The sequence below is a fragment of the Solanum stenotomum genome, chromosome 4 (genome assembly GCF_019186545.1).
Source record: "Solanum stenotomum isolate F172 chromosome 4, ASM1918654v1, whole genome shotgun sequence".
Classification (NCBI taxonomy): Eukaryota; Viridiplantae; Streptophyta; class Magnoliopsida; order Solanales; family Solanaceae; genus Solanum; species Solanum stenotomum.
Genome location: NC_064285.1, coordinates 25884707 through 25956795, shown reverse-complemented (window position 1 = coordinate 25956795; position 72089 = coordinate 25884707). Strand labels below are relative to the sequence as shown.

The 72089-nt window shown below is 35.1% G+C and overlaps 1 protein-coding gene and 2 pseudogenes across 1 annotated transcript; 1 reads left to right on the top strand and 2 right to left on the bottom strand.

Moving 5' to 3' along the window:
- Positions 1–26018: 26018 nt before the first annotated feature.
- LOC125861876 (probable arabinosyltransferase ARAD1) lies at positions 26019–27585 on the top strand. The gene is made up of 2 exons (XM_049541782.1): positions 26019–26960; positions 27085–27585. Exons 1-2 carry the CDS (start codon positions 26019–26021, stop codon positions 27583–27585), a joined length of 1443 nt encoding a protein of 480 aa, XP_049397739.1.
- Positions 27586–37812: 10227 nt separating this feature from the next.
- On the bottom strand, positions 37813–61678 carry LOC125861388 (uncharacterized; annotated as a pseudogene).
- Positions 61679–64399: 2721 nt separating this feature from the next.
- Positions 64400–66873, bottom strand: LOC125861874 (uncharacterized; annotated as a pseudogene).
- Between the last annotated feature and the right edge of the window lie 5216 nt (positions 66874–72089).

Below are 72089 nucleotides of genomic sequence, written 5' to 3'. Positions count from 1 at the left end.
TAAACTATTTTTAGACATGTCTTTCAATTTGATGCTTATGTGTATGCCTGAGTTAGTCTTCCGCTTGTAGTCAGCCAAGATGAGGGTTCGATGGGGACCAATAATGGTTCTCGAGTGTTGTCCAAGTCCACGGTGTAGGCTCGGATCGTGACATTATGTTTCTGCAAAGTTATTGTTATAAGTTTCACACACGTTTTCTCTACAGGAATTGTTGAAGGTACAATTAAAAAAATTTCTTAAAAATCTATACAACATCTCTTGAAGACATAATTCAAATTTGGTATGTCATGGTAAGGACATAAAGACCTTAAAAACCTTATCGTGCATTGTGTGCGAAGTGAACCAGGAAAAGAAGACAAAAATTAATAAACTTTTGACATGGCTTCAAGGATGTTGTGTTGGATGACCTATGGAGGAATATGACTAGACTAGAGCCTCTTTTAATCCCAAAGACATAGATAACTATCCAATAAATTAATTGCTCATATTCAATATGAAGTATGGATGGATTCTCAAGTTTACTGCAAGTTGTAAATACTTTTCTTGAAGTAATAGATGTGTTTCTCGACACTGCGATTGAAATAGAAGTGTAGTTTCAAATTGAACTTCATCACTCTGGTATGCTGATTTCTAAAAAGTACCCAAACAAACTGAATATTTTTTGTGTAGTATTTTTCCCGTATATATAATAAGTTGAATTGTTGTCTAATATGATACAATCTTCGTTTAATTTTCCATTTTAATAATTTCTTATGATACATTTAAATGGGGGAACTTTAAAATTATATATGTAAAACAAAAGGTATGACTGAACTTTCTACACATTAAAATTAGAATATATATTCACTTTTTTCAACCTTTTTAAATTTATTTATCCCTTCACTAATGATTATTTATTTATTAGAAAATGTAATATCTCAGGTTGATGTTCATTTGAATCTCCAAAAATATCAAATAGTAACACTCCCTGGAAGCAAAAGGATAAATTATAAAATCAAATTAAATATAATTGATTGAAAGATAAATGATAAGATGTTATAATTATCATTTTCGTTTGTATTATTAATGTTTGTTACTACGTTATCTTGCATGTAAGATAACATAGTATTTTAATTTTAATGACACATAAGTTTTAAGTATTGTTTTATAAATTCTGTAATATTAAATTCTCGCCCGAGGCGCGGATAATTTTACTAGTTTAATATATTCATAAAGAGTAACTACTCATAACTCATACCCTTCGATTTTTAGTCTTAATAATTGCATAACTTACAATTGTAGTTTAGATTTCTTTCCCTTTTTGATGTAAATATTTTTTTATTTGGCATGATAAGAATATAAATACTATAAATACTATACATAGAACAATACCATATTAACAATTGTTTATATTTTTCTAGTGTTTTATATTATTATAATTAAATATTTTATTTTATTTATTGTTAATTGTGTTAAAAATAATTGATAGCATATGATGAGAGCTTTTGACATAGCTTTAGAGAGTGGAACATGGTGGTGGATCTACTTACAAAGGAAGTCTTAGAAGAATATTTCTTGAAGCATAATTAGGAATTACTTTTACTAGAGATTTTTTTGTTCTACTTTGACTTGTAATAGTAACTTAGCTACACATATTGACAACATTAGTCATTTGGTCCTCTATAATCCTACTTTTTATTAAAAATCATAATTAATATAATTATCTTATTTCAACCAAAAGAATTATGAGAATAAGTTATATTTTGATTTTTCTCTCAAATAAAATCAAAGATGAAGTAAATTATTATATGATATCATTTCTTATTTGTTTACACATGCAACAATTTGTTTTTGTCGCTATTCTTTTCTTGTCTGAAATGCATTTATAAGTTTTTTCTTTTATTTTTATTACTTTGTGAATATAATAATATAGGTTATTTTTATATGTATTAGCTACATAATTATGAATATATATGTCTAGATGTTATTTAATTATGGTCTTTGAGATTGTATTATGACACGTATCTTAGGTATAAAACATAAACATGACCCTTAAATTGGTGTCAGCGGGCAGACCTCTAACTTTGGGTGTGCACAAGTAGACACTTAAACTTGTATAAAATTGAACAAACAGACACATTCGTCCTACATGACACCCTATATGACAATTTTGTATCCTGCGTGGTGTTCTAGGTGTATTATGCCATGTAGGACACATGTGTCTACTTGTTCAATTTTATATAAATTTAAGTGTCTACTTGTGCATACTCAAAGTTGGAGGTCATAGTTGTCCACTGAAGCTAAGTTAAGGCTCATGTTTATGTATTATGCTTGTATCTTACGCAATCAAGTTATTTATCTTTTTTCTTATTTTTATGATTTTACCCCTTATATTTCTCGGTCATTTATTTATTTTTACAAATAAAATCAATGCATAACGATTAATGTATTTAATGTCCTAATCTATATATAATATAAAGGAGAAACATAGAAAATGTGATGTGGCACCCCTCTATGGCCTCCATTCATATTTATGTTTTTTCTCCTTTTTTTGAGATTTTTTTCTTAATTCTTTTCATTGAATATTTTATTTATTAAATAAAAATAACTAATCATATTTACTATTCTAATTTTATCTAATGAGTTACAAAAAACCTCCATCTATTCATATTCTCTACTTAAATAACATGTCTCTTCAACTTATTCTTATGGATTATCAAATCTATAAATTACAATCATCCATGGAGATGTTGAATATTCATTTTTCATTTTCTCATTCTTTCTTTCTATTAGTATAGTTTTTTTTTCTCATTCTTTCTTTCTATTAGTGTAGTTTTTTTCTCATTCTTTCTTTCTAATAATGTAGTTTTTTTTTTAAAAAAATAAATTATTCTTCATCTTTTCCATAAGAAATCATAGAAAAGATAGTGACATGATATGTTCTTCACTTTGATGAAGATCAAAGATATATTCTTCAAAGATTCATTATAAAGAGATGTTCACATTAATTTAGTACAAGATCATCAAAATGAAGAAGGAAGTTTAATTATGTTGAAAGATTCATCAAGAGAGATAATCATATTAGTATAAAGTTTGAATGTTTCCAATAATTTAAAGATTCATTAATGTATTGTTTTGATTTCAATATTCTAAATTTTGTCATGCTTGAAAGGTATATTATCTATGGTACATTTCTCATAGCTATTACATATTGTTGTACTTAAAAAATCTATATATAATATAAACTAGATGTTAGAGGAGTGAAGTTGCACCTCTCTTTGGCCAAAGATTCTATTTATCTTTTTTCCTCATTTTTTTTTGACAATTTTTCATATTTTTCTACTTACTTATTATTGTACAAAAAATAAATATATCAATTACTACTCCTCTATTTATTGGTATACTTAATGTGTGAATGTAATGACCTAATTCCGTCGTTAGGGAAAAGCCAATGGAGAAAGAATTGGGGTCAGAAAAATTTTGGTAGTAACTTGGAATTTCCTAACCTAGTCCAGATTTGGACGAAATTGGAGACAGTAAAGTCTAGGGAAATCTGGTAACAACTGGGTTATTTAATTATGGTTTTGATTACATTAATAGATAGCTAAGACGTTAAGGATCCCGTACGACTTTACAGAATTGAATTCGGGCGAGTAGAACTCCTGAAAATGATCTTAGCGTGATTGGGTGGTTTTTTGAATGTTAAGGGTTGAAGCTGTGTTGTGAAATGGGGGCTTGGAATTCAAATTCGAGCATTCTGTCTCCATGCATGCCGCCGTAGTGGGATTGCTGCCGCTATAGCGGGATGGGTCTCGCTATAGCGGGACAGTCGCGACTTAAGTCGGAAATAAAACCCCAAAAACGTTTTATTCTGCACTTTTCGACTTTGAGAGCTAAGGAACAACCATAGGGGTTTTCGTGACAGTTTTCCACCATTCTTGAGGCTAAAGGTAAGGTTTTCACTCCCCGAATCCATTTTTCGATCCGTAGAATGTAAATTCGTAGGTAATTATTATGGGGGAAGGGTTTTGATCTGAAATTAATAGTGGAAAAATCCCTAAATTGGGTATTAGGATCTTGGGTTTGGTCTAGGGTTATTAGATTTGTTATAATCCGGATAATTAGACCTTTGATTGTTGATCCTTGCGTTAATTGTATATTTTTAGACCACGAACAAGCGAGAAGAATCCGGAAAGGAAGGTTCAAGTGCCTTAGGGGATTCAAGCTTGGACTCGAGGTAGGTGATGGTTGTGATTTCATGATTGTGTGATATATGTTTGTTCTTGCTTCATTATAATACGGGTATGTATGCGAATGTTGCACTATTGATCACACTACTTGTGGATGAGGATAGATGAATAATTGTATGCCATGAATCACCTCTTGTTGTATGATTGTGAGACTATAATTGTGATTGTGATTGTGGTTTGTTGAATGGATCGAGTGTTGCATTTCGACACACTAACATGGGATCGGTTGCCACGTTCCGACATAAACATGGGATCGGTTGCCACGTTCTGGCATAAACATGTGATCGGTTGCCATGTTCCGGCATAAACATTGGATCGGATACCACATTCCGGTATGCTAACAGTTTGGGTGTGGGTTCCATGAGAGGACCATTGATTTGACATAATTGTATATCTTGATAAATATGAAATTGTTCATTGTTCGTAAATGATATCAATATTGTGTATATTTTGTGTATGCATGTTATTATATTATTGTAATGACTTATGTATGTTGCACTTAATGGGATAGCCACATGATCCTACCAGTGTATTGTGGTTGTGTACTGATATTGCACTTGCTCTTTCTTTGTTGAGTACATCCTCAGCTAGGTGACTATTGAGCGTGATCAGATTCAAGGGTGAGCCAGTTCTTTCTGGCTGCCATGGATCTTTCTTGTTTAAGTTCACTCTTTTCGGACTCAGACTATTTGTTAAGATGTTTGTTTAGTTTCGGGGTTATACCCCTTGTTCTTAGACTTGTCGTTTGTAGAGTTTTGGTACAATGACTTTCAGGTTCTAGGGGTTGTTCTTCCGTATTAGTTTGGTTAGTTCTTTGTTAAAACCTTAGAGTTTATGAGTACTCAATTTTTATTGTCATTTAAACCTACTTATTTATCTTTAAATGCCTTAGTTTTCATAAAATTTATTAGTTTGGGTTGTAGTAATAGTTCTCCCACCGGAGGGTTAGTGTGGGTGCCAATCATGACGGTTTGGATCGTGACAAAGTTGGCATCAGAGCCCTAGATTCGTTGATCTCATTATATCAAAATGAGTCTAGTAAATTCTTGCGGAACGGTACGATGACGTCCGTACTTTTCTTCAAGAGGCTATAGGACTTTAGGAAAAACTCACTTCTTTCTATCCCTTCGTACTATGACTTGAATCCAATTGGTATAAGGGTTATACAAATTGGTATCTTTCCTCATTCACTCTATGGTCCGAACTAGAGCAACAAAAGTGGTAACACCATCACTAGCAAAAGAGGATGTGTATAGACTACTGACAATTGAATAAGGTCACCATTCAGAACAAGTATCCATTGCCTCGAATAGATGACCTTTTTGACCAATTGCAAGGTGCATCAGTTTTATCGAAGATTGATTTAAGGTTTGTTTATCATCAGTTAAAGATTGAGGCGGTTAAGGATTGGGTTTGACCAAGTTCTATGATTGAAATTAGCATTTTTGTGGGGCGCGCTAGCTACTATTGTTGCTTGTGGTATGAGTTGAGTCCAATTGGTATCTCTAAATTCCAATTGGTATCTCCCAATTCCAATTGGTATCTCAACGAAGTGAACTAGACGCCGTAGTCCTGGTTGAAGGGACACACACAAGTTAATTGAAATTGAGAAGGTTCCAATTGGTATCTGACCTTAGGGGCCGTATAAGGCATATATGATCAGTAATGATCGTCTATGGAATGAACTAATTAAAGAATTTGGACTTATCTGCAAGTTGTAACTGATTGAGTGTCGTGAAACTTGTTGTGAAAAGAAAGTCATCACGAGATTAGGTGCAAGGGTCTAGATAAATTATGATGTGGTTCGTAAGTGAGAAATCTCGACGTGCGTTGCGACCAACTGATAATCGTGTGAGAGTCTGGGTATATCCTAGGGATATGTGTGTGGTAGTGTTGAAACGATGTAAAAAGATTCTAAAGTGTGTACTTCGTTGGGTTGACCGGAGGGGGGGTAGCCAACGAATATCCTAGCTAAGGGGAGTACTCTAAAAATGCTTGTGTTATAGCTGGGGACCTTTGAGAGAATTAAGAAAAGAGAGGAACCTAGAAATTTATTGGTAGGGGTTCTGTTTCCGTCAGGGCCACTGGGGCGGGATTTCCCCCGCCATGACGAGACCGCCAGTGCAGGATTTCTCCCGCCAGAGTAGGACAGGGTGAGACAGAATCTCATCCCTGTCTCCCCTGTTTTCCCCTAGTCACAATTATGGACCCCGAATCGTACCCAAACTAACCCCCGCGATCTAATTTAGTGTTCAACAATCGAATAGAAGTTTAAGGTGTGTTAAAATTGTGGAGAACCTGGGCATATGAGGAAGAAATTGGCGAGGTCGTGGAGGCCGGGTAAATGGTAATGCAGGTAGAGGAGTAGTGCAGCCAGGCAAGAAGGTTGCCCGTCAAGAGGACAGAGCTCAGTTTTATCTTTTTCTGGGTAAGACGGAGTTTGAGGGTGTGATGCAGTGGTCATAAGAGCCACTCTTGTCTGTGTCCGGATGTCTATTGGTTTGTTTGATCCGGGTTTTACTTATTCGTATGTGTCAGTTCAATTGCCTTGGAATTTATTGTGATTTGTGATATACTTGATGCCCCCATCCATGTTTCTACCCTAGTTGAAGAGTTAGTCATAGTCACCCATGTATATCGTGTTGTCCTGTTGTGTTTATGGATTTTTAGATTTGGGTTGATTTGGTTATGCTGGATATGACTGACTTGATATAATCTTAGGCATGACTTGGTTGTCTCCCTATTATACCGAGCTTAATTGTAATACTAAGTCGGTAACTCTAGAGATCCCCGGTAGGGAAATATTAGAGTGGTAAGGGGTGTACAAACCTAAGCTAGCTAAGATCATATCCTCTATTCGGGCTAGTAAACTAGTAAAACAGGATTGTTTGGCTTATTTGGCTCATGTTTGGGATGTTGAGATTGAGTCTCCCTCTATTGAGTCTATTCTTGTGGTGTCTGAGTTTTAAGGAAGTGTTTCCTACGGTTTTGCCTGGTATGCCTCCAGATAGAGATATAGATTTCTGCATTGATTTGGAAACTGGCACTCGCCCCATTTCTATCCTTCTGTATCGTATGGCTCCAACAGAATTAAGAGAGCTTAAGGCTCAAAACCAAGAGCTTCTTGATAAAGGTTTCATCCGTCCTAGTGTTTTCTTGTGTGGTGCTCCTGTCTTATTTGTTAAGAAGAAAGAGGGTAGTATGAGGACTGGTGATTTTATCTTAAGCCATAAATAAGTGGATTGATATTGAAATGACCCAATGAGTATACTTGGGTGAAGGAAATTGAAGTATTTTAGTAAGAAAATGCATATAAATTGGGTTAGTCCTTTGAATTGGATGAGTATACCTGAGTTTTAGGTGTCGTGTTGATGAAAGGTTGGCTTCGTAGTGATAGTCAAGGCTGACTGAATGTAATGGTAATAAGAGTTCGTGATAGATTGTGATGGGATGCAACTATATAATAGAATTGTTGGTTAAGCGAGTTTTTGTATAGTAATTACGACTTGCGAGTATCTAAGGTTATGGTTTTCTAATATTTGCTGAGTAACGTGGCTGTATGGAAAGTTTTAAGAGATGGTGGGACACCATTCGAATAGAAATTAAAGATCTAGAGTCATAATGAAGAAAAATAGTGGGATGTAGTACGACCTTTAGAGAGAGGCGAGAGCAAGAATATTTTATTTGATTGCAAAGGAAAAAGAGATATATTCAGAGGGGTAGATAATTGGGTTCAGAAACGCGTGATTTCATTTGTTTTGTTGTGGCTAGGTAATAGTGTTACAAGTCTGCCAGGTTAGTTAAAAACTATTGGAAAGGACTTGAGAAAGGAGTGTATAGACATTAGCTCGAGTATGATGATAAGTGCTTTGTTTTGTTTGAGTTTAGTAATGAGTACGATTGTAATTTTAGCGAAAAGATATTGTAAGATCGATGAAGATGCGATCAATGACAAGCGAAGATCCAAAATTTCATAAAAATCTTCAAGGTATAAGCTAATATTAATAGAAAGGGGATTGTGTTATACGGTTGAATTTACAATTCAGATTTGTCATTGTAAATCTACATTCATGGTGATATATTTTGTCAAGATATGAATTTGAAAGGTGAGAAATGATCAATTGTATCCAGTATTGAGCATTTGAAAAGACTTACACCTGGATTGAGTCGTAAAGTTTATTAGTATTGATTGTTAAGTACCTAAGAAAGGCTTTCATTTAAAAAGTGTTGGTTTAGAGTAAGGTAAGTGGTCGGAGTGGTTCTGATGGTTGTTAGTATTGAGAGTGTGAGCTTCAGTGGAAGGATGTGAAGAGTATATAGAGTCAAGTGAATGGAAATGGCTGGTATCGACTCTTCATAGGAAATCTATAGTGTTATTCCGTGAAATGCTTATGTGACCATTGTACACGGTAATTACGTGTGTTTTCACTTTTGTGGGTGGATCCCTAGTGGTGGATCATGGGTACCAACCCTGCGATGTTCCCTTGATGGAGTGGGAAGATTGGGAAGATTTGGTTACTTCAAATGACATATTTGGTGTTGTATTGGAGTTGTTAAATTATTTAGTGGTTCTACATGTACCACCTTGCTTATGAGAATTATAGAAAAGCTACTACGTGAAATTATGGTTGTCCGACGATCTTAATATTCATCTTGTCATCGAGGTCACATATCGATGATGTGTGGTTGAATGTGAGGATCATTGGGTCCTCTTCTACTGTTCTTAAGAGGTAATCTACAATTGCTAAATCCAATATTCAATAGTGGGGTTAGAGGGCTTGTATGCTTGGACATATCCCTCGATGCGTATCTGATGTTTAAAGATCAAATATTTATAACTTAAGCTCATGGGAAATTGGGTTGTGAGATGGAGATATTGATAAGAACTATGATTGGTTGGGTATTATGATTGTGTGTTGGTTAGTTCAGGTTCACCTCTAATTGTGGCGAGTTTTGATTTTGGATTTCATCATGGTTATGTGAGAAAGGATTTGTCCTGATGTTTGTGTCAAAGCCTTGATAACATGTTGCAGACATGTGTACGATCAACTTTGGTGGTTATTGAGAATAGCTTTGTGGTTAGCTAAGTGTACCTACAACAATAATTATCACTCGAGTATTGTGATGACTTCATTTAGGCATTGTTTGTGAGCATGTATAGGTATTCAATTGGTTGCCTGGGGACGAGAATTATATCATAAAACGAGATGCAATATTGTTAAACAAGACCTTCGGTGTGAGAAAGAACCGGTTGAAATTCTTGATCATGATGTCCGGAAGCTAAGGACATGTGATGAGTCCACGATTTGGACTAATTTAGGGCTTTATTTGAATAGATTTAGTGTCTTCAAATGCATATTTTGTACCAATAACTGATGTAAATCCTTGAATTTCAGGTATTTGGATTTCGGAACAAAACATGGACACTATTAAGCAAAAAGGCACAAGGCAGCTGAAAGAACGAAGAAAAGAAGGCCCGAGGATCGCCTAACTCATTAGGTGAGTCGGCGAATGACCTTGGCCTCGCCTAATGTTCCAGTGTAACAATCTCTGAAGGAGAAAATCAAGTCGGCGATAGAAATGAGCAGTCGGTGAGTTGCTGAACGGTTTCGCAATGCAGTGCCATATCGCCCAAAGTTACAGAACTTAAAGATGCTGAAGGCCAAAGCAAAAAGGCAATGGAATTAACCAAAGGGCGGATCGCCGAGTGGATCGGTGATCCCGACTTACTGCGTCGACTGGACCTTCGCAACATACTTTTTGACAACTATAAATACTTGTTTAAATTTTTAGCTTTGTATCTGATTTTGTGTGGAATCATATTATTATTCAGTTCTTGAAGTTTAGAGCTTAGAACTAAATAGAGAGACAATATTTCCTTGGCTTTGAAGATTTGAAGATTTCCATTTCGAAGAAATTAGAAGTGGATGTTGAAGATACTTCATCTTAGACCTTTGTAAAGACTATATCAATCTTATCCAGTTGATGGAAACACAACTTGGTAACGATTTTTACCTTTTTACTATATCTAGCTAAAACCCCTAATTCTTTGGGTGTGATTATGGGTTGATATAACTGCTGGGTATTGTTAATTGATTGTTTATTTGCTGTTTAAAAGTGATTTCGTTTAGTAATTGTGGTTGAATTTAATGGGTTATAGTTGCAAATACAATCTTAACTTTGTATTTTTGGCTTGCTTGAGAGAGAGGTTTTAAAACAAAAATTACTGAATCGATGGTCTGTGGGTATTGGGTTGCATGGGTTCAGCTCGAGAGAGTGAATCCTAAACCCTTTTCCACACATTTGGCTCGAAAGAGTGAATGGACTAAAGCGAAGACTATGCTTCATTGCTGCTTATTGGTGTTCGAGGGAAACCAATTTGATTCGGGGTAAATTGTAGAGAAAGTTTACCCCACTAAAGTCTAGCTTATTCACTGATTTGCAGCTATTTACTATTAATTGCAATTACCCGATTGTTTACCTTGACTCATAATCCAATCACATCCCAAGAATTCCATCTCTATCTTCGTATTTTCGTGTTATTTGTTATTTTAGTTTATAGTACAAACAAACCCCCTTTATATTTGACACTTGTGTCACCTATAATTTAAACCATGTTTTTCTTCGTAAATATTTTTAGCTATGATTGACTTGAGCATATTTATGTTTTTCTATTGATTCTTGAGTACGAACCACTCCCTTGGGACTCGACCCCAACTCACTAGTTGGGTTATATTACTACTGAACAATCGCTGATGCTTAGTATTGGATGAAGTATCTTTGATAGCGTAATCTTTATCAAAATGGAGCCGCTGCCGGGGAGTGGTGTTGCTTGAGAATTTTTAGTTAAGTTGAATTTTGTTCTTGTTAGTTATAGTCATACTTACTTAATTTTTAGTTTTGTTTTGCTTGTTTGTGTTGAAACAGGAAAAATGAGTATGAATGGTGACCAAATGGACTACCCCTTTTGAGATCTTTTAATCTTAGGAATAACCTCCTAACGTTCAAACAATTAGGGGGGGAGGGGGTTAGACTATCCGTGAGATGTGTCCGAGATTTAAGGCATTACTGCAGCAGTGCCCAGCTCATGGAATGCCAAATAAATTGCTACTGGAATGCTTCTATAGAGGTCTTAGCCCTGAAAATAGAAGCGCTGCTAATCAAGTTTTTGTAGGTTGTTTGATACAACAACCCTACAAAGTATTAGCCCAACTCCTTGATGGCATGATTAAAGCCAATAAGGAAACGAAAAAAGACTAAGAATGGGGCTCATTGTTGACTCAGCTGGATGTCTTGTCCAAGAAGGTCATGGAGTTGAAGGCAAGGTCCAACAAGAAGGACAAGTACCTTCTGTTGACACCCAATTTTGACCCTCCACGATATGAATTAACTTTCAAGCTTCTTAAATTTCGAACGATTTGGAATAATTGACTTTATAAAATTCAAAATATTTTTCAAGGTATCTTAAAAGTTATTTTGTCACTTTTATAAAAATTAAATAATATATATGTTTCTATATAATTATTAATTTTTATGAATAACTGAAAATCCTCCTAAAAGATTTTAATTTTGGTTAAATACTTGGTTAATTAGTTTAGTTAATTAATAGTTTATATTTTTTGAGTGAATTAGTTTATAGTTAAGTTAATTATTTTATTTCGTTAAGATTAAAAAAGCTTGCTAATTAATTGAAATGAATTCATCTTATTTAAGTTTTAGCCGAATCCACTAATTAAACTCAATTTGCCTAATTTCTCAATTCATATTACAAATCTACCCCATTGTTTACCTCATTTTATTTATTTTTATTTTTTTTAATCAACCATATATTAGGCCTTTTTATCCCTTACCTCAGCCCAATTCACGTTCCAGCAGCCCCTATTCTTAACAAAAACTCTGAGGCCCATTCTTTTCTCTAAATTCCAGCCAAACTGACCCAAATCTCCAATATACAGGAGTACACACCGATGCGTACAACGCCTGTACGTTTTCTTAGTTCTTGTTCCTCGTGTACAGCTACACGAACCCACCCAAAAATGTTGCAAAAACCCAGAAAACGAGCCAGCAGTCCAGACGCTAGCCCGAGCCTAGCAGCGACGCGATTCCTTTTCCCTCTCTCCTCGCGACGTGCCCATCTCCGTACACGAACTCTCGTACGAAGCCAAGTGTTTGCATCTCAGGGATTTTGAAATTTCTCAAAATCCCACATCAAAAATCTTTCCACATTTAAGAGATTCTAGGCCCTATAAATAGGCTTTCTTCTCACTGTTCAAAGGGGAGGGATTTTAGAGACCAAAGAGTATCTTGAAATTTTGGGAATTCTTGGTTCCGTAGTTTAAAATTTTAAAACATTTTTTTTTTGCGGATGTTCGAGTTGAAGAGGTGGAATCGCATCGGTCAAACTCGTTGTCCGGTTCGCTGCCCGAAAAGAGGTAAATTCTCTCATTAACTTTGTTTCCCGTTAATTTCTAGTTTTGTTCGGTTTATGTATTCTTAGTCTTGTATGTGTTTTAGCTGTGTTTTAATCTCTTTATGTTAGCATTTTGTTGATGGGTATTAGCTAGTAATACCCCTTTCATTATTTTTGAGTTCTTTGTTTTCATAATTAGTTTCTATTATATATATTTGTAACTCTGCCTAAGCTGTGATTTCTTTATATGTCTTGCTTCACCAGCCATTAGAATTTGTATATTGTGGAAAAATTAAACAATATTATTGATGTTCGAGTTTTGGCTGGACTAGTATTAGCTTTATTCATGTCCGACTTTTCCTATAATTTCGGTGTCATGTTGGCAAATTCCTAATTCTTTGAGCAATCAGTTTAGTCTAAACATGAAAGTAAAGTAGCTTTTTATTTGCTCAAAGCTTATAGCTATGCATGAATCTACTTCAAGCCTTTTCTTGGTGTGATCAGAAGTAGTTAGTTGAATGTTATTTGTTAGCATATGGGTTAGAAATCCCCCGTTTATTTGTTACTATACTCGGCTGCCCACTGTCGTTAGTTGCTTCACTGTTCTACCCAGTAGCAATGTCATTATTCTCTGTTTTCTTCATGATTCATAGTATTTTTTGTTGTAATAGCTTTCCCCCACTTGCTACCGAGAGTTAGATATGATTTCCTAGGACATTCATTTATGCTTGAGACTTTTCTTGGGATCATTGTTCTACCGAAAGTTGTTGCCTGCCTGTTTTAAATCAATATCCTAATTCTCTTCATAATTTTCCAGAAATCCTTTCATTTTAGCTTCTGTTCAAAGTAAATCACTATTGCTAATATTTTATATTGTAGAGTTGAGTTGTGATTCATAGAAAACTAGCCATGTGGTTAATTGATTGGTTACTTGTTTGATCATTGTGAAAATAAGAAGTGTATCCTATTAGGGAGTAATTTGGTTGGAGATCATCTAATTCCTATATGTTATCTTTATCGATGAGGTTGAATATGTAGTTAAGGTTTGTTGTTCTCTTATGCCGTATTAAATCACTTGCTAATTCTTTTTCTTCATCTTCTTTGCATGAACACTCTCCCATTGAGTCCAATTGGACTCCACCTCTTGCATACTTCTCTTCCGTTCGAGTCAGCCTCCACCAAGTCTTGAAAAGGAAGTTATTATTATTGAGTTAAAAATCCAAGAAATGAGGCAAGGTGGCAGTAGCTCATCAACAGCAGCAACAGTAGCCTAAATGGCTAAAAGAATTGAAAATTGGACTAAAGAAAGTCCAATTTGAATTCAATAGCAGCATCGACTAATTGCTTTTGGACCAAAAGTCCAAACTCTTTTAAATTTTGTCATTTTTACCATGTTGGATGAGTTATTATTCATTAATTTATTTGTCGACTACTAACGTTTATTAATTTAAATGAATCCTTGGGGAGATATTTTTGTTCAGGTTTTTTTTTTTTTTTTTAAATTTAACTTTTTTACGTTAGGCATTCTAAGCTTCAAGACTAACTTGAGAATTATCTATATTCTTTCATAGTTAGTATTTAGTTTTCAAATCCACGCCTAAGTGATTGTGTTGATTATTCAACTCAAAAACTTGACTCGAATAAATTGTTAAATTAAAATTTTATTTTGGCATTGCAATATTTGCATTAGTTCATTATTTGGGATAATATGAATATACAAGTATCAAAAGATTTCTCATTTATCAAGAAATAGTAACATAAGATTTTTCAACCAATTTAAGTTTTCTTTTAAAATTAGCCAACTTTTAAATCCGTCGGTCAACCGCGCGTTAGCAGATTCTCTAAGATGCCTAAACCCTTCCTTAGAGAATTATTTGAACCCTTACCCGACTTTGGTTTATTTAAATATTATTTTAAAAAAAAAAATTAATTACACTTTTAAAATGGTTTTCTTAATTTTTCCTAAAAAATTAAGTGGCGACTTTCAAATAACTCATTTTTTCAAAACATGTACAAAATTGCCAAAGTTGCAAAATTGGTTTCGAAACCTTAGTTTTTGAGATCAGGTCGTAACACCTTCCCCCTCACGAGTGTCAAAAGATGAAGCAACAAGAGGGTGGACAAAAAGAAGAGGTCATCTCATTTATTCTACACAAAATCGAAGAAAAAGATAGAGTGTTGAATGAGATAAAAAAGGATATCTTAATGCTTAATCAGACGACAACCTCCCATTCCATGATCATTCAGCTACAAGACGCCCAGATAAACCAAGTGTTGTCATGTCTCTACCTACAACATAAAGAGGGGTTGCCTAGTGATACTATGGCCGACCCCAAAAATGAGGTTTGAGCGTGGATTTGCATCGTGCCACGACGTTAACTAAGGCGCTACTTGGGAGGTAACCCAAGACCCTTTTATTGTTTTGTTTTTGTTTTGGTAAATAATGGTGTGTTGATTGTGCAGGTTAAAGTGTGGAAAGTGTTTGAAAAGTGCAGGTTGGCAAGCAAATAGTCCAGTCGATGCGTCGTCAAAGAGGTTGGCGACCCCGATTCAGATCGCCATTGGACTATAGACAACTTTAAAGTGGAGTCTTTAAAACTAGGCGAGCCCAGAAAATTATTGGTGAGTCGCCGATCAGTTCGACGATCGCGATCTATACCGTTGTTTGGACCCCCAAATCAACTGAGGGGCCTATAATACTCAGCGAGCTAAGTGACCACTCGCCATGTGACCAAGTGGTTTGGCGAGCACGACTTATGTCGCCGAGTGGACGAGAACTGGACGATTTTTTAAAGGCCGAAGGTTTAAATGTCCAACTCTTTCACTTTCCCTTACTTTTTATCTTCCCAAACTCACAACCGCACTCTAGTATTTTCTATATTTCTTGTGTTTTTACTGTATTTGAGTTGTTGATTGGTGCTCGGAGTTGGATTACATTGTCGCCTAACATTTCAATTTTATTTATTCGGCATAAAAGGTTGGTTTTCCGAACCCCAAATCTATTTTTATCAATTTTGTACTCATTTGCAACATTATTATCTTGTTTTCGTGTGCTGGGACTCTCTGATAGGATTAGAATGTTTGATTGCCTATTTTTAATTTGATATCTTTGCTCGTATTGTTTTGATTGTGAATTCCCAAAATTTCGTGCTTTTAAATGAATTAAATTTTGTGGGGTTGTGCTTGTATATTGTTTATTTTAGTTGGGTGAAGTCTGAGTAACCTGTATTTTTGCCAAAAGATGTCATTTGCCCAATGATAGAGCGAGTGATGTCATTCTTAAGTGACAAAGTGGTCAATTGGCCAAATTTGGCTAAATCGAGAGAAGTCTGAGTACCCCGGGGTGATGTGTGTTATGGGTCTTGCTTTAATTTGACTAGTGCATGCTTTGATTTTGTTCGAGGGTTGCGAGGTTGAATTCAAGAAGTTGGGTTGAAGGTAGGCACGTTGGGTCGTTTGGCGAGCTCGGTCGAGCTCGCCGAACCACTCAGTGGTTAACCAAAAGTCCCTATCTCGCCTTTAATTTCAAGCTATATGTGTTGTTTGACTCTATAACTTTCGGCGAGAAGCGTGATGTCGCCGAAGGATGTTGGCAATTCACCGAAAGGCCTTCCCCATCACCGACTTGTCAATTTTTCTGAGAATTTTGAGCCAATCCTTTCGGTGAGCCCGATCTAGCTCACCAAAGTGATTTAGCGACTCACTAATCTGTTCGGCGAGTCTGTCTGCAGTTATTCCTCTGTGAGTTTAATTGAAATGTTTCTAATTTTTTCACAATGTTTTGCAGACATGGCTAGACCAAAAGTTGTTGGGAGAAACATGCCACCCCGGAAAAAAGCATGGGGTATCACAATAAATGAAGGGGGGCTAAATCCCCCCAAGAAAGGAAGACAAGAACCTCCACCTGGAGATAAAGGCAAGGACAAGAGGTTCATTTCTGATAAGGAGACTACTCCCCGAGGCTCGTATATTCCTTCATGGGCTCGGAGATTCTATGCAGTTGTGTAGACCTTTTTGGCAGATACACCCTTGGCAGCTCGTAGTAGGTCTGGTACTACTGATCCTTCTGAGGAGACTCCGGGCATTGATGCCCAAGTCCAGACTGATTCATCGGGCACTGATGCCCAGACAGATGAACAACTGTATAGACACGATCCCATCTTTACCTCCCTCTCTGTATTACTTTATTTCACTTTTGGATATTTTTGTTTGCATTTGAGGACAAATATTTTATTTGTAGTGGGGTGAGGCCCACTTTTTGTGATATTGTGACTCTCTGGTTTTGTTTAAATATTGGATTTTGAGCTGAAATTGTGTTTTATACACTGCATCTTGTGGATGTTTGAGCTTGTGGCTCCATGTTTTTAATTGTACATGAGTTTTGACCCATTCCGAAAATTTTTGCCACCTCTTGTTTGTGTTAAATGTGGCTGTTCTTTTGAAAATTTGAGTATCGATTTTGATCAATACCGATGACTTGAATAGTGCTCATAATCGAACAAAAATGAATGTGCGGCTACGATGAGGCCAAATAAAGTTGCATAGACAATATTTGAACTCCTTGCATCTTGTTGTGACTAGCCAAGTATCAAATTAAGTCTCTTGTGATAAACATTGCACACTAGCAAAACTGTGGAGTCTTGTTTGACTTTGGTGTCAATGCCTTGTGTGATGAGCTTACCGTGAACCATGTATGATGACACCTAGAATTTTTCCTGTTGGTTTGGCTGACTAAGTGATGCAATCTCTTGATATGATCTTAGGCAACTTTGAAGAGTGTGAAACAATTTGACATTATACCTCTTTTGTGGCCTACCTTGTGAGTGTGTGAACCCCCTTTGAGTACCCTTTAAGACTTAACCTTTTCTTGGAAGAAACTTGATGAAAACATTGTGACCTTTTCTTGATCCAATACCCATAATCCTCATGATTTGTGATTTGTTTGAATAGCCAACTTAGGCCAAAAGCCTAAGCTGGGGGTGTGGTGAAAAGAGAAGGTAAATCAAGACGTGCAAAAATGTCCCCTTTTACCCATGTTTTGAGAAAAATGGAACCCCTCCATACAAAAAAAAAAGAGAGAAAAAGAAGAAAAAAATTTAAATAAAGGAATGAAAAATTTATGGAATAAAGTTGTGAAAATACAAAAAGAAATGGGGTTTCCAACAGTCCATGGAAAGTGAATAATGGGATGACTTGTAAGCACGGATGAAAAATGATGAAGAAAAGGAAAGGAAGTGTTGTTCACACCATATTTCATGAGGACTATAGCCATTGAGTCTAAATGACCATACCTTTGCACTCAGCCCCGTTACAAGCCTTGGAAAGACCTTTATGATCTTGAGTGAGCTGAAGCAAATGTTGGTTGCAAAATACGGGCAAACCTATGGGTGAAATCATACATTGTGTTCATCTTTGTGAGTGTGAGCGTTGCATTTGATTTCATAACTTTAAATTGTTTAACCATTATGTGTGAATATGGAATCATTCTTTGTGTGAGGGCATTTGATCACCTTTGTTGAGCTTGAACTTGCATTTGAAGAAAGTAATGTGAGCTTGAGATTCTTTGATATTGGTGAGTTACAACTTGACTCTTTGAGTGCACAAATGATCTTTGCATGAGTAAGTTGAGTCTTTTTGTGCGCATTCATGATTGAATCTTATGTAGCACTGTTTGAAACATCCTTTTTGAACTGCTAAACTTGAGTTTTACTTGGGGACAATCAAAAGTTTAAGTTAGGGGTGTTGATGAGTCCACGATTTGGACTCATATAGAGCTTTATTTAAATAGATTTAGTGTCCTCAAATGCATATTTTGTACCAATAACTGATGTAAATCCTTGAATTTCAGGTATTTGGATTTCGGAACAAAGCATGGACACTATTGAGCAAAAAGGAATAAGGCAGCTGAAAGAACGAAGAAAAGAAGGCCTGAGGATCGCCTAACTTTTTAGGCGAGTCGCCGAACGGCCTTGGCCTCGCCTAATGTGCTAGTGTGCCAATCCCTGAAGGAGAAAGTCAAGTCGGTGATAGAAAGGAGCAGTCAACGAGTCGCCGAACGGTTCCGTGATGCAGTGCCATATCGCCCAAAGTTACAGAACTTAAAGATGTTGAAGGCCAAAGCAAAAAGGCGATGGAATTGACCAAAGGACAGATCGTCGAGTCGATCGGAGATCCCGACTTACTGCGCCGACTTGATCTTCACAGCACACTTTTTGACAACTATAAATACTTGTTTAAATTTTTAGCTTAGTATCTGATTTTGTGTGGAATCATATTATTATTCAGTTTTTGAAGTTTAGAGCTTAGAACTGAATAGAGAGACAATATTTCCTTAGCTTTGAAGATATGAAGATTTCCATTTCGAAGAAATTGGAACCGGGTGTTGAAAATTCTTCATCTTAGACCTCTGTAAAGACTATATCAATCCTACCCAGTTGATGGAAACACAACTCAGTAACGATTTTTACCTTGTTACTATGTCTAGCTAAAACCTCAATTCTTGGGGTGTGATTATATGATTATGGGTTGATTTAACTGCTGGGTATTGTTAATTGATAGTTTATTTGTTGTTTAAAAGTGATTTCGTTCAGTAGTTGGGGTTGAATTTAATGGGTTGTAGTTGCAAATACAATCTTAACTTCGTGTTTTTGGCTTGCTCGAGAGAAAGGTTTTAAAACCAAAATTATTGAATCGATGGTCTGTAAGGTATTGGGTTTTCATGGGTTCCTAAACCCTTTTCCACATATTTAGCTCAAGAGAGTGAATGGACTAAAGCGAAGACTGTTCTTCATTGCTGCTTATTGGTGTTCGAGAGAAACCAATTTGATTCCGGGTAAATTGTTCGAGAGAAAGTTTACCCCCACTAAAGTCTAGCTTATTCACTGATTTACAGTTGTTTACTATTAATTTCAATTACCCGATTGTTTGCCTTGATTCATAATCTAATCACATCCCAAGAATTCTGTCTCTATATTCGTATTTTCGTGTTATTTGTTGTTTTAGTTGATAGTACAAACAAACCCCCTTTATATTTGACACTTGTGCCACCTATTATTTAAACCATAAATATTTTTAGATATGATTGACTTGAACATATTTATGTTTTTCTATTGATTCTTGAGTACAAACCACTCCTTTGGGACTCGACACCAACTCACTAGTTGGGCTATATTACTACTGAATGATCGTTGATGCTTAGTATTGGATGAAGTATCTTTGATAGCGTAATCTTTATCAACATGTGAGACAAGTATCCCTAGTAATTCGACATTTCAGATACTATCTACCCTTATTTTAGCCAGTCTTCCCTAGTTGATCACTCGGGGACGAGTGATGGGTAAATTGGTATCTATTGTAACGAGTGGATTATGTCGTTAGGGAAAAGCCAATGGAGAAAGAATTGGGGTCAGAAAACTTTTGGTAGTAACTTGGAATTTCCTAACCTAGTCCAGATTTGGACCGAATTGGAGTCAGTAAAGTCTAGGGAAATCCGGTAACAATTGGGTGATTTAATTATGATTTTAATTACATTAATAGATAGCTAAGACGTTAAGGAGCCCGTACGACTTTACAGAATTGAATTCGGGCGAGTAGAACTCCCGAAAATGATCTTAGCGTGAATGAGTGGTTTTTTGAATGTCAAGGGTTGAAGGTGTGTTGTAAAATGGGGGCTTGGAATTCAAATTTGAGCATTCTGTCTCTGTGCATGCCGCCATAGCGGGACAAACGCAATTTAAGTCGGAAATAAAATCCCAAAAATGTTTTATTCTGCATTTTTTGACTTTGAGAGCTAAGGAACGACCCTAGGGGTTTTTGTGACAGTTTTCCACCATTCTTGAGGCTAAAGGTAAGGTTTTCACTTTCCGAATCCATTTTCGATCCGTAGAATGTAAATTCGTAGGTAATTATTATGGAGGAAGGGTTTTCATCTGAAACTAATGGTGGAAAAATCCCTAAATTGGGTATTAGGATCTTAGGTTTGGTTTAGGGTTATTGGGTTTGTTATAATCTGGATAATTAGGCCTTTGATCGTTGATCCTTGCGTTAATTGTATATTTTTAGACCACGAACAAGCGAGAAAAATCCGAAAAGGAAGATTCAAGTGCCTTAGGGGATTCAAGCTTGGATTCGAGGTAGGTGATGGTTGTGATTTCATGATTGTGTGATATATGTTTGTTCTTGCTTCATTATAATACGGGTATGTATGAGAATGTTGCACTATTGATCACACTACTTGTGGATGAGGATAGATGAATAATTGTATGCCATGAATCACCTCTTGATGTATGATTGTGAGAATATGCATTGTGATTGTGCTTGTGGTTTGTTAAATGGATTGGGTGTTGCATTTCGACACACTAACATGGGATCGGTTGCCACGTTCCGACATAAACATGGGATCGGTTGCCATGTTCTAACATAAACATTGGATCGGGTACCACATTCTGATATGCTAACAGTTTGGGCTTGGATTCCATGAGAGGACCATTGATTTGACATAACTGTATATCTTGATAAATGTGAAATTGTTCATTGTTCGTAAATGATATCAATATTGTGTATATTCGGTGTATGCATGTTATTATATTATTGTAATGACTTATGTATGTTGCACTTAATGGGATAGTCGCGTGATCCTACCAGTGTATTGTGATTGTGTACTGATACTGCACTTGCTCTTTCTTTGTTGAGTACATGGCATCTTCAGGTGGCTATTGATAGACCTCAGCTAGGTGACTATTGAGCGTGATCAGATTCAAGGGTGAGCCAGTTCTTTCAGACTGCCATGGATCTTTCTTATTTAAGTCCAATCTTTTCGCACTCAGACTATTTGTTAAGATGTTTTTTAGTTTCGGGTTGTACCCCTTGTTCTTAGACTTGTCGTTAGTAGATTTTTGGTACAATGACTTTCAGGTTCTAGGGGTTGTTCTTCCACATTAGTTTGGTTAGTTGTTTGTTAAAACCTTGGAGTTTATGGGGACTCTATTTTTATTGTCATTTAAACTTGCTTCCGTATCTTTAAATGCCTTAGTTTTCATAAAATTTGTTAGTTTGGGTTGTAGTAATGATTCTCCCACTGGAGGGTTAGTCTGGGTGCCAATCACGACGGTCTGGATCGTAATAGTGAGAAATTATATACACTCATTATTATTCTTTGTTGCAAAAAATTAAAAGTCTCAATATTTACTACTTTAATAATTCAAGATATTTGTCTCTTTTTTATTGTATTTTTTTTCCTCTTTCAATTTTGTTAAACACAATGGAGTAGTACAAAAAGAGAAGAAGTTTATTTGCTTGCTTTCCTATTAAAACTTAAACACCCAACAAATGTTGAATAATACATGAGTTGTTTTTGGTCTTCATTATTTTACTTTTTCCTTCCTTTTTTTTATATTAAAATTCTTATCTCCATAACTAATACCTAATTGAACTTTTACTTTAATTAATATTATTACTCGTTTCTTTAAATTTTCATATTCATAACTCCCAACTATATAATTTTAAAATTTAAGATACCTTATGATATTGATTTCTTCAATCTTGTCTATATAAATTCATATTTTTTGTTTCATTAGATTCCTACTCAAAATTATTATTTTTATTCCATATTTAAAATAGTGATATTCTATATTATTGTTGTAGTATCAGATTTATACTTTAGTTTGACTCCATGAAAAGACTCTTGGATATAAATGGAAGGGGTGGCTGATAAAAGCTCAAAAATAATTGCAATGCTTATCTGATTTTTTTATCATCTTTGTTTTTGTGATTAAGGACTTGACAAACTTGTGTTGTTATTTTTCTCTTTTTACTTACTTTTTCTTATGTTCTCTCTATTTATTTTTTTAAATTTAGGTTCTTATAAATTTTTTTAATTGTAGTAAATTACATTTTCATTTAGGCTCAAATTAGTTATTCGTAACTTTGTCAGAACATAACTAACTACGCCAACAAACGTTCAAATTTTATTACTCATGACTCAAAAGAAATGCATATTAAGTATTGAAATACGCAATTCTTAGGTATTTTTTATGGTGAAGAGCCATTTACATTTGTTCATTTCTTCTACTTCTAAAGAATTACCAGAATAATATAAGATATAAAGAAAAAATAGCAATAGAGGTTTATTTAGATGATAATGAAAAATAGAGAAAAATAATTATGTAGACGATGATGAATAAGAGAAAAAACAATATGTTAAAGTTATGATAACTCATGTCTCTTATCTTCATTATAACTTTTGCTCTTAAATATTATTGATAACTCATGTTTGTTTCATTTTTATTATTTTAAAAATATTTCTTTAATGTGTAAATAGTAAACAAATGTGATAATAAAGACTGAACGTACAAGTTCAAAATCTTTTTAAAATAACAAAATTAATGTTTTCATAAAGGGAATAGGCTTAAAAATGCCCTTAACCTATTAGAAATGGTTTAAAAATGCCCTCCTTCCACCTATTGATTTAAAAATGCCCTTAACGTTTTCTTTAGGTTCAAAAATGCCCTTTCAGAAATATGACATGGAATTTAACTAAACAAATGGCCAATTTTCATTGGTCAACAAAATTATTTTATCAAATAAAAAAACCTCACCCAAACCCATTTTCAACTGGCACTTCGTGCGACCTCTGTTCTTTATTCATCCTCTTTTCTTTCTTTAAAAAACAATAGCTTTCATCCCCAAAGTAGCTAAGTTGCATCAATTAACTTGACAAAAAAATAACAAAATTGCAGCTTTTAAGCCCAAAAAAGAGTAAATTTCAACCCAACAAACGACAATTAAAATGAAAGCTTGAAACCCAAAAAATAATAGCTAAATGTAGATTGTAAACCCCCAAAACAACATTTTAATCCAATAAAATAGCGACTAAAATGCATAGTAATATTAATCACTGATGCCGCAAGGTGGGAATTTACATACAATATTCATTCGCATCCACATTATGAAATGATTTACAATCAATCTTCAATAACTATTACACGATTAACCTTGACTAAGAAACTAATCTTTTATACATTAAATAGGAAGAAAGAAAACACAAATTAAACAAAAAGGGTAGATGAGGAAAAGGGGAAGGGTAAGAAAGAAAGAAAGAGACAAAAGTTGGGTTAGATTAATTTGAAATGGGTTTGGGTGGGTTTTTTTTATATTTGATAAAATAATTATGTTGACCAATGAAAATCGACCATTTGTTTAGTTAAATTCCATGTCATATTTCTGTTAGCTAAAGGGCATTTTTGAACCTAAAGAAAACGTTAAGGGCATCTTTAAACTAATAGATGGAAGGAAGACATTTTTGAACCATTTCCAATAAGTTGAGGACATTTTTGAACCTTTATTATTTTCAACTTAATACATAAGTTGTTGTTTCAAAATATGACCTCTTATTTCATTTACTTCGCCATTTATGCACTCTAAATTGTTTGGTCTACCATTTACATATAATGTCTATTTAGCATATTGAGAAAACACTTGAAAAGAGATATCATGTTCAAGATGAAGGCAAAGTTTTATATTGTCTTTTATGTCATTGACTTGAATATAAATATTTCATACTACTTCATTATAATAAAAAAATTATCAATTCATAAAATTATTTTTTAGTAAAATAAATTAATTTATTAATTTCTGTTACAATCGGGCGAAGCGCGGATAGTTTCACTAGTTTAAAGTAAAGTACTCTTTACTCATGAAAATATGGGTAAACTTGTATTTTACCCAACCCATTTGTTATTCAATCCATTTTTACCCATATGAAATATGAACGGATTGAATTATTATCCATTTTATGTTGACCAATTTTCAACCCACCCAAATTTAACCCATCCCGCCCATTTACCACCACTAAATTGTCAAGTCATGTCTCTTAAAGTTATGTTAATGAGATGGACAAAGAGATACTGAAGAAATGCATTGAAAAATAAAATATTTAACTTTTTAAAAAAAATTTATGTTGATTTTTTATTATATAAATAAATTTAGTTACGATATTGAGGGTTTGACTTAGAATATAGGTAGCTATGGGTGGAGTTGATCTATGAAAAATTAGATAGTGATGATTTTAATGACCAGTCAGATGCATTATAAAATACTCTAAGTTATTGTGTCAAATGCAAGATTTTTAATGTATTTCTAGCAATTATTTTTTGTTCTTGATTATGTTTTTTTTTGTAGTGCATATTTTCAAAGGTAGAACAATTTATTTTTTTTTGAAATTTCTATTTTTATAGATATAAGTGCTTGAAAGTGTAGATTTTAGATCTTGAATATTGAATACATTCAAAAACTGCATGATGATGCTAACATTATGTAAATTAGAAAATTTTAAGATGAATCAATTTGATTGCGATTCAACTTCTTTTATGTTCTTACAATGTTGTGTTACTATTATTTCTTTATTTGTTAGCACTATTCAAGATGATAAAGACATAAAAGTCAAGATTATTATAATTATCTCTATATTCTTTTTTTTTTCGATGATCCGCGCATGGGTACTTATACTAATTTTATCTTAATATATAATAGCAACATTTTTTCAGTTTCCTCCACAAGTGTAGGAAAGAAGTTGCATTTTTTAGAGGATTAATATGGATATTAACTAAATTGGATAGAGTATTAAATTACATTGTATTACTTCCTTCACACACTTTTAATTATTGTGTTGCATTTTTCGAAAGTCAAATTGACTAATTTTCAGTGTCAAATTAGATTCAATTAATTCAATGTTTTGATCAAAAAATTTAGATATTCAAAATTTCAATTTTTTGCATATTAATATAATGAAAAATACATAATAAAATGTTAGTCAAATTCTTATTATATGACTTGAAAAAAAGGAAATCATGACAGTTAAGAGCGGACAGAGAAAGTAATAGTAATAGCTATTTTAAGAAAGTTTAAGAAATATATATTGTACTTTGTACCTGACAGTCTCAAGAATCGGTCAAACAACGATATGGAAGTAGTAACTACTTCAGCAGATACTCCTCTTTCAACTTTTAGATTGTGTTTCCTATTTCTGATTACTTTCTTTAACATCCATGAATCTTAGTAAACCAAATTAGAATATTGGGGTTTCAAAATATCAAGATTTAAAAAGAAAAATTCCTCTTTGTTTTGATCTTTTCCTCTTTTTCATTTTTTCCAATTTAGATTACAAAAAGGTAAATGTATTTTGATCCTCTGCCAACAGAGTTTTGTTTCCCATTTATTTTTTTTAGCTAATGAAGGTCTGATGAATCTATTTTTCTTTGGTATTGCAGGTTTATCTATAATATTTGATCAAAGAATTAACTTTGAGAGGTTTAGTTGTATAGGCAAGCATGTGATAATAATAATTTTCTCTTTTATCGACATAAATCTGTTTAGATTAGAAGATGTCTTTGTTTATTGAAAAGAGCATGCTAGCATCCAGATTTCTATCTTGTCTAATGGCCATTTCGATTTCCGTCTTGATTGTTTCTTCATTGTCACTTGTCCAATTTGCTGATAATTCATTCATACCAAGTTCAGTGTATAGGTTAATTCTTGCTAATCCTAATTCTTCTCTATACTCAACCTCATGTGTAGAATCTAAAACCCCTTTTTTGCCTCTTGAAACATCATTTGAAAAAAACGCGAAAAGCCACAATACAACATCATATCAAGCATCCAGTTCTATTAGCAATTCAAGTGGATGTGATACTAAACAAGCTCTTCTTAGGGTGTATATGTATGACTTACCCCCTGAATTTCACTTTGGGCTATTAGGTTGGAAAGGAAACGGAAAGGAAATGTGGCCTAATGTTGATATGCAGGGTCAAGTACCCTCATACCCCGGTGGCTTAAATTTACAACATAGCATTGAATACTGGCTTACCCTTGATCTTCTATCGTCTAATATTACAAGACCATGCACTGCTATTAGAGTGCAGAATTCAAGTGAGGCCGATGTAATCTTTGTCCCATTCTTTTCGTCTTTGAGTTACAATAGGCATTCTAGGCCTCCTGGAAAGGGAAAGGTCAGTCTAAATAGAATACTACAGGATAGAGTGGTAGAGTTTTTAAGAAGTAGACATGAGTGGAAGATAAGTGGTGGGGTAGATCATGTGATTGTTGCTCACCATCCCAATAGCATGTTGGTTGCAAGAAAAAAGTTGAGCTCTGCAATGTTTGTGCTTGCAGATTTTGGAAGGTATCGAAAGAAAATAGCAAATATTGAAAAGGATGTGATTGCTCCTTACAAACATATCGTCAAGACATTAGATGCTAACAACTCACCCTCTTTTGGGCAACGTCATATATTAGTTTATTTCCAGGGGGAAATTTATAGGAAAAATGTAAGTTGCAAATCTGTTTTTGCCTTGTTTCTATCATTTTTATGCTTGGAAAAAAGGATCAGTTTGCTAGTCATGTTATGGAACTGAAGTAGATGATAGCTTTTGTTTGCTTATATAATACCAGGGTGGAACAATCCGTCAAGAATTATACCACCTTCTCAAGGATGAAAAAGATGTACACTTTTCTTTTGGAAGCATAAAATCAAATGGTGTTAGGGAGGCTGGACGAGGAATGATGTCTTCCAAATTCTGCCTATATATAGCTGGAGATACCCCTTCATCCAACCGCTTATTTGATGCTATTTCTAGTCATTGTATTCCTGTAATTATTAGTGATGATATTGAGCTACCATTTGAAGATATTCTAGATTATTCCAAGTTTTGCATTTTTATTCCTTCTTCGTATGCTGTAAGGAAGGGATATCTTCTAAATTTCCTTAGAGGAATCAAGGAGGATCAGTGGATCAAAATGTGGAAAAGGTTGAAGGAGTTCACAAAACATTTTGAGTACCAATATCCATCCCAACCTAATGATTCAGTCGATATGATTTGGCAGGTAATTGCAAGAAAGTTGTCGTATATACAACTGAAGGCTCATCGCCACAATAGATATCGTACTTCATAGCTCATCGTCCATGCCCACTAGTTCTATAAGCAAATTAGCTACCTCTGAAACTATTTATCTATTTTTATTCATATTTTTGAGAGTGCCTTGTAAATTCAATTCATAATGAAGTTACATATACAAGTTTATGCATTGTGGACTGTTCTCCGGCAAAAATTTATGTACCACCATAAAACTATCATTGATGTGAACGCGAATTAACCCAAATATGTTAATAGCATAAGTGTGTCCCTACGATGAAGAGCATTGCGGTACAGAAATAATGTTTAAAAAGATTAATAAAAACCTAATCTATTTGATTATGGCTCTAGATTGACATAACATATAACCTTCTTCATACTTTCATCTTCTTCTTTTGAATAAAGGAACTATTCAAACACAAAACAATTTATTATATGAGAAACTACATAACTAGACATACTAAACTACTGTATATCATATTATTATTATTATTATTATTATTATTATTATTATTATTATCTATATTATCAAAATATTACATATTTTACCCCTAATTAAGAGTTTCTTATCATATATTGAGAAAGGTACACCTAAATACGTGTAATTCTACTCCCAAATACACTTAAATAAGGAGAGAGGCGAGCGAGATGCGGAGGAAGGCGAACGAGATTCGTAATGGATCCTAGATACATGTGAATCACTATAGATAAACACTAGATAAATGTATATGTATGTATCTGGTGTGATTCACATGTATTTGGATACAAGATACATAGGAGAGTGGCAAGCGAGATGGGAGGGAGGCGAATGAGATTTGTTATGTATCCAAGATACATTTGAATAACTTTTTGAATTTCATTCTCCCGGAAATTCGGGTTGCAACCAAAAACGAAACTTCGTAACACTCTAATTAGTTGTGATCCCTCTTGTTGAAAAGAAAGATGCGTCTCTTTTTTTTCTTCCATTTGAATATAGTGTATCTATAATAAATTATACCTAATTTTGACCTCATGTATCCAGACGTATCTAGACGCACTAAAATCTTGAAAAATTTGTAAAACTGCAAATTATAGTGTATCTAAGTAATTAGCTATGAGTACATAGTTTCTTAGCACCTATTGTGGATGGGCTCTGCTCCTTTTTTGACATTTCTTTTGTTTGATTGATTGTGACTAAAGGTCGTTGCAATTCAGTTGTTTGTGCATGCCAATAGCCTATATAATTCTAGAACTTGTGAAAAGAAATAACTTGCCTTTTGATAACGTCTAAAACAACTCTCCAATTAAGGAGGTGACTATGATCGTCTGAAAAATAATTATCCAACAAGAGTCAGGGTCAAATTTCATAGAGATTGTCCTTAGGATTTACCATAATCATAAATTAATTCAAAAGAGCATGCATAATTGTGACCTATTGCTTTCTTTTTCGTGTTTAGAACTTTCCTATAGTGACCTCAAGTCATTTATCAGTTGCTTGGACTGAGAGTTCGGTCACCTGGTTGCTCGTTTAGCTTTTGTGCAAGTTTTGTGTTTGGAGCTTTTGAAACATGAACAGTGGACTTCGGTCAAAACTTAAAGAAGACTGCCTCAAAATGCAATTTTGACAGTTGCATTAGCTCCCGAATGTTGATTTTTGCTCTGCGTGATCACGGTGGTCATTTTCTCTATGGTCGAATCCCGGCCCTAAGCTTCGCGAACGTGATGAGTAGTTTGACTACTCTTTTTTAAGAAAGACCAGTCATGAATCAGCTCCAACTTCACATTTCAAAGTGTGATTGTGGTAGTTGTAGACCTCCAAATTGGCTGATTTTCTTTGCCAATTGTCCGGAATAAGCGAGGCTTCACTTTGGGGTCATAAAAAGAACGTCGGGAGTGTGTTTTCGAATGATATGATTTTGGCTGATTTTGAGCTTAAATTGTGCCCAACTTTGGGGCACAATTTTAGTAAGCTCTTCTGGACCCACTGACGGAGTTAATTTTGGGATTTCCAGTGTGGGCCCCATAATTCCATTTTGACTCGATTTTGGGCCCGTCTCAATTTTTTGCGATTTTAATATCTAAACGACTATATTGATGTTGTGATCATGATTTTGATAGTGTGGCCGTGATCAAAGGTTGTTCAGAATGGCAAAGCTTCAAAATTGTGATTTTAGAGCGCGCGTGGTCTGCATTGAGGTAGGCTACGACTTCCTGGTTTTTAGATTATCTTGATGATAATGCTCAAACTACTCCCCAAAGCTAATCAAAATAGTAGGTTGTCATCGTCAATAAATATACCCAACTAAGAGTCGGGGTCGAATCCCACAAGGAATGGTGTGAGGTTAAGGATCCAATTAGTGAATTAAATCGTAACTAATCTCAATGTAGAAAACATGGTAAATGGGTGGATGATTCCATTAAATTTAACAACCTAAATTCGGGTGCACAATTATACCAATACTAAAGCAAGCGAAAGTTCACAAAATTAATTGACTCTAGGGGTGTGGGATTGGACATTGATATCACTAGGGGTAGTATCAAATTGCTCAATTAAACTAAATAATCATGGATAGGTTGGACCATTTTCAATAATGTTAATCTTCTTTTGATCTCATAACACTAGTTTATGAAATCTTTTTTCGGTCTCATTCATGTGACTTTCAAGTCAACCCATTACCTTGGATTTGCAATTAATTAATCACAACAAAATTACAAACATCAAACTAATCACCCACTCATATCGGTCTCTTTCGAGCACCAATGCAAGATCAAAACTAAAATCAAGTTGGCCACCTTAATTCATGAATTAATTACATGGTAACAATTCAAATCCATGATTGACAACTATAAAACTGAGCAATTCAACATACCCACAAAGTTAAATCGACACCCAACCCTATAATCACATCCCAAAAGATTGGGGTTTCAGCCACACATCACAAAGTGTAAAGAAGTTATACCTTGCATGAAATTAGCTATGAGTAACATAAAATTGAGCAATTACAAGCAAATCCACTTTGAATTCAACCTCAATTTATCAAATTCGAGATCAACAATTCAAAAAAAAAAAAAAAAAACTAAAAGTGTTCTTCACTCAATAGGAAGTGTTTCTCTGTCCAAAACCTTCGTTCAAATCAACTGCAATAATGACCGACAAAGTACTACTTTGGCCCAAGAACATATACCACAAATGATATGGGAGAGCCTTTAGCTTCAACTTCGGAGGCTAATCAATAGATGGTTTTGCAGGCAGAGTTTCTTGATTCTTCAAATCAAGATCCAACTTCTTTGGTGAGCGACGAGTATAATCCACCCATCAAGTGCAAACAAGTCAAACCTGACATCAAAGCACAAACAAGGCCAACAACACTCAACAAAACAACAATTTTCCTTAAGAATGATATCACCCATATAATATTGGGAAAATTCAAGACTTTTTGTCTATTTTTCACTAGGGCTTCCAATCACTACCTACGAGTACTCATACTTCCCTTGCTCCAATTCATACAAGAAGAAAACACAACCATGACAATTATTATCACAAAATTACTAAAAAAAGAAATGTAGAACTAGAATAAGACAAAAAGATGATGAAAACGACCAATCTACACAATATAAACAAAAGCCCGACAAGGGCAATAAAAAAACCAATCCAAAACAGTAAAAACAACCTAAAGGGGAGCACTCCCAACAAAAAATGGTATTGTGTCTCACAATACAACTATGAAAATCATAAAGAGAATACGAAGAGAATTCCCGGGCTGCATCAATCCTCCCTACTCGTAGTAGCCTAGTTGTCCTAACCGACGTATGCCTTCTCAAAATTATCTAGCTGAGCTTGAGCCTTCTGCTTCCTTTGGTTCTTCTAGTAGGTATTAAACTCATGTTGTGGCACAAATGACATAGGCCTTGAAGATGACTCACCTGGCCCTTGTGGCAGCCTTATCACCATATCTTTCATAATTTGCAACTCACTAGACAAAGAATCGAATTCTCTAAAATATGAGGTACATAAGAATACTACTCCACATTCACATACTTTCCCGAATCCATATTCCTTTTTTTACTTTTCACCACAGTGCCTTCACCTCACAATTTAATGGGAAAGATCGGATTTTCAAGGCTTAACCAAGTATCACCAGGGTACTCTTCTACTTCATCCTATTTGCACAACTTTGTGATCAAGGATGGGACGATGATGGATGGGCTATCATGGAGCATGAATTCCCATAACTCATTCACTATCAAGTGGCCCACATTCAAAAGTATTTCATAAGGTACACAAGCCATGATATGTGCCCTCAATACCAGAATGTTGATAATGTTCCAACTTGGCGAGAATTAGGAGATTCGACTGCACACAAACATCCATGTTCTAGCTTCAACCATCAAATAGAAGGATATAATCAACATTTGCAATAGCCCATTGAACATTTTTACCTGAGCTTAGTTTTGTTCCAAACCTAATACCCCACACACAATCTTTAGCAATGAAAGTTGCAATGTCATGATCAAAACAATCCATAAAATGCATTTGTTGCTTCACACTTATAACTCACAACTCTTCCCCAAATAGTTATCAACATTGTTGACATCTCTATCTCCATGAGGTTGGTATAGAATTCCCTCACCCATTGCTCAGTTTCCTTGCATGGTTCAGGAGTAAAGAAAATTCATCCAGAGTTTTCTGACCTTTGGTAGAAAGTAGGAAGCATTTTGGCCACCTTCTCAAGTGCATGCCCCTCTTGAGGAACAATTTCTTTTTATCAGATCCTCATAGTAGTTCTTTTGAGCTCGGAGAGACACAAATCGATTTTGGTCATAGTCGACCACAACTTCCTCTTCAATATCAATTTGTTGTGCCATTCTTAACTTTTGGAAATCTGAAAATCACAATAGCATGAATGTGTAAGAAACATGTGGTAAACAATGTTATTTGTTGGTATAATTCAAAGAAAAGGGTTAAGAATCAATCCAGGACCAAAAATAAGACTACTGAAAATTTGAACTCTGCCAAAAAATTGTTGCATATCTCGCAAAAGTGAGATGGTGGTCGCTTAAGCGAACATCATGAAAGTGACCAAGAGGGTGCTAACACGGAAATTGCAAAATCCAAGAGGGGTGGCTTAAGCAAAATTTTTATGACTGATTTTGTGACCCGTGGCCTCCTCAACATGTAAAACCAATATTTCACCCATGTTTCGCACAAAAATCAGTTTCAAAGGTTCAATTCGAACAATAATCAAGCAAGCAATTCAAAAACTCAATCAATTCACAACAAAAACTTCCGAAATTATTTTTGAGTTCTCATGGGCATTTATGAAACATGTGGTGAACAACCTATTTACTTATCAATTTGATCATGAAATGGATACTCAACTTCCCCAAATACGATAAATCAATCCACACTCATGCAATCAACAAATATCAAACAAGATTCAACTAACTCACATAAAAATTTATCCCCCCCTCCCCCCAAGAGAAAGAAGCTAACTAGGACATTTGAGCATTGACTTTCGTAATCATCGGCCCCAAATAAGTGTTTTCGGGATCTTGAAATGTTATTGACTTTGTTCGGTTACATACACCAAACTTCTCTTCAATGGTCATATCAACCCATTCTTCCTCAGAATAAGGCCATGGGATATCCTAATAGGTCTTACAACCCCTAAGCATTTTATTGTTACCACAAGAATCCATAGAAGCAAACTAAAAAAGAAAGTAAAGACAACTATCACAATTTAGATAGAAATAAGTAAACTGTAAATCCTACATAAATTTAATACGCCTAATTGTTCCATGGCACGTACAACTGTTTTGACAATGCTCAAATTACTCTCAAAACAAGTTAAAGAGTAAAAAATCATAAGCAATAAAAATAACCAACAAGAGAGTCAGAGTCGTATCCCACAAGGAATAAATTGTTAGCAATTGAAAAGACAAAGAATTAGGAAATTTTGGGGGACATTCTGAATATGCCCAGGGAAGGGATTAGGTTGGCTGTTGGAGGATCTGTTTCACAATAGTTTGTTATGGAAATTAGAGAACTCCCAAATCTTAGCGGTGCATGTATTCCTAAGAAGTATCTTAAAGTGGACTATCTACGGATCTTTGAGTTTGTCATTAAGGTATAGTTACTTAGATTAAAAAAATGAATTGGTTCCTCAACTGCTGAACTATTCATCTTGGAGGCCTTGAGTAAGGTTGAGTTTATCAATCTTTCTGCCACAATTCTAGAACACATGCAAAAGATCATATCTATTAAGGATGGTACATATGACATGAGATATGGGTACCTTCGGACTTGGAATCTGAATGTGTGGAAGGGGAGACTATGGGAAAAGAGTAATATGTTTAAGCCATTGGTGGAACATGATCAACTCAAGCATGAGTTGGAAGCTATGATAGTTACAGTTGCTAACACATATAAGATCACTTGCCTAAAAGATCAGCTTCTAAAAATCACAATCAGAGGGACCAAGTTGAAAAGAATTGGCAGTCCTAAAGGTTCAACATGATGTCCTGACAACAAAGAATGTTGAACTTCAAGAGAGGCTTCTGAAAAACCATGCTTAGGAAGACACTCTACTAACCTTACTCTTTCAATCCCTTTATCCTAAGCCCTCTTTCTTCCTAAATTCATGTGTCAATCCCCGTTCCTTCTCTTCTATTGAAACTTAATGGGAATTGTCCTGGTTCTCATTCGTAATATTATTTGTAATGTTTTGATTGCTGGTCTTTTGTTTATGAATGTAAAAGGCCTTGTTTCTACTGATTTGTCTCATTACTTTATGCATTTTTACTCAAGCTCAGTATTTCCCAAGTGGCCATAAATTTTCTTGAACTGTATTTCTGTCAACTTGATTTACTGCTTTAACTATTTTTTATGATGTCAAAAGGGGGAAATTGTTAATGTATGAGATCAATGTTAGTTACTTGAAGAGGTCTCGAGTCATGCTGATAAGGGCAACTAGTGAAAGGGGAAAAGTTGAATAAGTTTGTCATCGTCAAAAAGGGGGAAAATGTTATTTTGGAACTGATTTAAAGTTTTGATGGTTAACAAACTTCGGAAATGATGAAATAAGGGGAACAATGCCAGTTACTTGAAGAGTCATGTTGATAAGGGGAATTGGTGAAAGGGGGAAAGTTGAATAAGTTTTTCATCATCAAAAAGGGGGGAAATATTATTTTGGAGTTGATATGAAGTTTTGATGATTTAACAAACTTCGGGTTCTAACAAGGGACCTGGTCGAGGAAAGACTCCATACATGAAAACGACAAAAGACATATGTCTAAAAGTTGTCAAATCTGATGTGGTTGGTGCATGTCTTTTTAAGAGCAGCAGGCTCCCAGCCAATGTCGCTGCTCCAAGGGTTTGTGTCTATTTTATATTAGTCTCTTCTCCAAAAACACAACTCAAGTTTTGGCAAAAAAAGTTTTGAATTCTGAAAATTCATAAGCTTACAAAGAAAAAATCATCTTCAAGGAAGAACACTGATCATACTCAATAAGGGACCTGATGGAGTGCTGAAGCGTCTTTGTTGTATTTTGAACTTTGTGTCTTGTGTTCTTATATTGTAAATCTACTCCTAAGTTATAAAGGATAGTAGATCGGTTGCTTGTCTAAGTCTTTAGGTTGAGTCGGATTAACTAGAGTTAGTTAGTCAAATCATCTATGCTTTAGTCAAGCCTTTTTACATCATTGTTTTGATGTACTCTTGGGTAGAGTTGCCTATGAGTGTCAACTAGATTTAGTTGATGTGTGGGTGCAGCAGAGTTGTTGCTTAGTTCTTCTCTTATCTTTGAGATCTGTAGTTGGTGGCTAGAGTTAGCCTTGTTGGGTTCTTGAAGTCTACATCAACTAGAGTCAGTTGGTTTAGTGGGCGAGTTATTGCTTAGTTTCCTTTGTAGTAAAGTTGTTATAATAAGGGGAGGGATTAAGAGTTTAATGCCTAGGTTACAAGAGTTTGTAATTTGAAGCTTTGCTCTGTTTTGAGTGAAATGGAGTTTGGGTTGAAATTCTGTGAGTACAGGTCGTGGTTTTCATTTTGCTTGAGCAATGAGGTTTCCACGTAAAATCCTTGTGCTTAATTTGCTTTGAGTTATCTATTTTCCACACTATTATTCTGTGAGGGGACCTGGTCCAGTTATCACTGGTGGACGCAGACATTCTAACAGAAGTTCATGAAAACACCGTGATAATCTGGGTTAAATGCGCATGACAATTGAGGAAATTAATTAACAGCTCTCTGCTAATGTTGACCGTCTTCTTTCTAGAACGATAATAAGATGGGTTAAGTACCATCCTTATAAGAATTATTTGAAAAATACGAGTTGTTAGGATGCCTAGCCTATTTTGCTAGGAGAGAATTTCTGATTATCCCCATTGGATCATGCGTCAGAATGAGTGTATGAATGGAAGTTTTGGCAAAATAACATGGATTTCGGTTACCCCAAATCGAGCAATAGTAGTATAATAATGTTTAAAGTTGGACTTTAATAAGATGTAAGTTAACTGGGGTAAGCGCGGGTAATTTACCTAGTATATTGTAAAATAATAAATAAAATAATTAAAGGGGTAGTTTCAGAAATACATACCTTTTGTTTCACTTATTTCTATTATCCTCTATTACTTTTAAAAATCTCAAAAATCCCTTATTTCTTTAATGTATCCGAGCTGCATATTAATGTATCCGAACCAGTATTTAATGTATCCGAGCTAGTTTTTAATGTATCCGAGCTACATATTAATGTATCCGAGCCAGTATTTAATGTATCCGAGCTAGTTTTTAATTTATCCGAGACAATATTTAATGTATCCGAGCTTCAATTATTGTATCCGGTTTTTTTGATTTTAAGGGATTAATGTAATTAGAAACTTATTAGGGATAAATTGTAATTTCATATTAAAACTATGAGATTTATGTAATTTACACTATATATATATATAGATATATATATATAATAAAGTAATTAGTTTACAACAAATATAGCTCTGTTTTATTTACATTTTAAAAATAGCCAAAAATCAGAGGAAATATACAGTGACTATACAATATAGCTTGTCAAAAGTCATAAAAAATATATACTGACTATACAATATAGCATACATATACATGAGTTATACACTCACTATACATTATGAAACACTCAAAAAGCTGATATAGAGATATACATGAAATACACTGAATATAGTGATTATTCAATCTCAATCAACTCAAAATCACCTCTAAAAAGTCCCAAAAATTTAGATATGAAATCCTCTTGATGTTTTGAGTCTTTTGATATATAATTCGTTCGAAACAATTCACGTGATACATTGAATTTTTAAAAAGAAGAAGAAGAAAATCTGACAGAAAAAACTGGAAAAAGAAATTGGCAGTAGAAGATGACGACGACAACTAAGGTGGAGAAAAAATTGGCCATGTTTTTGGTAATTAAACTAACTGAATGGTCATTGGATGTAATTACCCCATAGTTAGAACTTAGTAAAATTGGTCTAGTTGGGTTTTGACCCCTATAATTCATTTTTGACCAAACTCGTTTTGATCCAAACAAATATGGATTGAGTTGCGTTTTGACTCGTTTGTTATATTGACCCATTATGACCTCCCCAAATTTAACTTCACCCACCCAATTACCACCCGTAGCTTGGGAGGACAACGTACTCTCTCATAGCTTTGTAGGCTAACAACTTTCTATCATGAAAGTAAAACAAATAAACTGTTCACTATAAAATTTTGACAGTATAAATAGTCGTTCAGATCATATTATTTACCAAAAAAATAGTCAATCGCAGTCTCTCTTCTTCTTCATCCTCCTTCGTTTTCATCGTCTTCTTCTCTTTCTTCTTTCTTCTTTAAAATTTGACGTACCATTGATTTGAGCAAATTATATATCAAAAGACTCAAACGAATTTCTTTTCTAAAATTTGAAACTGTTTAGAGGAGATTTTGAGTTGATTATAATTGAATAGTCAATATATCCTTCAAGTATGGTTAAGCATATATTTCATGTACAATTAAGCTATATTAAACTTTTTGAGTGTACCATAATATATAGACCGTAGACCATATTATAAATACAAACAATGTACAAAATGTGAAGTATCAAGCAAAGGTCTTTACAAGTTAAAACTGACAAAGGACGCCCAACCAGTGATTTGCTGCCATTTTTTTTCCCTATATATAGTTCACAAATATAATGTCACAGTGCAAAAAAAAAAAGAACAAAGCTGTAAAATTGGAAAAGAAAACAAAGAAACCTATCTTTCCTTTACACCTCTTTTTCATCCCTCACCCCATCTAATCCAGCAGACGGTTAATACACTCAATCATCAGCAACTACCTTCTAGCAAGGTAACAGGGCAAAGCTGTTTATTTAATTTTTTTTTTAAAAGGTACTTTCCGAGCCAAGAAAAGCCATTTTATACTTGCTGGGGACGAGGAGCTTCCACCTACCTGGGCGGTGTTGACACATGAATCATTGTCTGATCTGTTGCTACTGGAGCAGGTCTTGGTGCTATTGTAACATGCAAGCCCCTTCGTTGCCCTGCCTGCAGTAAGAAAGCAACTTCAGCTGCTGCCTCCTGCTTTAAATGAAAACTAAGAAATATTAGAGAACAATAGATTCATAGTAGGAAAAAGAAAATTAGTAAAATCTTGGATTGCTTGTGCTATATATTTCTTAAAACACTCACAAGTACACCATTCTGATTTTTCTTTATTTGACAGAATAGAAACAGCGGCAGAGCTAAGTGGAGGGATGACAATCCAAACGGATCGCCTTCATTGAAGATTTTAGTACGCAAATACAGCAAAAACAGGTTTCTTGGTTATATATAAATAAATAAATAAATAGATGAATCCTCTCGATATAAGAAAAAATCTAGTGAAGTGGCAAAAAGGGTCCGAAAATTGTTTTAGATCACAATTTCAAATCTTCTAATATGACAATTTAGTAGTTTTTTGAATCCAACTCTTCCATTGGAAGGAAGAGTGACAAAGTATATACATAGCGAATGGATATTCTAGAATAGGCATGGATACTGATGTTAGGTTTGGACATGAAGATGCATAATCTTGAAAATAGAGGCAACACGGCCCCATCAAACTACAATTTTATATTTGCGGGAGCATTTCTAAAATATAAAAAGTTGTACATGTCCACTGTACTATCAAATACGTATACATAATATAAACAAGAAAATCAAAAAATGCTAGCAAAACATAAACACAATCCATAATTTCATATATAAAAGTTTCATGATGAATAGGACCAGATAGAATAGAATACTACAGAGGATTCCCACTTAATTTGGGATTATTAATTCAGTGGCAGATTATAGATGTTCACTAAGGGGCTTCGAAAAATAAAAATGTAGTGTTTGGGGTTTGAACTTGGAACATGAAGGTGAATTTTGAACTCCCTGGAACCACAAAGTGAACCTCTAGTCTTGTGTTTGGGGATTCAAGCTCTATATATCTACTTAAAAACTAAAAACATTAACTTATACATACAATATAATATTTTGCCAAGGGGATTCGGCAGAACACCCTTGAGCCCCCCCTAGATCCACCCTGGACTATTATATGTTCAATATTAAAAAAAAGGGCAACATACTGTACACCAGGACTATATAAAAAAAAAAAAAAGACAAAATAGGCTTGTGCTAATAAAAGTCAATCACTTTGTCGCTTTATTGATGAGAACTGAGAAGCAAGGGGTCATCGATTCATGGGCGAAGCCATGCACTTCAAATAAATCTATTCTTCACACAAAGTGATTCCAACAAGAAAACGTCAATTCTTTATAGCTTTTTAAAATAAAGTAACAAACTTTGTTAATGTGCGGGGCAAAGTAAGCATATGTATCCAAGAAGTATACAAAAAAGTAAAAAACCTACTAAAGGATATGGTTTCTACGTACAACACTCATCTTCTCTACAGAAAACATTACGAGTACAACAAAAGAAAGTAAGGGACAAAATACTACTACTCCTTAATTGTTCAAAATTCCTCGCTACACCCTTAAACACTCTCCTATATATCTCTTTGCGAACAGCCCAAATACGAGTTAGTGGTGCCACATTCCGCGCCTTATTTCTTCTTCTTTAGTTCTTCCAACGGAATAAAACATCTTTTGTTGTACCAGTAATCACCCAAATTACGCCCAAACCAAATAAGATTTTTAACCTTACCTCAGGAGTGAGAGGATGATCGTCGTCTTCACCCGAACTCTTACCCATCTAGGACCAACTGCCATAAGTGACCTTCCTATTCCTCAAATTCTCAACCAGGTCACAGACAGATTTCTCGGTTATCAAACAAAAAAATTGTCTCAATAGCTTCTAACCTCTAACCGAGTGAAGAAACACACATTCCTTGAAACTTCAGGGATCTATATCGAATTGTGTGGGAATGCAACCTCCTCCCAGGAATAAAGATTGTCGTAAAAGGATTTAACATAGAACACTCCAGCGTTCCCTGCCTTCCCCTCTCATGTGGTTTACTTTCTTTGTGAAGCAAAACAATCCCTCTACAAGTCGCCCCACCACTATATTTTCAATCCGTTAAATTTCAATGTCTATAGATGCCCCCTACTTCAAGGCTTAAAGGAATGTAGGCTTGCCGAAACTCAACGACAAAACTTGAAGTACCTATATAAATAGAGCTTCCACCTTTGCGATTTTGTGGCTCCACATTGTGAGAAATATTGGAGAAGAATATTATTGAATTATTGTTGTTAACATTATTAGACCCTATTTATAGACCCTAGAATACAATCCTTTACCAAGTAGGTGTTAGGGTTTTGCCCTGATTTTTTTTCCTTATTTGAAGTTTATTTTTTTACTTAAAGAAAAGTCAAAGTATTACCATAAATACTTGAACTTTTTCTGAAAGAAAAATATAATTTTCTTCCATATTTGGTTTATTCTTTCCTTAGAGGAAAAGTTTGGAGATCTATAAATTGAAGACCCCTCTTCTCATATCGAAGACAATAGAATCCACAATGTAGTCATTTAGACAGTCTTGTTTAAGGGGAGATTTTCTCCTAAACATATTTATGCTTTTTTTAATATTAGTTTTCAATATGTAGGTCGTTTGATCAAACCATATTAATAATATATCTTTAGTATGTTTGTATTTGTCGTCTAATTTATCAATCATATCATGATTTGTAAATTATAAGCTTCCGCATGACGCCATATTCACCTTCATAACCCAACAGTAGGATACTATTTAGTATTCCTATTTCTATTGCTATTCCTATTCCTATTCTAATAGGATTGTATAAACCTATTTCTATTCTAATAAGATTATATAAACCTATTCCTATTCTAATAGGATTGTATAAACTTATTCCTATTCTAACACTCCCCCTCAAGCTAGTGCATACAATTCATGTACCTAGCTTGTTACAAATGTAATTAATACGAGGACCGATGAGGGGCTTGGTAAGATATCTGCAAGTTGATCACTCGACTTCACAAAATTGACAATCAATCTCAATGTGCTTGGTCTTCTCATGAAATACTGAATTTGATGCATAATGCCGATAAAACACAGAGTGATAAAATTACAATGTTGAACGGAAACCAAGCTTGCAAAGACTGTTTCAGACCATAGAGTGACTTACGTAATCAACATACAAGGCTACTAAACTCCCCTTGAGCAACAAAATTAGATGGTTGCTCCATATAGTCTTCTTCACAATGCAATGATCGCCGGAAGTGCTCAAAATATAGTATTATGTGTCTGGATCATGTTGGAATCAATAGACGAGTCAATATTAAATAAGAAAGTCACCGAAAAATTGGTCGGAACATGCTCATATGCCGGAGTATTAGATTTGATGGCTAAAAGTGGTCACAATGTAAGAAATAAAATTATATGGGTAGGGTTAGAATGATGTCACGACCCAACTAGAAAATAGAAATTATACAGTATAGTTCGAATTGATGGAACGACCCCATTGAAAAAGAGAAATAATATGGGTAGGGTCGGAATGATGGCACAACCCTACTGAAAAAGAAAAATTGTACGGGTAGGGTTGGTATGATGGCACAACCCTACGCAAATCAGATTTGAGGAGACACCGGAAAGGCGAATGGAACTATGCAAATCAAATCTAAGGAATCACTGAAAAGACACATGATGCTATGCAATTCAGATATGAGAAAATAGTTCGGAAAAATCCACAGTACTACACAAATTAAATATGAAAAGTAGTTCGAAGAGATGCATGGTGCTACGCAAATCAGATATGCAAAAAAGGTAGTTCCCGAAATGATGGCAAGGTGGTACAAATTAAATATGAAAAGTAGTCACCAGAAAGATGGCACGGTGCTACGCAAACCAAGTATGAAAAAGTAGTCACCGAAAAGATCGCACGGTGCTACACAAATTAGATATAAGAAAGTAGTCACCAGAATGATGGCACCGTGCTACACAAATTAGATATGAGAAAATAGTCACCAGAAAGATACACGGTGACCAACTTTTGCTTACATAATCATTGGCCAGACGGGCAGCATATATGGGTGCCACCCGCCGACAGCGGAAGCTCTTTGATTTTCTACCGAGATCGTAGAGGCTCTGATACCATGTGAGAAATATTGGAGAAGAATATTATTGAATTGTTGTTGTTAACATTATTACATTGAGACCCTATTTATAGACCCTAGAATACAATCCTTTACCAAGTAGGATACTATTTAGTATTCCTATTTCTATTGTTATTCCTATTCCTATTCTAATAGGATTGCATAAACCTATTCCTATTCTTAATAAGATTGTATAAACCTATTCCTATTTTAATAGGATTGTATAAACCTATTCCTATTCTAATAAGATTGTATAAATCTATTCCTGTTCTAATAGGATTGTATAAACCTATTCCTATTCTAACACACATTTCGTAGATCTGATTTGTGAGAGAAGATATGAAGGGTAGATTTGGTCCCACTGGGTGTGCCAATTTGTTTACAACAAATTTTGAAGTGATGAAAATTTACTATAATCACAAATTATAATATCATCAAACAGTCATTTCATTGATGAATATTAGTGAGTATAACTCTATAAATCCTTTTATTCTTCTCTCCTAAATATTCTTCAGAATTTAAGGGTCCTTAGTAGCATATTTCTCGAATCTGCGATGATTTTGGACCTTCTTACAATGTATTTGATCATAGAAGCACCGAGAAACGGCTTTGAGAAAGGCAATATTTGATGTTTTGATCTCTTTATGAATATCCCAAGAGTTCATGGGATTTCAAGATTCCTTTTCAAGGGAATATGTACCCCTTTATATAGGTATGAGTTGGGTTTAAGGTAAAGTATTCTCCAAGAAACTCTAACACACCTTGGAGTTTGAAGATGGATTGAACTCGTCTTGTAGAACCCAACTTCAAATCCAATAAATTTCAATGTCTAGACTATTTATTAAGCACTCTTAGATCTTTGACTCATAATCCACCCAACACTAGGGAGTCGTTACAATCTCCCACAACACCAAGTGAAACTTCCTTGCCTCGTCTATCAAACCCCATAAGAAGTTCCTTTTTGAAGTTTTTCTAGTTTGTCCGTGACACTAGCCCGAGCATAAAATGAAGACATGAAATAAGTGGGGATGCTCTTGATGAGCATTTCCTTTCCTTCTTTTGACTACATTTTTCCTCTCCTCGTTCAATCATCTGATAATCAGATTTCACTCTACTCGGTCTTCATAAGAAGCACCAAGTGGCAGCCCGAGACAGGTAGTGGGAAAGACTCAAATCTTACGATTCAGAACCTAAGCTAATGAAGAATGTTCTCTACCTCTCCCCCAGGAATAATTTCTTTACCTCTTCGCTTTGAGCATTTGGAGTAATATCAACATTAGTGCATATTTCGGTTGAAATTTCATTATCATATTACTAAATTTATAAATGCATTGAAATTTTCCCCCATAAATTGTGCATTTCACTATAAAGTAGCACACACCTAACATTTCATTTGTCACTTCAAGCCATTGTTACCTTTATTTGTGTTTTTCGCTTTTAATAACAATACAAGAACCCAATAGCATGGCCAATGAACCCAGTGCAAATCTTGGAGGTCAAGGTTCGAATTCTAGCACACACAGATGGGTTGAGTTGTCTAGTATGTGTCCGGGGGAGGTGGTAGGTAACGGTGGAATAGAGGAGGTGGGCCAAGCTAGCATGGACACCATCTCTATAAAAAGAAAAAGGTTCAATCTAAGATCATGTTTTGGAGGTATGGTGCTTTTGATAAAGTATTTTAGGATGAAACAAAAAATCTTTTTAAATATATGTTTCGCAGTATTTTAGTTTGTATGACTTGGAGGAAATGATCAAATATTCAGAGTAGTTCTTAATGTGTAGGGGTTAGATTATTTAGGTCCTTGATATATATATATCACTTGACTAGGGCTGTGCAAAATTCGGGTCAAACCAATATCCCGAACCAAAAATCGAGTTATTGGGCTAATGGGTCGGGATTCGGGTGTCGGTTTATCATATCCGGATATTGGATAATCGGTTCGAATGTCAGTTTGGCTAAGCTGAATTTCGGGCCACCCGATAATTCGATATGAAACCATTAACATTTCAGGCCTTCTTAGAAATTTAAATTTTAGGCCCAATTTAAAATTAGGGCTCATAGCCTGAAACCTCACTTCTTAGTTCTTACGCCTCACTTTTCAGTCCTCAATCGTTATATTCTCACTTCTTAGAAGAACTCAAATGTTGCTTCTCAATCCTCACATCACTCCCCAGACCACATCATTGACTGCTCAAGCCCGCTAGCACCTGGTGGTTGGTAAGTCTCAAATACTCACTTTCATTAGCCGACTATTTGTAGTTGTTGTTTAGCCTTTATTTCTGTTCTGCCTTTGTTTTTAGTTATTGTTCAAACTTCAGGCTTTTTTTAATTCCTTCAACAATCAGCAGTTCATCCACCTTTAATATGAACCAGTTCAATCAATGATTATTTTATATCTTTTCGCAGTCTTAAGTCTTTGGTGAAATATCATGGCTGAAAATATCTTAATTGATAAGGCTGTTGGTGAAAGTGGAGCTTCAAATTCACAAGTAATAAATGAAACTCAAACTGTTGAGTCCGAAAGAAAGGAAAAAAAGATCTTGTGCTTGGGATCATTTTACTCGTAAAATTGATGGAACTAGTAAGGGTGCTTGCTACTATTGTAAGAAAGAGTATTGTGCTGACTCAAAGGGATATGGTACGATAGAGATGCTTACTCATTTGTCCAAATGCCAAAAGATGCCTTGCAATATTGATATTAAACAAGAAAAATTAGCATTTCAACCAGTTATAGGGGGTAACAAGGGTGATGTAGCTGTTGTTTCGTGGAATTTGATCAAGAAGAGTGTAGGAAGGCTTTGTGTCATATGGTAATTCTTGATGAACTTCCTTTCATATTTGTTGAAAAAGAAGGTTTTAAACAATATATGAAAATAGCACAACCTTGTTTCCGCATTCCTTCTCGTACCACTGTGACTCGTGATTGCTTTGATCTTTTTGATGAAGAGAAACATAAAATGATAACTCTTTTTAAGGAAACACAACAAAGAGTGTGTTTAACCACAGATACTTGGACTTCCATTCAAAGAATCAATTATATGGTTATTACAGCTCAATGGATTGATAAAAAATGGACTTTCCATAAAAGAATAACAAACTTTTGTCCAATTTCTAGTCATAGAGGTGAAGATCTAGCAAAGTCTATTGGTATTGCACGAGTGGGATTACATCAAATTTTTACTGTTACGGTTGATAATGCTAGCCCAAATAATGTGACAGTTACTGAGTTGTCTAAGCAATTGACCAAGTGGGGGACCAACATTATGGGTGGTAGTCACCTTCACGTAAGGTGTATGGCTCGTATTGTGAACCTTATTGTTCAAGATGATATAAAAGAAATAAATGTGTTCATTGAACGAGTTAAGAAAGCAGTGAGTTACATTAGACAATCCCCGGCTAGGTGGAAAAAGTTTCAAGAATGTTGTGAAGATGAAAATCTTGTTAAGAAATATGTGCTTGGATATTCCTACAAGGTGGAGTTCCACCTAAATCATGTTGAGCAGGGCTATTAAATATGAATGTGCAATTTTAGATTATGCCGATCGGGATATTGTCTTGGTACATCATCTTAAGTATATTGATAATGAGGATGGAATTCCTACAGGTATACTTTTGAGCAGTGATTTGGAGAGTGTAAAGAGAATTGAAAAATTCCTTGAAATGTTTTTTAAGCTTACTTTGAAGATATCTGGATCACGATATGTGACATCAAATCTTCATTTTCTTGAAATTTGTCAAGTTGGTGTTTACTTGACAATTGATATTAATTGAAGATAAAGTTTTGGTTGATATGGCAGTAACGATGAAGGAAAAATTTGATAAATACTGGGGTGATACAGACAAAATGAATAAGATGCTTTTCATACCATGAGTTTTGGATCCTCGCCACAAATTTAGCACTCTTAGTTTTACACTTAAAAAATTGTTTGGGGGCAAAGGGGAAAATATAGAGAGTGGTGTACGAACATACATGAAATCTTTGTTTAATGAGTACGAAAATCCTATTTCAAATGATAAAAGTGGTCAAGTCTTTGAGGAATCTGGTTCGGGGTCTATAGGTAGGGTCTATACCTATAGGAGATTTTGGGAATTTCTTTGAGGAATTACATAAACATACATCGGGAAGTGGATGTGCAAATTCTAAGACAGAATTGGATAAATATCTTGAAGAAGATATTGAAATTGGAAAAGCACACTTTGATGTGTTGCTTTGGTGGAAAGTCAACTCACCTAGATTCCCATTCCTTTCTGAGATGGCTCGAGATGTATTAGCTATTCCTATTTCAAGTGTGGCATCTGAATGTGCTTTTAGTACTGGAGGACGCATTCTTGATTCATTTAGGAGTTCATTGACTCCTAAATTGGTACAAGCTCTAGTGTGCCTTCAAGATTGGCTTCGAAGTGAACCACAACCTATAATATTGAGGAAGATTTAGATTTCTTGAGCAACTTGAACAAAGTATGGAAAGAAACTTCCACCAATGTAAAATTGTGAATAGTTTATTAAATATTTTTGTTGCTTAGGAGTTGAGCCTTGATTAGTTATTGTTTTTCTCTTTAGATTTGGCCAAACTTGTTAAAAAATCTTCAATTGAGGACACATGTACAGTTGAAGGCTTCCTTTACTAAATCTACTAAAAGAAGAGGAAGGTAGATGTCTTTGACTTAATGTGTATCTGAATGATAGGAAAAAAAAACAATAAACCAATTAATTTGCTTGTAGGAACATCCAAGCACAAAGATTTTTTAACAAGATTTTCATCTTCACAACATTCTTGAAACTTTTTCCACCTAGTCGGGGATTGTCTAATGTATTTCACTGCTTGCCTAACTCGTTCAATAGACACATTTATTTCTTTTATATCATCTTGAACAATAAGGTTCACAATACGAGCCATACACCTCACGTGAAGGTGACTACCACCCATAATGTCGGTCCCCCACTTAGTCAATTGCTTAGACAACTTAGTAACTGTCACATTATTTGAGTTAGCATTATCAATTGTAACAGTCTAAATCTGATGTAATCCCCACTCGTGCAAACACTTACCAATAGACTTTGCTAGATCTTCACCTCTATGACTAGAAATTAGACAAAAGTTTATTATTCTTTTATGGAAAGTCCATTTTTATCAATCCAATGAGTAGTAATAACCATATAATTGATTCTTTGAATGGAAGTTCAAGTATCCGTGGTCAAACACACTCTTTGTTGTGTTTCCTTAAAAAGAGTTATCATTTTATGTTTCTCTTCATCAAAAAGATCAAAGCAATCACGAGTCACAGTGGTACGAGAAGGAATGCGGAAACATGGTTGTGCTACTTTCATATATTGTTTAAAACCTTCTTTTTCAACAAATATGAAAGGAAGTTCATCAAGAATTACCATATGACACAAAGCCTTCCTACACTCTTCTTGATCAAATTCCACGGAACAACAGCTACATCACCCTTGTTACCCCCTATAACTGGTTGAAATGCTAATTTTGCTTGTTTAATATCAATATTACAAGACATCTTTTGGCATTTGGACAGATGAGTAAGCATCCATGTCATACCATGTCCCTTTGAGTCAGCACAATACTCTTTCTAACAATAGTTGCAAACGCCCTTACTAGTTCCATCAGAATCAATTTTATGAGTAAAATGATCCCAAGCACGAGACCTTTTTTCCTTTCTTTCTTTACATTGGACTCAACAATTTGAGTTTCATATATTACATTTGAATTTGAAGCTCCACTTTCACCAACAACCTTATCAATTAAGATATTTTCAGTCATGATACTTCACCAAAGACTTAAGACTGCGAAAAGACATAAAATAATCATTGATTGAACTGGTTCATATTAAAGGTGGATGAACTGTTGATTGTTGAAGGAACTAAAAAAGGCCTGAAGTTTGAACAATAACTAAAAACAAAGGCAAAACATAAATAAAGGCTAAACAAGAACTACAAATAGTCGGCTAATGAAACTATGAAAGTGAGTATTTGAGACTTACCAACCACCAGGTGCTACCGTGATAGCAGGCCTGAATAGACGACGATGTGGTCTGAGGAGTGATGTGAGGACTGAGGATTGAGAAGCTACTTTTGAGTTCTTCTAAGAAGTGAGAATTATAACGATTGAGGACTGAGAATGAAAAGGGAGGCGTAAGAACTAAGAAGTGAGGTTTTAGGCTCTGAGCCCTAATTTTAAACTGGACTTAAGATTTAATATTTCTAAAAAGGCCTCAAATATTAACGGTTTCATATTGGGTTATCGAGTGGCCCGAAATTCACCTTAGCCAAACCGACACCCGAACTGATTATCCAATATCATGATATGATAAACCAACACCCGAACCATTAACCCAATATCCCGACCCATTAGCCCAATAACCCAATTTTTGGTTCGGGTTATTGGTTTGACCTGAATTTTGCACAGCCCTATACATTAGGGACTGCTTTTGTCAAGTAATATATATTAAGGACTAAAATAATAAACCTACATACATTAAGGACCATCTTGATCATTTTCCCATATGCTTTGCAGTATTTTTAATTTGTGGAGGTTTTGACAAAAGTCCAAATTGAACACAGACCATTTACCCAACGTTTGATGCTTCCTCAACTTCCCTCCACTTCCTTCCCGTCTAAATCTCCACTTCAGCCACCGGCGGTTCCAACCTTGGTGGTTTGAGAAGAGAATGAGTTTCCTAAATGGGATGAACATTCTGTAGAGTAATCAGAAGACCAGGGATTTCACAACTACTTGGGGTGAGCTTGAGGGGGAGTTCAATTCAGCTAAGCATAGCAATTGAAAGTATCTTTGGGAGATGGTAGCTGCTAAGATGGAGAGAGAATCAGGAGAAATGTTCAATGATATATCTTGTCCATGCAAGGGTAAAGAAACATCTGACACAGATGATGGCGGATAATTGTGACTTTTTTTTATCATCTATATGCACTACTTACAGAAAGTATAACGTACATCTGCTACAACTCGACACCAAGGATGGTTCCCATCCCAACAGGAAAGGATGAGGCCTTAGACAACAAGTAGGGATAAATCTTCAAAGGAAGTCTCAGAAGACGAAGAAGGTTATGCCTATGGGAGAGATAAAGTAGCGAAAAGAAATATTGCTTCCACAAAGGAAGACCGAAAAAAGAGAAGTGGCCAAGAACAAAGATCGCAGACAAACTTTTGTGATCATCCAGCTTAGGAAGTATTAACAACACTCGTAATACTATTGATAATAATCAAAGTATGCTTAAAGAATTCTTTCAGTAGCAGCTGAGGGTTAAGATTGCACTGGAAGGAGAGAATGGATAAGCATACTCATAAAAGGAACTATTTGTGCAGGTATGGCAGTCACCAATGGAGAAGCTTGAAGGAGAAAGGATGATGATTGAGCAGGCTTGGAGGGAGGAGTAAAGGATAATGACAGAAGAGATCCAGGAAGAAGGGATGCCATGACGCTCTTCAACAAACTAGAGGGTGAAAATCATCCTTGAGACGGTCCATTGTATTTCATGTAAGTTGAATACAAGACACAGTAAGGTTCTCTTATTACAAATAACAATAACAATAACAATAACAACAATAATAATAATAATAATAATAATAATAAGCAGGCACAACAAGGTATTGCATTTATAGGAGAGAAATTACGTAGAGTACAAAACTTTGAAAAATTAAGAGAGAAAAAAAGAGGTCTGGGTCCATTTGCAGCTCCATTATTTTTCTTTTTTTCTTTTTGCTCGGAGAAATCCAAATCATGTCCCAAACCGAACTAATTACAGTTCGGTGTTCCCTTTTAGCAAACTGATCGCATTTCACTTTTACCAAACTGATTGAATCTACACCCCAAATGATCTGAGACAAATTATAGATTTTTTTGTGAAAATGAGATGTGGATATCACTCAGAGCCTCAAACTTTTTTTTTTTTTATGACAAGGGAAACTCGCAGCCACTACCCTTTGGGTGCGATCCCAGAGCCTCAATTTGGGCAGCTTCAAAGTAGCTATGATGATTCCTCCCATGCACAAAGCTAGTGACTTTCCCCATGAATATAACAATTCTTCAATTGTGTTTTGCATCACCATTTGAAAAGCTTAAATGCTTAACATTGACTAGGGATAAATGTAACAACCCAATCATTTTAGGTTTTAGCGCCCCACGTGATTTTTGGGACCTGAGGGGCTTGGGGGTGCCTTGGTGCATTTGGGAAGTGTAATGATGCAGACTTTTTGTTATGCAGTTGTCATACAAGATTGCGGTAAAAGGATGGAAGTTGGTACTTCCCTTCGCAATTAAGAAGGGGACCATCTGGGTTTCCTCTGCGCAATCACGAAGGTGAACGCGATTCCGTAGCTTCACCACTTGGTTAACTACTGCAATTGAAGGGATTTCAATCATTATTTCACCATGCTCTTCTCCTTATGATTCATTGAAGCTTGAGTGTGATTTTTGACTTGATTTTCTTGTTTGATTTATCTTTTTATTTAAGGTTTTTCATTCTTTTGTTTCTTTTTGTTCATTCACACCACGCTCAACATCTTTACTCATTTTTCTTTCTTTTCTCTACACACGACTCTTTTCACACACTTTCTTTCTTGTTTTCCTTCATAATAGCCACCCTCAACTTAGATGATTAGCATGAGTTGAGCTGCACAATGTCCTAGGAAGGACCAGGGCCAAAATCAAGGTATAAATTTGCGGTAGCCACCTTAACTTAGGATTTTAGCTTGAGTTGAGGTACACAATGTCCAAGAAGGGACCAGGGAAAAAACAGAGTTAAAAAATATTTTTAGGGAAGATGAATTGGGTGTATTTGGATCAAAGGGAGAAATTTATTCTTTTGGTTGGCTGTTTTTAGGCTTAAGTCCCAATTTCCAGTTTAAATCATCTTAGCAAGACCAACGGGGCAAGTTCTAGATTGGCACGTACTCTATGAATATACAAACAATCTCACACACACACATGACACCTTGTTTCACTATCAAATCATCAATGTATCTGGTTCATGTTATAGCTTAAGCCATATTTTATAATCGATTTCTATCATGTCTTACAAAGATCCTACACATTCAACTTATCAAGCACACAAGTACAACACATATAAAAAATTTGAGAGGTATCACTTTTCATGCTCTTTTGTCATCATGCTTTCATTCTAGTCTACTTCTACACTTATACTATCCTAGACATGCCGATTCAATAGAAATTAAACAGTTCCTTGAGGAAAAATAACAAGGGCAAGAAAACCCCAAGGAAGGATTGTGAGTTGGGTTATTCAGACTTCACCCTAACACTCACAATCCATTCACCCCACTCCCACAAAAAATATAGTGCAATGCCACCAATGCACAAAACAAATAAAACATAGGATGAGACGAACCTGTGGCGCATAAGCGCCGAAGACCAATCAAGAAGCGGGTGGATCCAGTAGCCTCGAACCCGCTAGGTCAACATGAGTGACGCCCTCAACTATAACGAGGGGAACACCATAAGTAGTGCCTATCGAAGCTGATGCACCAGCAGCCAACTCCCTCTCTCTAAGTTGTTACATCTCCTCATCAAGTAGCGACTATCTATTCACCGCCTTAAAAACTGCTGCTTCTCCTCCTTCTTAGCTCTCTGCTCCTCCTCCGTATCCATAGTACAATCCAAAGCCCGTGTGCGCTTTCCAGCCGCATGAGAAGGGTTAATAGTAGGCTCATCCTCACCAAATAGTGCATTAAGCACTACATCTCCAGCATCCTCCTTTCGGGCAGGCTCCGAGACATCAGCATCACCAGCGGCCAAAGCATCAATATCGGCCCGAAGTTAGGCCAACTCGCCTGGAACGCAGCTAGATCCACAATAGGCCAGGTTGAGGCCTTTCCAATATCCAGCGCTCAAAAGCATCAATCCTTCAGTGCACTGCCTATATCTTCACCCCAACACCCTTCTCAGTTCGGGCCTCTGATTCCTCTACGGACTTCCTCATCCATGGCCTAATATGTTGCAAGAGTCACCATTTGAGTCTCCAATTTCTAGACTCTGGCTAGTAGCAGCATGGCAAACCCTGTAGAGTAGGAGCACGTGGTGTGCTCACAGCCAGGTCGGATAAAGTGGAAGGTGGAGTAGTCATATCATGCTCCTCGGTAAGGGAAGGAATCGTGCCCTCATCTGTCTTGTTAGGAGCAAGTGTCTCGCCCATAGGCGGTAAATCAAACGGGATACCCCTCCGTGGAACTATAGGGGTTGCATCATCCCGTATCAAACCAACATCGACCGTCTTGGTACCTCTATCAACCTATCACAACCCCAAACAGGACCAATAGCCTCTCTACATAGGCGAAAGATTAGACAAGGGAATGGTAAAGTGGTCTTCTCTCGGAAAACCCTCTCATGAATCTCAGCTATCAGAATCTGGGAGAAATCTATCTCGTGCCCCACCATCAACGAAGCTAGCATCACAGCTTGGTCTCAAGTCACAATATTAACAACCAATGTGGGGGACAATCTGGCACGGATGATAGACCATCAGAACTTGGTTGCAAAGTTGAGAGTAGCCTTTTTTATAGGCTGGGTCATGTCACGGACCCACTCAGCATTTACCCCCTCCTCAGCAATGTGCCTAGCCATCCAGCATAGCAAGGTCTCTCTCTGATCAGTATCTCGCACGACAACTCTATTCTGCACCACCCCCATTTGGTAGTCATACTCAGTAGTGTTAATTGGCTGAGCATGTGAAGGGTCGTAATTAAAACGACATATAGTGGCCTCAGATAGATCGACGGGGATGCCCCGCCCCAAAGTAGTCAAAAGTGGGGGCTGGGCCAGTGCCTTACCCCATGGTTGTCAAGCATTCTCTCTCATTGAGGACAGTTGTGGGTGGACATTGAGGACAGTGAGAGTAGAGTTTGATTTGAGACAGTGATGTGGACTTTTGAGAGTCCGGTGGATAAACGGATTTGTGAGAACTATTGCGAGTCAGATGTTGACGTCGTGATATAAGGGCCGTTGAGTCCATGGAATCATTGATATGATCAAATTGTGTGTGGGAGGATTTGGATCCATTGCTCTTGAGTCACCGTGACTTGGTACCTCCCATGTGGTGTGCATGCTGGTTCTGGTTTGCTAAGATCGTGGTTGTCCCATGTAGGCAGATGCATGCTAGTTAATGAAAGTGTTTTTGTGATTTGAGGTACCTGGTGGGGTGTCGTACTGAATAATGTTTGGGCCTTCAACGTATTTCATGATTGATAACTGCTATGTGATTATTATTTTTGAGTTTTTAAGGCATATCTTTTGTGCTTCATTTGTGAAATTGAACCTGTTGAGTTATTATACTGTTTGGAGTATATTTCTAGCTGCTTTCTTATTTTATTGCACAGGATCATGGTAAAACGACTGTTTTTGTTCAATGCTTGTCTATTCACTACTCTCTTGGGGACAGTCAATGATACTTACTGAGTACTCCCCGCACTCACCCTTTTCTTTTCTCGCATACAGTGCAGATTTGAATTCTTGTACCACTGTTCCCCGGGCGTGATTCTTGTGGTGAGTTATCAAATAGTTCATGGTAGCTTAGGGTATCATTTTTGTTTTATTCACTTTCGTACAGATTTTGTACTTATTTTAGACAATGTTATATTATTTTTACTCTTAGATGCTCATGACTACTATCACCTATTTTTGGAACATGTTTGGATTGCTTTCGCGTTGTTTTTATCCATCAGACTTAGATATTATATGATTTCATGGGTTGGACTATGTTTCTAATCATTGGGAATATGTTGAGTTGATTACCGAATCATTGGTTTGCCTAACTTAGGAGTGTTGGATGCCAACACAGCTAGGTGTGAATCTTGGCCGTGACAATAAAGATGTATGGCGGAATTAGATTGAATTCTTTTGAAGTAGGGAAGTTCAAAACTAAAACTGAACTCTTTTCAAAAAACACAACTTATTAGTAAAAGAAAGAATAGAAGTTTTCCATTTCATACAAAACCCATAAGACAACAAAAGATAGTTATCTGTTATGAATCTTTAGGGAAGGATCGATTCACAGGGAGATATATAAATCAGCTCGTTAAAGGGAGGTTGAAACCTCAGAATTCATTAAAAGAGAATTCCGATCTCTTCAGCTTTTCAAAGGGAGATTGAAACCTTAGAGTTCAATGGAAGATAGAACTCTAATCTCCTGCTTTTTGTTGAATTATGACTTACCGATTTATTCATCAAAAGCCCCTTTAAATAGGAGTCTTATTACATCAATAGGAAGTCTAATTCTTATGAAAGTAGGAGACCTAAATCCTATTCCAAACTAATAACTATAACTTAACCTAATCCTTATGAAACTCTAAAACTAAACCCTACTCTAGAATAATAAATAAAGCAACTAAAAATATAATTAAATACTTAAATTAATGACTTCCAATGCATCCCTAACATTACTCCCCTCACGTTGAAAGAGCTTGTCCTCAAGCTCAAGTTTCGGGGCAATCATCCAGAAAATCTGGATCAATATCAACTCATCCAATTCCAGCCCTAGCTTGAAGTTAACATTGATAAATTTCGACTCTATCAGTTTGCTGAAGCGTGACTAATTCATCCATTAGGTTGCTACCTTCATGAGGTCCAAATCGCTCAAAATTGCTCACAATGATGTGCCCAAATTAATGGGTTGTTGATGTTGCTTAAAGTAGGAAAATTCATCTTTGCATAGCTTGGCACTATCAAAGGTGAATAACCACTTGTTGTATGTTGAATAGGTGGTGTATTGCCTTTAGTAGCAGGAATTGTTGATCTACCAGTTGTCTGGGCGCTATATGACTCAGGTCTATGGGTTGCTGGTTTTGTGGAGCCAACTCCCAATCTAGATAATTGTTCTTGAATGACTTGGACAATTTTTTCGCTGAGGCGTTGTTCCATTGCTGCAATTTTAGAGTCTATTAGGATTCCCGTAATGGCACGTTCTTCTCGAAATCTGGAACTGATCTCATCGCCCATTGTGTTAGGCTCTGATACCAAATTGTTATGAATCTTTAGGAAGGATCGATTTACAGGGCGATATATAAATCAGCTCGTTAAAGGGAGGCTAAAACCTTAGAATTCATTAAAAGAGAACTCTGATCTCTTCAGCTCTTCAAAAGGAGACTGAAACCTTAGAGTTCAATGGAAGGGAGAACTCTAATCTCCTGCTTTTTGTTGAATTATGACTTACCGATTTATTCATCAAAAGCCCCTTTAAATAGGAGTCTTATTACATCAATAGGAAGTCTAATTCTTATGAAAGTAGGAGACCTAAATCCTATTCCAAATTAATAACTATAACTTAACCTAATCCTTATGAAACTCTAAAACTAAACCCTATTCTAGAATAATAAATAAAGCAACTTAAAATATAATTAAATACTTAAATTAATGACTTCCAACGCATCCCTAACATTATCACTATAGCTAGTTTACCATGGAGCATTAATAAGCGATAACTACTCCAACTTTAGACTAGTTTTTAAATTACAAATGCATGGGCCCAGCGCTTCGCAAGGCATTAATGTATAAATATTACTCAAACACACACATCATTTTGCACAAGCCTTTTGCATTATGCATAAACATATATCACTAGAATTGCAAGAATGAAGATACACATGTTAATAGCCTTCTGAGAATTTATGAAAACCAGAAAATCCTCTAACCTGTCTTTGTCTTCGACGCTGCAATATACTGATACCCCAAGCCATGATGAAGCAAGGTAAAAGAAAACCAGCAGCACGGAGCAAAAAAAGCTGTGTCAAGGATCAACAAGATCATTAATGTCACACACTATTTACTTCTATGGATGTGTCATATAGTCACCACAGAAAAGAGAGTTTCATTTTATCATCCACTTACAGAGAAAAAAGCAGAAACATCCTCGTCATCACCTTCGCCATTTTCAAAAGCATGCCTCAGTAAGAGGAGGGCCATTAACTGCAGGATAAAACACATCATTCAATAAGGTTACCAAGATCATGACACAATCTTCAAATAGGGTAAAGGTAGCTTTAGAACGAAGGAACAACCTAAAACAAAAGACTTAAGCATGTTTTTATTACCCCATCCACAATTTTCTGACACATTAAAAGATATTTACCTAGTTTTCCTAATTTTGACATCCCTAAATGAGCAGGACTAGTTCCCTACACACACTAAAGACCTTTAAACACATTTAGGCAGAAAGTGAATGTCATCTCTGAATATTTTTAAAACCAGAGGGAAAAAAGGGTAGTAAGTAGGAAAAAAGACTGAGCACAGAAGGAGAAAAGAGGAAAAAGCATGAATTACAGCACAGGATCTTCACCCTCCGCCTTCCTCTTGCACATTTCCACTTTAAAGAAAATGAACATGAATATACACACAGCCACTGGTGGACACATTTTTTAATCTTCTTTATTAGTTAAGGGCAAATAAGTCAGTTTAAGTTTCTTCATTTTTTTTTGGATACTCCAGTGAAGAAAATCTTCCTTGTCTTCTTCTCTAAAATCAGGGACAGAATACAAGAACGCAATTTCCATGAAATCTGATCACCGTGTTCCTCCAACTACACTCAGATCTCGTCTTACATACCATTATGTCACTTCTTAGCAGGAAATTTCAAATTTTCAAAAAATTAAGAAGGTATTCTCCTTCCCAAAGGAAAAATTCCTGATCTTCTTGATATCAGCCATATGAATGGTTTCTAATGCATACTCCCACATTCCCACTACCCTATATTAGCAAGTAACAACAGAACAAGTTTTGATTACATCAGATAGTTACAGTAGCTCACAAATAAAGCAGCGGAACGACAAAATGCAGCTCCACTAGCACTTGCATCAACATATTCGTCATGGTTAGCCTCTTGAAGATGGCGTTCTGTGATAGCCATCGAAAGAAGTCAAGGGTCATTTAAATCGAGCTGAGTGCCAGCCACTGTCCAGCCACCACTGAAAGAAAATTTCACATGGATGAGGCCATTAGTGACATAGAACACAAGATTTTCAGCTAATCGCATCAAAAGGGTATGCTAACATGTTTGGAATGCTCTAGGTCTAGGACCACAAGAGTACTGCAAGGCTGCAAGTGGAGAAGCATCAATAACCAATAACACCATAGAAGAAAGAAGGAAAAATATACCCACTATGGTCCACTAAATCAGTGGAAGAAGCAAAGGCTTAAAGGTAGTGTTAACAACAAAAACTGGTACAAAAAAAAAGGGATTCTCCAGATTAACCAAACTATGCACTAATAGTGTATTTTGAAGAAAACTGAAAGATAAAAAAGCTCAACATGTCATAAAACCCTTACAACAACAACAACATACCCAGTGAAATCCTACAAGTGAGGTATGGGGAAGGTAGAATGTACACAGACCTTACCATTACCTCGTGGAGGTAGAGAGGTTGTTTCCGAAAGATCTTCAGCTCAAGTGCAACAAATTCAGGTACAAATAAGGAGGCAGTGAAGAGAATATGGTGAGTAACAAGGTAACAGTGCAAAGCCTACCCAAAAGGAGCGGAAAACAACAATAAAATAATGTGATAATCGAAACACAGTAAACAACATACTAGAATAGATTATTGAAAACAATAATGAACTTCTTAAAAAGCTGCTCTCCTTGGTTAACAAAAATAAAACTAGTTCATGTTAGTGAAGATCTTTCTTTCCCTATAAAAAGGTCTGAATATGCCTGAGTCCCACTTTCATTTTCAATACAATGAAAAATCAATACAATAATAAAAATGAAGGGAAATTCGTTTACATAGTAAATATTGCCGATCAGCTTCATAAACTGATGAAAATTCAAAAATGAATAACATGGATGGACTTTAGTTAGTGAAGAGTTTCTGTTCACCACTGTAATATGATTAAAAATGTTATACAATCAACCAGAAGCTTAGAATATCATATTATCGAATAAAGGGAAAGGTCTAAATACAAAAATCTGAAAACTTATATTCCCAAGGTTTTATACACACCTACATCTGTATCTCAGAGTACAACAACTACTATGCCTCATTTCCAAACAAAATTTGGGTAGGCAATATGAATCATCACTACCTTGTTTATCAATTTAATCTCAGGCCAACATTATACAAAATAAAATAAAAAGGTACTAGAAGTTCTCTGTATTTTCTAGTGGCATGTACGTCTCTAAAGAGCTTAAAAAAACTCCTAAATACCTATGTAAATACCAAAAATCTCACACAAAGAAACACTCTGTAAGGATTAAAAAGGAATGATTGGAACAATGATTCAAAATTTTGACATACCAAGTCAGGAAATAACTATGACCTGATAGTACCTGATGTCAATGACAGTTTCTTCAGAGGGAGGAGGCGGTGGTGGAGCAGTATATCCAGGTTGGTAGGGCTGCAGGTTAGAGAGAATTATCTAAGTGAACATGTCACTTGGCACAAATTACTAAGTGTGACAGTACAAGAAAGTCTTTTAGGGAGTGGCCCCTGACATCCATATTTGTAATTGAAGTACCCAAATTTCTGAATGGTTAAAAAATGGAAAAGCAAGGCACAATTCATGTGCTGCATAGGCTGGGAGGCCTCCCAAACCGGCAATGAAAGTGCATTGGATAAGGGACACACAGGCACATATCAAATAATTTTGAAGCCTATTATTCTATCTAACAATCCTTCAACTCACTCAGTCACCTATGTCCAAAATTCTTTTGGGATGGGAGAAATCCTCTTACTCGAAATTTAAAATGCCATCAGGTGATTAATAAGGATACGACATATTACCTGATGACAGATCTCACAAATTATATCTCCCTTCTCATTGCACCATCTCTGAACACATTTCCTATGAGCATACTGGATATGTGGAAAATTGCAGACAGTATACAAGAGAAAGAAAAGAAACAGTCAGCCGTTCGGTGAAAGCCCATTAGTACACAAATGGCAGATAAAACATGTTCATCTATAATTCTTAGAACTTTGAAATAAGGCTAATTCAAGGGAAGTAAAACCAATTAATCAATAAATACACCTTGACCCCACATCATACGAGGTCAACTATGTGAGAATCCTCCATATTATTAATTATAAATTAATGAATTAGTATACAAAATCATTTTGCAACTTGACAAAGCAAAGCATTCTTCGGCTTTAGTAGGTCATTTGAGTAAATAAGCCTTCTATCTTATGCTTAGCACACAAACACCCAACTATATCTATACAGGACCGTTAATCTCCCATGGGACTTCAAAACAGTTGACAAACAGGAACATGAACATGGCAACCTGCACAAAAGCAATGGCGTTGAATGTGTTTTGGTGTAGAAATGTTAGTAAGAGGGTGTTTGGATGGACTTATTTTAGGTAGATTTTGGCTTTTAAGCTCTTTTTTATTATTGGAGGTGTTTGGGAAACACAAAAAATACTTATAAGCAATTTTTTTATGCTAAGAAAGTACAAAAAGAAGCTAAAACCCAAAAGTTGGATACAACCAACTTATGGCTTTCTGCTTTTAGCTTATAAGCTACTTAAAAAAAGCCAATCCAAACACCCCCTAAATATGTTCTTTGCACTGCGAGACCTATACAGAAGCCGCTTGCTAACTCCTAAACAAGTGGTCACTTTATTTCAGAATAACTAACAGGTCTTAGAGTGAGGTAACAAAGTATCAATTGCAACAATTACCAAACCTAACTAATATTTGCTTGATGTTTTTGAATCAAACCAAAGAACAAGAATGAATGCAAACAAAAGAAATTAAAAAGAAAAAGAAAAGCAACTAGCTCAAGGATAACAATGTTCTTCAATAACCAAGTAAAAGAACCTAGGTGGACAACAACAAAAAGGAGCTTAGTGTCCATAGCAGGAATACAAAAGTAGAGTGGGGATATTTATGCCTATTACCAAAAGGGAGCAACATAAAGTGGTCGAGGAAGTATATACTATAGCAATCGTGCTTAAAGTATAAATGAAATGAGTGGAACAAAGTGTCGCTTCGGGGGTACAAAGTATGTAAGCAGATTACCCTTACCAACAAATAAATACAACTAGAGATACTGATGAAAAACAAGGGACCTACTTCCCATCCTAGGGGTTAGCAGGTAAGAAAGAGAAGACTTAGCTGGGTGGAAAGTACATATTATAAGCTTCTGTTAATGTCAATACCTGACAACCTCAAGTTCTTTAAAAAAATATTATTGAGATACTAGAAAAATTAACTAGACAAAAGTAGGATCAACATGATTGACATTTACATGCACAAGCACCACTGATATCAATATTCAGTGGCTAATTCAACAATAAGAACAAAAAGTACTCAACTTTACAATGATACCTTCAAGCTACCACTACAACTACAAGGAATCTCCAAATTTTCCATGCTATCTTCTTCCTGGCAAATTCGGCATTCCACAGTTTGAACTAATGGTTCTTCTTCAAATCCAGCTTCTGGTTCTTCTTCTTCCTCACCAGAGATTGACGGAACAACTCTGTGAGAGTAAGAACTTCCCCCTGAGGATCCTGCATCCTCAGCACCTTGCATCAAATGTGAAGATTCAGGTGTGATGAGACCATCAGCACATAGAACCGAGTGTCCTCCCATTAGAAGTTCACTGATGTATCCTAAAATCACCAAAAACCATCTCACACACATAACAAAAGGAAAAATAGAATGAAAAACGCACCAGTCACAACATATTACGACAAACGTCAAATTCAAGGCTAGTAGGCCTATTGAAAAGCTAATATATTTGGGAGAATTTACGGTTGGGTAATCTATTTTACCTTTGTATGGTATTGCATGCTGCTGCCGTCCCCTTTGTCTGGAAACATTTAGACATGTGACGATTTCATTAAAGACCTCTTGGGCACTTTTTCTTTTTATTAATGACACTATAATGCCACAATTGTAGGCAAAAATGTTCTAGTTTGATTTCCCAAAACAGAAATGTCATATCTAAACAACAACAAAAGAATAAATGATAATCAAGAATTGCAGGTTTTAGTGTTTTACAAATAGGGCCACCTAACTCTTGAAAATTAATTTTTAGGATAGGTAACATAACCAACTAATGTCCAAGAGTTCACACTGAGTCATTATGATGAACAGAACATATAGGTTACAGGTTAAAGCATTAGCGGCAAGTTGTAAACTTTATACCACAAAGACTGATTTCCTAACTTCTCCATATTTGTCTTTCTATATATTTTAGTCAATGTTAACAACAGAAAAAGAAAGAAAACATTTTCTACCATCAATCTCCCTAGTCCGATGAAACAGAAGCAATAATTTAGAAATCCCAACAAATTGATCACCCAAAAAGATAATCTTGAACGAAGAACAAAAACAAAAAATGAGAGAACAAAATGATGTCGATCGGTGAGGTACCTGAATATGGTGTTGTTAATGGGTTTTGCTTTCTGAAGCCTAGTCGAGAAGCGATTCAATTTGTACAACCGTTCCGCAAACAAGACTGAAGAGAAGTTGTAAGCACTATTTTGCCAGATATATTGGATTACAAAGAACTATTATGAACAAGATTCCCTTCGATTAAGTTAATTGAGGTCTATAGATAACCGACCCCAAAATGCTTCTCTCTACCCAAAGTATATAACTAGTATATAGTAACTACTAACTAGAGTAGTGAGATGGTGACGTGAGATTAATTAAAAACTTTGGCCTGTATATATTTTATATAATAAAAGGGAAAATGACGTTTTTAGTCCTTGTGTTATTGCCTAATTCCACTTTTAATTCTTGTGATATTTGACTGTGCACATTTAACCTTGAATTAACTAGACTGAGCGATTTTGATCTAATTACTAAGAAATGTTAACTTTGTTACAAATCACTTATTAACGGAAAGGGCAATTCTGGTACTATTAAGTATTACCAAATCCGGCTCCCCTCCATTTCGTCAAGTGCACGTCTAGATTAGAGACATGTGTCATATTTAAAGTTTAAATGTCAATATTATATTATATTATATTAACAAATATCATAACCATAATTAAGTCAACTAATTTTTGAAAACTACTCTCCAAATTTGGTAAGGATTATAATATATTCTATAAAAAATTTGATATTTACTAATATCATTAATTTCTATATTATATTTTTGTATTTAAATATTAAATTGTAAATTTTTAGTTTTAAACCATTTTTTTAAATGATAAAAGATTGTTATTGTGCGTTCTTTTGATTACTTCTTTATTACTTCTGATCAATTTCAATATTCTCCTTTTTTTGAATTATTTTTCAGCTTATTTATTTCTACTAAACAATTTGCAGAACGGAAAATGATTTTTTTTGTCTATTGTTTTTCAAAAAAGAAAATATAATCAAATAATTGGAGTGGATTAGTAAGATAAATAAAATAGATATCTTCTTATTTCTTATAAAAATAGTTTAAAATAAAATTAGATTTCAACAAAATTTCATGAAAAAAAAACATTTAAATTAGTTGGGTGACTTTTTAAGTGAAATATCAATAGTTGAGTGACTTTTGAGTTATAATCATTAATTTCATATTATATTTGTGTATTTAAATATTAAATTGCAAATTAAATATATAAGATGAAATTAAAGATATTAATAAATATCAAATTTTGTATGGAATATATTGTACTTCTTACCAAATTTGGATAGTAGTTTTCTAAAATTAGTTGACTTAATTATGGTTATGATATAATCTTGATCTTTAAACTTTAAATATGACACATGTGTCCAATCTAGATGTGCACTTGACGAAATGGAGGGGAGCCGTATCCAGTATTAGCTATCATACTTTATTTATTGTATAATAAAATAATTCTTTTATCATTTAAATTTACTCTAGATTCATGTGCTAGCATACTGTCAGAATTACCATGGCATATATTGCATTTACTTTTATTTTCTCCTTCATTTTTAATTCTTTATCTCTTTCTCTCTCTTAGAATCACATGCAAATACATCAGTGTTTCATCTCTCCTATCTTATCTCTTTCTCTCTCTTAAAAATCAAATGTAGAGCTCCCTAAAAATTGATTTAATACTAAAGGAAAATATACGATAGAACTCATATTGAAGTGATTTTTGTTTCAATTGAATCAATTTTTAATATTTCTTCTCAGTTCTTCTTCAACTCGAGATATGAGCTAAGTCTTTTCGATTTCGCCTTACCGATTCGGCCAAGCGATTTTGGTTCTTCAACTCTACATTTTCACTGATATTTGCTTAAGCTTTCAAATTTAGGTGTACTTACATACTTGAAGGTTTTATTCTCTTCTAAAGTATAAATGGTGTGTGCATGACAACTCTAGTTTAGTTGGCCTGATGAGTATGGGTGTGATGAATTACTTTTTGGGAAATCACTTTTTCTTTTGCCTAAATCTATTTGTATCCCTTTTAAAATTGTAGTAACCCCTTTTGAAGGTGCTGGAAATGAAAGGTCTGAGCCTGCAGGTTCAATAATTGCTTTACCTCTCGAATTTCGACGGGATCTTTGTCGTTTGCGGAGGTATCTTTCACTTTGTAGTATTGCAGATTGGTTAATAGTGAAACTAATAGAGTAATATTTATCAACATTTTGAAGGTGCCTAAATCTATTTGTATCCCTTTTAAAATTGTAGTAACCCCTTTTGAAGGTTCGAGCTTGCAGGTCCAATAATTGCTTTACCTCTCGGATTACAACGGGATCCTTGTCGTTTGCGAAGGTATCTTTCACTTTGTAATATTGCAGATTGATTAATAGTAAAACTAATAGTTATCAACATTCAAATGTCCTATCTCACTAAAAATCAGTAAAATGTGGTTAATTGTGAAGTTTGCACTGTTTTTGTAGTGCTCGAGTGAAATTATTTATCTTGATTGTGAAGAGACAATATGCATTTCAAAGTGTTGGTATTATGTATTTTACTTGTAAAGTGTGATAGTGAAAGAACTGATTCTAGATATTAACTTATTGGATTGTTTGATGTAAGATTGTTATATAGGTTTTGCATTATCTTGAATGGTGTGTAGATGCGGGAAATTCAATTCAGAGATAGAAGGGTCGAGTTTTAGGCAGTGAATTTCCCTCCGGTGGTCTTTCAATACATTTTTTGGATATGTAGAAACATAACAATCTCTTTATTGTTAAAACAGTGGATTGATGCATGTGATCTTACTATAGTCATCTGCAAAAAGTTCAAATCAAGAATAAAATCAAACTGTTTAAGTTGCATCTAGTTTTAAGAGGAAACAAAAACATGTCACGAAAGCATAAACAACTTCAAAGTCAATAGGAAAGAGAACAATCTAAACTCATGCCCCCATTGTCATGAGAAAATTTTTGGCTTGTATTTAAGGAACATTTTTCTTCTTAGCATATGCTCTATTTCCGACTCTTTTGCTAGTTTGAGAAAGCGCCTCCTGTAAGCTAGACAATGGGTCATATTGTTTTCCTATTCTCTGGATGAAATGTGACCTTGTACCATCTCTAGAATGCTCATTAATTTCTTCTAAACTGAATGCAGAACTCCTCAGTGGGATTTGAGATTGTGCCCTTGGTTGGTTAAGTTGACTGGCCTACAATACATAATAAAATAAACTAAGTTAGTAAAGTTCAATACAGACAACATAAATAGACAATACGAATGGTAATTACGATTTGTTTAGTCACAAATGAGGAGTTGGACTGTACTGATGCCACACTCTCAGTAAGAGTTCTTGAAACCTACATTGAAATAACATTTTTAGTAGTGCTACTCTTAATAAATATTCAAGGGACTCGACTTATTTTGAAAACTTACTTCTATTTCATTATTAAGTGTAGATGAACCTTCTTTGCTGACTTCCTAGTTAACTTCTTGTTGTTGAACCTCAAATTGATTGGTTCTTATAAGAATAGGACATTTTCTACTATTATGTCCTGTTTTTCCACACAATTCGCATTTTTTTTGCCCTTTCTTGACGCTTTTAAAAGGGTATTATTTCCAGAATCTGATTCTTTTTTAGTTGTCTCTTCATTTCCTCTCTTTCTTAGTTTTCTTGGTCTACCTGACTGAGCTTTATATATGGGTGGCAATGGTGGTTCTACTCCAGTCTTAGACCATTGCTTAGAGCTATTAATTGGCAAAATAGATGGATATAACTCTTCATATATTGCTCAACCGTGTAACATTCATGAACATACTTTTCAAGTTCATCCTTCTTAACCCTTATAGCTGCAATAGCATGATTACAAGGTATCCATATTAAGTCCCATCTCTTACAAGAACATGTCCTCTCCTTAAGATCAACAAAGAATAATCTTAGATGAATGCCCTCAATTTGGTAATGAAATTCATCAGATTTAATGGCAATACACTCAGCAGCCTTATCCTTATTTTTCTCTAGCTTCAATAAGATTCGTGGACAGATTATGTGGCTATGGTTACTCATTTTATCTCTGTTCTTCTGAAGTCTTGGCATCGTATAGATCCTTATTGATTCAAGCATCGTCAAAATATGTTGGTCTCTTGCTGGTAGAAGTACGCTGTTAAATGACTCACACATATTATTCAATAACATATCACACTTTGTGAATGAAGAGAAAAAAGCTCTTGACCAGTGAATGGGAGGTTTATTCATGAACCACGCTTAGGGGCATCTATATCTATCTTTGACATTTCTTCCATATGCTTGGAAAATTCAGGTTCTGTAGTTGCCCTGTCAGCTTTCCATAGGACTTCTTTCAATGCTTGTCCTCCAAAACCTTCAGTTTTAAAATTATTGTGCAGATGCCTCACACAAAATCTGTGTGCGATATCTGAAATTATCTCATCAAATGCTGGAATTAAACCTTTTTGTTTATCAGAAATGAAAGTCCAAGAAAAAGAATTTTGGGAGATTCTTAGATCCTCATCAAGAAGTGTAAGAAACCAACTCCATGTTTCCTTCAATTCACCTTCCACTATTGCGAATGGAACATGATACATGTTGTTGTTGGCATCAATGCCTACTGCAGTCAATAGTTGCCCTCCCTTTTGGTAGCCTTTCAAATGGCATCCATCAACCCCTATTATAGGTAGACATCCAGCTAAGAATCCTTGTTTACAAGCTGCAAAACACACATAGAGTCTTAAAAATCTTTTTCTATCTTTGACCATTGTTTTTGGATTATCATCCAACTTCAAAATACATGTAGTCCCTGGGTTACTCCTCCTTAACTCTGCACAATAGTCCCACAACATATTAAATTGTTCTTCTTTAGTCCCTGTAATCAGATCTAAGGCCTTCTTTTTTGCCCTATAAGATTGATGCCTACTGAGTGTGCAACTATGCTTTCTCATCACATAAGCTTGAAATTCTTTCACACCCAACTTGGATTAATTTTGAACTCATCTACATATTTCTTAGCCAAAAATCCAAAGTCAACAGTTCTATTTTCTCTTTGATTTCCACATGAATGATCAGGGCCTATTGTTTTGATCATGAAAGGTTCATCTTCATTAGCCTTTGATGCGTATATGAACCATTTGCAGTTAGATACGTTACAAATTGCCCTTGCCCTCCTACTTTCATTTTTCTTAAACTTGATGTCTTTTTTCATCATCACAACATGCATTTCCACTGCCTATTTGAACTCTTTACTACTACTGAAAATTATATTAAGTGTAAACTCAAATTTTGGATCTTCCAAATCCCTTTTTGCATTAAAAACAATGTATCTTTTTGAATTATCATCATCTAAACCTCCTTGCAAACTCATTAGTTCATCATCTGATGCATCACAAACTTCTTCTTGACTATTACTGGGAATCTTAGCCATGTCGGAGGCAACGCCAAACTCAATAGTTTTTTCTTTAAATTGGTTATATCTTATTTTTTCATTAACACCAATCCACTCAGCAGTAGAGTCGATAATTTTATCAAAAATCATGTCATCTCATTCCAAGGAATAATCAGAGTCATGAAATGACTCACATTTTCCACTTGTGGCGTCACTTTCCACTATTACATCAATATCTACCAAGCTCTCTTCACCTTGAAGTCGAGCCACTTAAATATTAACCACATCGTAGGTCCATTGATCTTCATCTGTGTGCTCCACAAATATCTCCACCTCTCTACTGTCAGGAATTTTGTGGATAAGATTATATATATCTATATCAGTTGACAAAAGTCGTAAGCTTATGTCAAAATAAGGCTCAAACTTAAACCAAAATTTCACTTTTCTATCATCGACTTCCAACTTTTTCATACATTGTCTCATTTGAATGATAGAATTTTCACCTCCCTTACAGTAGTCATAGTAGGCTATTTGTCCACCAACGTAGTTAATCTCCTGTTCGAACACCCACTGACAATTATAGTGCAATTTAAGAGTGTACATTCTTGGATCTTCATCTATTATCAGAAAAAATATGATATTTAGTGTCAGTATAACAAACATCACCAATACAGAAAATACAAAAAGAAACATATAAATCCAACAACAAAATGTAACCAGTCCTTGCAAGTTCAAATATTTGTTGAATTTGAATTATTAAGTAATTGTGCAACTGATGTCCTTAAAGAAGGAACTGTCAACTTGTCATTTTTTTTTAATTACTATTCAACTTTTGAAAGCTTCTTTTTATATACTTTTTCAGAAAACATGAAGGTAGGACAATCTTAGGAGTGAATTAGGCCTTGACCCTTACTTGTGTATTTCATAAAAAAAATAAGACTTGAATATTGACATATATTTTAGCGTCCAATACGAGGGGTGAAATGAATGTTGTAACTATGTAGCAAAGTTGAGATCAAAATGAAAGAGTTTGTAGGACTCCTTTTCCTTTACAAGTTGATCACTGGACATTGTCCAAAATATAAGCAATAATAGTATTCACTTTATCTATAGTGAGATAAAAATATTTCATTGTGTAGCTCTAATAAATAGCATCAATATAAAAAAATGTGAGTAATCATTCAAATTTAGAATATATACTATAAACATGTTATTTTTATGCTTTCTGATACTACTAGTATAATGCAACTGCGTGTGTGTTGATCAGTAATTTTGTTTTTTCGTTTTAGTTTCTTGATATTGTTTGGTATCAATCTAGTACTGAAGACCAATATAGCTTTAATTTATATAGATTAAGTAATAGCAGTACAAGATATATTAATATAAACACAGGAACATTTTCTAAAAAGTTATAATGTATATTTATCTAGTATGTATTTATGCTTTGATTTGCCACATCAATATTTAATCTTTTTTTTTTGATCAATCAATATCTAAGTTATAGTCTAATTAACTTGATAGAGTACTTACATGTTGGTGTGAATTGTAGTCCATTTTTACAATGCAATTTCATTGTCATCCTTTTTCTTTTTCAGGAGGTATAGAAAGCAAACTTTGAATGCCCTAGAATTGTTGTCACACAAGAGAAAAACAACTAAAGAGAAGTTAGTATCAAGATATACGAAGTCTCTCAATTATTCATGATCAAACCATTAATTTGCATCAAAGTGAAAGAAGAGATGAAGACAACATATGGTTATGAGGCAAAGGATGCGACATAAATACTTCTAAATTTTTGTACAATTAGATTTTTTCAAGTATTTTAGCTAATAGTACTAGAATTTCCCTTTCCGTTAATAAGTGATTTGTTAACAAAGTTAACGTTTCTCAGTGATTAGATCAAAATCACTTAGTCTAGTTAATTCAAGGTTAAATGTGCACAGTCAAATATCACAGGGACTAAAAGTGGAATTAGAAAATAACACAGGGACTAAAAACGCCATTTCCCCTATAAATTTTTTTGGAAAAGGGTCAAAAATATCTTGGACTATTCGAAAAAGTTTATATATACCCATCATTCACCTATTGGCTCAGTCCACCTTTTGGATTCATTTATACCCTTAAAATTAACATTCATTTCTTTTTTTAATTATTATTATTGTTATATATTATATGACATCTTTCTATTGGATAAAATTAAATTCCAATTCACATTGGATTTTTCCTCGTCCACTCCGACCCATACCCATAACCTCATGCCCAAACCCAATTAAAGACCTATTTAAATGAAAAATAATTGATAAATTTCTCTTTCTCCCTGGACCCTAGTGTCTCTTTTCTTCTTCAACGATTTCAAGATCTATTTCTGGTCAAATTTCTAGCGCAATACTATATTGAAGTTGAAAGATCAAAGTTAGAGTATTAGTTTTGGAAATCTTCTCTCCATTCAAATGTCTGAATCTTCTACTGCTTCTTATCTTGACGCAAGAGTGTCTCGTATATGTCATTGCGGAATGGTGTTGTTGAGCCCACCAACCTACTTTATTCACCAAAGAAAATTACCAGGAAAGGTAAGGTAGCTATGACCTCAAACTAGTTGGTTGTAGAGAAGGAAAAAAGAGTCGGTAAATTAAAGGCTATGAGAGGCAAGCACCCACTTGAACATTCACACCTTATCATGATACGACAACCTCTTAACATCCTTACATGTGTCCGCTCTATATTTGTACTCGTCGGTACACTTAGGAGCAGCAAAATTAGCCTCATATAGAGAATGTTGGATTGTTCTCTTAGATATATCCACATTGCGACCCCGCACTTGTACATTAGACTGTACGAGTTGATTTCTAGTACATTCCCTGTAGCGACCCTTTCAAAATGGTACCCCTACTTAAACAAGAAATCTAATTAAAATACTCGCGACATTCAAAATCAATTAATGAGGAATACTGATTTTAATCTAGTAGAGGGATTAGATTCATAACGAACTCAAAAATAAAATAAAATAAATGAAAAAAATAATCTAGGCAATTAACCGACCAGATCTTCATGCATATATTAACCTAACACTCGAGGTGAAATAACAAGAATATTACACTTTCGAGTACCGAAATCAGCCAACTCATGCTTCACACAACTTTCAAGACATATAGCAAATTAGTATATTACAAAACTTGGGTTTACACACCCCAAAAAGATAAAAAATGTATAACCATACTTATATTACAACCCATGGTGACATGACCAAATCAGCCCCCAAAATCTCATGTAAATATACAGTACAAAGATCATGTACAAGTCCCAAGGTTTATACAAAATATAGATGCCTATATGCAAATGTGATCTTCCTTAAGGCTTTCAAAATCTCCATCATCAATGACTAGCTTCAAGCATCATCGCGAACAGCGCCTATGATAGAAACAACCTTCGCTAAGCATATAGCTTAGTGGTGTGCAAACTATAGATTTGGAGGCCTCAAATTCACCAAGTTATCATTCTCAAGTCAAGGGCAGCACGATCAGAACAAAATCAGTAAATCAAGTAACCAATACACAAGGAGTATCAAGTTCAATATTTAAAGGTCCAAATGTTAAGAAAGCTCATAACACAACTTTTCAAGAGATTCAATAACAAGGCTCACCTAATATATACATCATGTCGTCACACCAGGCACCAACAGGTGTCAAGAAGGGTCAAAACCCAATAATCAAGAGAACCAAGAACCATATTAAAAATGGCTTTCTAGTTCGTACTTAAAATGGTCAACTTCCATTCTTAAGACGGACTAAAAATCCAGAGTTAAGATGACAAATGATCCGAACCAAGAGGCATGCCAAGAGTGACAAAGTCACAGCCACAAGAAGGACAAGGTCCCAACAAGAGTGCCAAGTGATCAAACAGTCCGTACAAGGGGGCAAGTTACATAAGCGTCTTTAATGTATTAAAGAATACCAATACGACAATGCAAAGTGACAAGAGGTAACCAAGGTACTTAGATAGCTTTCAGATATACCAGTAGGTAAAAAGAGTACAAGTATAAGTTTATACACAAACCTTAGTTCTTTAGCAAAAAAACAGTCCAACAAAACTTCACGAGTTCAAATCGTAGACCAACCAGCGTATCAAGGTCTTCAACTCGTACACGAGGAAATACAACCTTTAAAAAATGAATTCAATCGCTTATTTACTTTCTAGTAGCTCAATAATGATGGCGTAACACAGCGTTATCATCACAAGTAAGCCTAACTTGTACAAATACGACTATATTCCCGAAACAGAAATTCTGCCCAATAAAAGCACTTCATGTCGCAACTTAGATTTGAAACAGAAAACGGCCAAAATGGAATTTATATCCTTCATAAAAGATGTAGGTACATCTCTTAAGCTTTCAAATAATCAAGAATCACCACAAAATACGCTTTGTACAAAAAGATATAAACAAAACACTAACAGTTGAACATACATGATTTCAAATTCCAGAATCTAGACAGAACATGTCATAGGATTCGTCCCTTATTTTGTAGTCCTAATAGCTAAATTAGAGTTTACCATAAACATAAGAGTTGTAGGTATAGGAATCAGCTTTCCAAAACATATTTATTCACCTCAAAAGAAGCTATACAGAACGAGATATTCTAAAATTACTAAACACTACCCAACTTGTAAAAAAACAAGTTTTGATTACTCACCAAAAGGTAGGATGTCTCGACTTCCAGCTAGAAGGACCAAGGTTTTCTCTTGTGATTTTGATGAAAATCTGGTTAGAAAATGTTCTTATGTTCTTGGACTTCAGTTCCAAACGAAAATCACAAGAGGAGGTGTGATAATATAGTCTAATGAGTGATGCTTAGTCATATATACAACTGTCCCTAAAGGGTGCTGCCCCATTTTATTGTGTGCTGCCCTAAATGTATATATATACACCTATATGTATATAATTGTTATGAACACTTTCAATTTATATGTAATTTTAATTAGAAAAAATTACGTAAATACCCCCATACAATACCTTAAATTACGAGCACAATCTATTTTAAACAAGATTGCATATATCACAAAATTTCAAGTTCCCAAAATAAGAGTAAAACACATTGTAGTAATTAAGAAATGATGCATCGACATGCAAGAGTTGATCTAGTATTTTAGGGGTGTTACATTCCCCTTTCGGGCTTTTATATTGTTGTGGCATATGCGACATAAAATTCTTTAACTATCTTTATAGTGTACTTTTCCAGGTGGCTTGCCCATCCGATCTA

What these genes read in the sequence shown, in the direction of transcription:
- LOC125861876 (XM_049541782.1), top strand. Translation starts at nt 26,019, where the DNA reads ATGTCTTTGTTTATTGAAAAGAGCATGCTAGCATCCAGATTTCTATCT. An exon ending in GGGAAATTTATAGGAAAAAT is followed by an intron (nt 26,961 to 27,084) that starts GTAAGTTGCAAA and finishes ATATAATACCAG; the next exon opens with GGTGGAACAATCCGTCAAGA.